The sequence below is a fragment of the Sitophilus oryzae genome, unplaced genomic scaffold, assembly GCF_002938485.1.
Source record: "Sitophilus oryzae breed Bouriz unplaced genomic scaffold, Soryzae_2.0 scaffold_359_pilon_pilon, whole genome shotgun sequence".
Taxonomy (NCBI): Eukaryota; Metazoa; Arthropoda; class Insecta; order Coleoptera; family Curculionidae; genus Sitophilus; species Sitophilus oryzae.
In genome coordinates, this window is record NW_022146928.1 from 3,361,104 (window position 1) to 3,433,192 (window position 72,089).

At 32.5% G+C, this 72,089-nt stretch overlaps 1 protein-coding gene across 3 annotated transcripts; it reads right to left on the minus strand.

Annotated features, from left to right (window-relative positions):
• Nucleotides 1–30,062: 30,062 nt before the first annotated feature.
• On the minus strand, nt 30,063–45,717 carry LOC115884988 (facilitated trehalose transporter Tret1-like). 3 transcript variants are annotated; one of them, XM_030903729.1, is made up of 6 exons: nt 45,328–45,717; nt 36,048–36,183; nt 35,258–35,443; nt 33,744–33,863; nt 31,172–31,338; nt 30,063–31,120 (listed from the first exon to the last, which is right to left on the minus strand). In XM_030903729.1, exons 2-6 carry the CDS (start codon nt 36,130–36,132, stop codon nt 30,308–30,310), a joined length of 1,371 nt encoding a protein of 456 aa, XP_030759589.1. In that variant the 5' UTR covers nt 36,133–36,183; nt 45,328–45,717; the 3' UTR covers nt 30,063–30,307. The 3 variants fall into 3 exon arrangements, with proteins under 3 accessions (XP_030759589.1, XP_030759587.1, XP_030759586.1); XM_030903727.1 differs by having other exon boundaries at nt 45,323–45,717; XM_030903726.1 differs by lacking the exon at nt 45,328–45,717 and adding an exon at nt 42,348–42,938.
• Nucleotides 45,718–72,089: the final 26,372 nt, after the last annotated feature.

The window sequence follows — 72,089 nt, forward strand, 5'->3', positions numbered from 1 at the left end:
AAAAGTTTTAACGATTATCCCAATTTCGGCCGTTCTAATCTGACAGCTACCTCCATAAAATTATCCAACAAATTCGTTGGACATATTTGGACGCATGAAAACTTTAAATTTGAAATGTTTGATGTCATGTTTTCGCAAAAAAATTGCGATGTATAATACGCATAATAAATATACATAAAAAATAAATATACATATAAATATACATTAAAATTAGGCTTTAAAGATAAGAATATGGTGTTAGACTAACTTATATAAAATGGTTAATCCCGTTCATACTTTTCCAAATTTCCATACCGTTTTAGAGGAAAGTAAAAAAAAAACATGAAAATATGGTTGAAGTCCTAAAAATTGTATTAATTACTCTTTTATCGACCGCTTTTATTATAGCCAAGCCAAGGATGCAAGTGTGTTCAGTGAGAAGTTAATTTTTGTTTGTGTAAATATATTTCTATTTTTTTTTTCGTTGGACTTTCTAAATAATCGTAAAATGACTAGAAAGTATTTAGTGTGTGAAATTTCTTAAAGGTCCTCTAATTATCTTTTCATATGCCAGTAAAGTATTCAGTTATTGTTTTATTTACATTAAACAAAATGCATACTTTCTGGTTAGATTTCCTAAGAATACTGATATTCGTACGAAGTGGCTAAATGTATTTTTTATGTAATTTAATTTTTGTGAGAGTAAACATTCAATTTATTATTGAAATACATATAAGCATTTTACAAATTAAATTTATAAAACTAATGTTCAAATTTGGCGCGCGGACGATAGGTCCTCGACAAGGATAGATAGAGTAGAAGCACTGCGTGTGCAACAAAAAAAGAAGATAAATGGAAGTCGTTGATATGTTTGCGACAGTTTTGAGTTTCCATAGTGATTTACTTATCCACGTAAGTATATACAGTATGATCGAAAAAAAACGGCGTTTAGTTGGCTTGGAAATGATGATCGATGACATTCCCCATATAATTTTACATATAAAATGACAGTGATGTTTATTTCATAGCCATCGCTGACGCCGTTTTTTTTTTCGATCATACGGTATAATCCACGGACTTTACTTAAAATTAATTATGATCATCTATCAAAGAATGAAATCTAAATTATATTACCATAGAAACGCCTTTTGATTTTTAGGATTTGGGAAGAATTCAACCAGATTTTCAAGGTTTTTTTGAATTCTCTCTAAAACGGTATGGAAATTTGGAAAAGTTTAAATGGGATTAACACAAGTCATTTTAATTTCAAAATTTCATTTTTATTTTATTTTCCAAAGAAATAGTTGATGCAATAATTGGAACGTATAGCAGGAAATTAACATAATATTTCATATTTAAGTGACAAAAAAATGCAAAATAATGCAAAAGCAGTTCGCAAATAGTTGTTTAAGTTGTGTTTTATTAGTTTGGCACAAATTATAAGCTAATATGGCAAGAAACTTGACAAGCCTCAAAAAGCTTAAGTCGAGTTCATACGCAATTGCGTCCGTGCATCGTTCATCGTTCCGCCAGTCCAATAATATTGAAATATGATATGTCATTTTTGAAATAAACCAATAAAACTGATTTAAAATGACAAGGGACGATGCATGTCGGATTTACATATAAACTCATCCATAGTTAAACTAAAAAATATTAGAAACTTTTTTTAGTGAAATACATAGGTTGCTATGGACGTCATTTACTTTTTTTCTGTCATCGTCTGTCGAAAACATACCTGAGTAATGAAAAAGAGTATACCTTCGTTTGGTACAGTAATAGTACGAGAGCTAGCAACGTCGGAAAAACAAGTATTTTAAGTCGTCTGGCTCTTTGATATATCTTTTACTATGCTCTCTAGAACAGCATGCGGCCCGTCCGGTTGCCGGTAAACGTTGCGTTCCCTACTGCGCATTGAAAGAAGATCGTACATTTTTATTAGTCCTTTAAATTCTAGTATTGAATATAAATCGAACATGTCTCCATAACGCAGTGCGTAGAGTTTCCGATCACGAACCGATGATTCCGAGTTCGAATCCAGGTCAGGACAGACTTTTTTATTTTATTTTCGTTTATATTCTGATAATAAATTATTCAATATTTGTTTTTTTTTTTAATTACCAGAATTATTTAATACTTTACTATCAGAATATAAACGAAAATAAAATAAAAAAGTCCTGACCCAGATTCAAACTCATCGGTTCGTGGTCGGAAACTCTACGCACTGCGCTATGGAGACATGTTCGATTTATATTCAATACTAGAATTTATAGGACTAAATTAATAAAAAATATAGGATCTTCTTCCGATGCGCAGTAGTGAACGCAACGGGTATCGGCAGTCAGACATATAAACCTTCTTTTTACGCATGCTGTTCCAGAGAGCATAGTAAAAGATATATCAAAGAGCCAGACGTCTTAAAATGCTTTCTTGAAAACGTTGCTAGCTCTTAGACTATAAGGTTTGTCTATATTTATATTATTTCCCCGAGTTTGTCATCATTAAACATATGAAAAATAACTCTTAACAAGTATTAATTCTATCAATCGATTTTTGACTGTAATGGATGAGTGCCCCTAAAAGTTACGCACATATAGACGCCCTTCCACTTGGGGCGGCCCTTTATTCAAAAGTTATAAAATAGTTTATTTTTTCGATAAAACATGGCCGGCCCGGACTATACACGTCCCAAAATGACCAGCTCCCTACAAAGTCGTCCGATTTTTTTCATTGCGACACTTTTTACAAACTCAATCTCTCAAGATATTGGAAAAGTTTGTAAATAAAACTTTTGATTGGATAATGAAAGTTTTTTAAGTTTTTATGTCAAATTCGGAATGTTCTAGTTCGTATACAGCATACGACAGCATATGGCAGATATTCGTACGGATTTTAAATGGCTCTGTATAACATAATATCACCAAGCATTATTATAAATCATTAAATCTGTATTTTTCTCTATGGTACCTAATATCGAAGTAAAAAATGGTGAAATTTGAGTTTTTCGTATACCGGTTGCGTCTCAAAAGTGGCTCACCCTTATAGCTTTTTTATTTTTTCAGAGACAAAAATGAGATTTGGTATGTTAGTATATGACATAAATTAGGATTGATTGACGTATTCAATTGTTTTTGGTCACTACCTGTTTGACCGGAAATGACTACAGTTTTTGATTTTTAAATGGCACCCTCGGTATTTTTTTTTACTTCATTCGATAGAAAATGACATTCTGAATAGAATGACATCTCATATGTCAACTTTTGACATTCTCGCTTAATAAAAAATCGTATTTTAAAATTCAATCTAGGGTGCCATGGCTATTAGTATTTATATTAGACCTAAAATAGCCGAATAGAAGAAAAAAAATATAAAGTTTTGATGTGTTGAGATTTAACGCACCAAAAGGAGACTTTTCAAAATCAAAAGAGTTCTTAACTTTAAAGTATGAGCTTCACCCCAAAAAACCACCCCCAATACGCCCTTCGATGGTTTTTCGCTTTTTTCTCAGAACCCGTTGGTCCCACAAAAAAAGTTATACTTACCGAAAATATTCCTTATAAAATTTGCTACAAAAAAGGTTTGATTATTATTTATATTTATCCAATGCATTTCGAGCAATAACCGTTTGAAAAATGGAGTACAAAAAAAATACAGGTCGCCTTTCAAATAAATAAAAATATTCAAATTATAGTCTCCCAAGGTATTTTAACGTGCTAAATATACACGCAACAGATATAATACTGTATAATATAAACAAAAACATTGCCTATTCCACTAAACTAATATTCATACTTTCATCTACATATTCTCATCGTCTATAATTTCTAGAATGTGCTCAGTATTCGAACAACTTTGCCCACGACAGGTTCCGCACATAGTTGTACTTTTCATGCCGGCTTTAATGCAACGGCATCTTTTTACACAATCTTGTTTGCAGTTGCACGTTATTAATGACATAATTGAAGCAGGGGCGGGCGATTATGTTGTATATAAAGGGTGTTGTTGATTTTCTTCCAGCCCCACTGGTCGGGTTTTATAGGTTGTTCTTGCCAGATTTGTACATGAAGATATGTTCTCCGGGAATGTTGCCTAGCTGAAACAGATGTGGGAGGCAATTTTGAAATAAAGTACCGTGCTGTTTGCTTGACCAACTAACTTATTGAGACAAGCGTATCTTTTCTCACTAAGGCTCCCTTTAGATGATTGAAGTTTGTATAGTTTCAGTATAAACGTCTCTACAGCTTTTTCAATTTCTTCAGGTGTTAACTTTGCGTTGTTCTTTTGGAACTCTTTTGATTTTAAAAAGTCTCCTTTTAATGCGTATAACCTCAACATATCAAAATTTTATAAATTTTTTTTCTAAATATGCTAATATCAACGTACTATATGTTAAAAATACTAATTCTTAATCAAGGAGCCTTGGAAAAATAGATTTGATCGTCTAATGTTTTTAATGTCTTGTCCTGAACAGTTAGAAATTGCACAAATCGTATTTTTAATGATATCTCAATTTTTTCAAATGGAACGAAGGTGGCTCATTAGCGTATTTCGAAAAAGCATAATTTTACGAATAATTTGATACCACACACTTGGTATTTTGAGTCAAATTTTCGTTACGAACCGCAAGGTGTAATTTTAGATAAACAATATGCGAAATGTCAAAAGTTGACATATTATATGTCATTCTATTCAGAGTGTTATTTTCTATCGAATAAAGTAAAAAAATACCAAGGGTGCCATTTAAAAATCAAAAGTTGTAGTCATTTCCGGAGAAACAGGAAGTGACCGAAAACAATTGAATACGTCAATCAATCCTAATTTATGTCATATACAAATTTACCAAATCTCGTTTTTTTGACTGAAAAAATAAAAAAGTTATAGGGGTGAGCCACTTTTGAGACTCACCCGGTATATGAAAATTTATTAATACCTATCAATTATTTATTTCCCTTAGTAATACTAATAAACCGTATTTAATATTTTGTGAAGACAAAAATTCATTGAGAAATTAATTAAAATGTATTTAGCTTTTATTTTTTGTTGAAAATAGATAGATCACCTACTAATAATAAAACGAAATTATAATATTTAACTTTCAAAACACCGAAAATCAATCAAGAAATATCGTTTTTGGGTATAAGTTATACAGGTTGAGTTTCCTACGATGTTCTCTATGGGTATCTCCGAAACTACTGGAGATAGAGAGTCGGTTAAATGGGGAAAGAATTGCAGTTTTCTGGAGTCATAAATATGCCCCTTTCAGATTTTTAAAGTTTATGGCTTACTAGATATTTTGAAAAAAACAAATTTCGGCTATTTTAAAAATTGTCTCTAATTCCATTATAAGCTATTTTAGGCAAAAAGTTTTCAGATAAAAGTTATAGATAATCACATGCTTAATGAGACTGTGTCCTCCGTTTTTTTTTTCTAAAGCCTGTCACTTTTGACATATGACACAAACATAGGTTTTTTTAAATGGAAACCATGGTTGGACATGACTTCATAAAAAGCGCCATTTTTTAAGCTTTTTAGTGATATAAGCTATAATATCTTTTCTTCGAAAAATTACTGAGTTATAGCCAATTCTTATCATTTTAAACAATTTCACTTAGGTAGCCATGGAAACAAGTTCAATCGCCATTGCTCTCAGAAATGTGAAGCTGTCACATCCAAACTTTGTAAATTAAAATAAACAAGCATTGTAAATATGAATTTTTAAAATGAAGAAAATCGTGTAGATACTCGCGCATCAATAGAGTGGTTCCAACATGACTTTCATTATGACACACCACCCCCCACCCCCCGTAATGAAAGAAATGTTAAAAATTATTTATATCATAATTATACAAACGCAGGGATAGGAAGAGGTGGACTAATTGCATGGGCCTCCTCGATCACCTGAGTTATCCATTTTAGAATTTTTTATGCGGTATAGTTAACAATAAGGTTTACAAAAGTTTACAATTTACTTATGAATTAAGAGAGACACTCGAAGTGGCGGTACGAAAAAAGTTTAATTAAGTCGACCGGTCCTTCTGTGAGAATAGGTAGTAATTCAGTTTTAAAAACATGCAACTCAAAACAATGGCGGATTTATTGATAAAAAAATTATTAGAATAAGTTAAAATGTATGTAGTGATATTATTTTTTAAAGTTTTAGTTCGTGTAATGTAAATTGTAAAGAACCGTTTAGTAATATATTCTGACTTTTATAAGTTATCAATCATAACAGAATAAGAATACCAGAAATTAGTCAAGAAAGATAAGAATTGGCTATAACTAAATTTAACTTTTCTAACATGTCTTCAAAACCGTTCTCTAAAAAACGTAACATTCACCGGTCAACGTATCCTCGAAAATGTATGGTCAAGAAAAGTTGAACCAATAATCTACACGCTTTTCTTCACTTGAAAAATTCATATTTACAATTTTTATTTATTTTAATTTTTAAAGTTTGGATGTGACAGCTTCACATTTCTGAGAGCAATGGCGATTGAACTTGTTTCCATGGCTACCTAAGTGAAATTGTTTAAAAATGATAAGAATTGGCTATAACTCGTAATTTTTCGAAGAAAAGATATTATAGCTTATATCACTAAAAAGCTTAAAAAAATGGCGCTTTTTATGAAGTCATGGCCAACCATGGTTTCCATTTAAAAAAACCTATGTTTGTGTCATATGTCAAAAGTGACAGGCTTTAGAAAAAAACGGAGGACACAGTCTCATTAAGGATGTGATTATTTATAACTTTTATCTGAAAACTTTTTGTCTAAAATAGCTTATAATGGAATTAGGGACAATTTTTAAAATAGCCGAAATTTGTTTTTTTCTAAATATCTAGTAAGCCATGAACCTTTTTAAAAATCTGAAAGGCGCATATTTATGACCCCACAAAACTGCAATTCTTTCCCCATTTAACCGACTCTCTATCTCCAGTAGTTTCCGAGATACCCATAGAGAACATCGCAGGAAACTCACCCTGTATATGCAGAATGAAAGTTGTAATGAATCATGATAAAAATGCATTGACATTGATTATTTATACAGAGTGTACCAGAAATAAGTGCCAGTATTTTATACAGATCTGGCCTAAAGAAACATTTCTCTTTACCATTACTATATACCTATATATAGGGTTGTTCACCACATACGACACGGAGTATTGTAGCTAAACGATTAGATTTTTACAAATTTTAAGTTTTGGGTTCGTTGAAGGACTATTAGAGCTACAATTTAGAAATAATTTTACAAGATACAGAGTGTCCCAAATAAGTAAAAAATGCTATACTTGTTTTTTTTTAAATGGAACACCCTGTATATTATTCTATTTTTAGATTCTACGATTGAAATAAAGGTAAATTTTATTAAGATTTATCACACTTAAACCTTACCGTTTTTTAAATATTTTCAATTTTGTGAAATTGCAGTAAAAATTTTAAGGCTTCATTTCTCCAAGGGTATCAAAGTTTTTAATACTAAATATTTACTAAAGTTTATTTATTGATCAGTTATTGTGTTCCAATAATAAAAATTATACTACCTTATACAGAGTGTCTAAAATTTTATTTTAAATAATTACTAGCTTTAAACGGCAATAACTTGTTTAATTTAAATGGAACACCCTGTATATTTTAGGAGAATCAGATGCACAATTTAATTGTCTATCAAATTGTATTATACCACTTTTTACCTATCCCTTCAAGTTTTCATAGAAAATGCATTTTCTTATAATTTAGACCTCACTTATTAATATACCCATGGAATATTGACATTTTAGATTGTTTTTAAAGCAACAAATGTACAAAATGTACAGGCTAGTAATATTATCGTTTTTAGCAAAATGATAATATTACTAGCCCATTTGTATGCAAAAAGAAAACTATTTAAATCTTCATAAAAGTGTATACCATAATTAAATATACCACCATTATTTCCGCCCAAATACTAATTAATTACATACTTAATTATGTTTGTGAATAAATTATTCTAAATAAATGTGGATTTGAATCAGAAATCAATATAATAATAAGTTATAAAAATGAAATATCATTTTTAAGGTGTTACTTTTTACCACACTGTCCAATACACATAAAAAATTCAGTTTTTTAGTTTTTAGAGCAATTATTATTAATCAACGCAAGCTGTAAATTCATGTAGTTTGAATACTGGAATCATATTAATTGGTCCTCTTTAACAAATATTTAAACAGTTTTTTTTATTTGTTAATGAAATAAACAAACTATATCGACAATATTAGTATCTGTACTATTTAAAAATTTGGTATATCTTTAAAAATAATCTAAAATGTCAGTATTCCATGGGTATATTGATAAATGAATTAAAATTACAAGAAAATGCATTTTCTACGGAAACCTATAGCTATAGGTAAAAAATAGTATAATACAATTTGATAGACAATTAAATTTTGCATCTGATTATCATAAAATATACAGGGTATTCCATTGAAATTAAACAAGTTATTGCCGTTTAAAGGTAGTAATTATTTAAAATAAAATTTTACACACTCTGTATAAGGTAGTATAATTTTTATTATTGCAACACAATAACTGATCAATAAATAAACTTCAGTAAATATTTAGTATTAAAAACGTTGATACCCTTGGAGAAATGAAGCCTTAAAATTTTGACTGCAATTTCACAAAATTGAAAATATTTCAAAAACGGTATGGTTTAAGTGTAATAAACCTTTATCAAATTTACCTTTATTTTAATTGTAGAAACTAAAAATGTAATAATATACAGGGTGTTCCATTTAAAAAAATACAACTTTGATATTTTTTATTTATTTGGGACACTCTGTATCTTGTAAAAATATTTTAAAATTGTAGCTCTAATAATCCTTCAACGAACCCAAAACTTACAATTTGTAAAAATCTAATCGTTTAGCTACAATACTCCGTGTCGTATGTGGTGAACAACCCTGTATATATACAGTGTGACCCACTCAAGACCGGGCACCCTCCATAAAATCTGTGTTTATAGTCCGATTTTGATGATTTTTTTTCAAACATAAAGTTTCAAAAAATGTACTTTAGGGCTCAATGTCATGTTATTTCACAAAAAAACAAGGCCTACTTAATAAAGTTACACTTTTCTGCGTGCTATTAAATTAATATTCAATTCTACGCTGCAAGAATTGACAGCTAATAAAACCCATTGTTGTGGATTGTTTTTTTCAAGGGTTACGTGATAACTCATCGTTAAGTTGGCAAAAATAGGGAATTATTTAATTTAACTGCAGAATTATTAATAATTAATATTTTTAAACGAAATTTGGTACAGAACTGTTTTGGGGGATGCCGAATGTAGGGGTGTACTCAAATTTTTTGAAAAAAAATCGCTAATATGATTTTGCAAATTTTTCACCACAAAAACTTTATTAAGTAGGCCTTGTTTTTTGTGAAATAACATGTGAATCATCAAAATCGGACTATAAACACAGATTTTATGGAGGGTGCCCGGTCTTGAGTGGGTCACACTGTATATTTTTTTTTTCACAAATCCGATTTGCTTCCTTCGGCTCCGACACTTGAAGGAAACTTGCCGGTGTCCTCTTTCAGTGTTCAACTCCTGACGTCCGTCTGGTAAGCCGTTCACTGAATCCGCGTATCGTGTGCCCTGAGTAGTTTGAGAGAGCCCAAAATCACAGCCTTCTGCATGCTTGCAGCAAGTCGTTCCGCTACATCACACACACGCTGGTATCAGTTTCAATTGCTGGAGCAGGGTGTCTTTAACTCCTCCTAAACTTCCTATCACTAGTACCACCAACCTTACAGAATGATCAGCGTACATTCTGCGCATTTGCTACAGGAGTTCATGGTACTTCTCCCTTTTTTCCTCTTCTTTACTGATTATGTTCTTCTCTGATGGCGCCGAGAATTCTATGACATAAATTATTTTCTTCGCTATATCCTGGAGAACTATGTCTGGTGTGTTCGCCCGTATTTGTTCGAAGGCCTGGAATGGATAGTTCCAGTAAATTTTGGTTGTTTCGTTTTCCACCAAGGACTCAATTTCTTTCGGTGTTTGTGGTAGCACTGGCGTTTCATCAAATCCATGCATATGACGAAGGTGATAGTATATCACCCTCAATGCGGCGTTATGGCGCTGGGTATAAGCCGAAGCCGCAAAGTAGGGCAGGCTGATAGTATGTGCCACAGGGTCTCCGGAGCTTGATGGCATGCTCTACATCTTATATCTTCGATTTGTTGGCCCATAATACGGCTACGATATACCAAAGAGCCATAGACACCGTCCTGGCATGCCAGTATAAATCCCTCTGTCTCAGATCTTAAGCCGCTCGACCTCAGGAAAGCAAACGATAGTCTCTCAGAAAGCTGCTGCTGTGTCATTATGTTATAGAAGGCTCCGTGCACGGGTGTCTCCACGTGATTTTGCAAGAACCTCCTGTTCTGTGCGGACCTAATTCGGTTGACTGCCTGTGTGGCGCTGTGTTCTGTGATGGATTCTGGATGTTGGCGCTGAAGGTCGAATATTAGATTGAGTTTATTCAGTTGCTTTTTTTGACATATATATATATATATATATATATATATATATATATATATATATATATATATATATATATATATATATGGAGAAAGAGAGATATATTTAGAGCTATATTGTATATATTATATATAGAATATATATATATATATATATATATATATATATATATATATATATATATATATATATATATATATATATATATATATATATATATATATATATATATATATATATATATATATATATATATATATATATATATATATATATCGCCTTCTATATATAATATATACAATATAGCTCTAAAAGCTTCTCTATCTTTCTCCATTTGTTTCTGCCTTTCGCAGGCAGAAACAAAAAAAAAAAAGGAGGGTATATGTATATATATGTATATATATATATATATATATATATATATATATATATATATATATATATATATATATAATATATACAATATAGCTCTAAAAGCTTCCTATCTTTCTCCATTTGTTTCTGCCTTTCGCCTTTATTCTCCACCCATCCACTCTTATCCTTCCCAAGTCCTCTTCTACATCCTTTTTCCATCTGATTCTCGGTCTACCCCTCCTTCCATTTCCACCTATTTCACGTTTCATTATATTTATATATTTACATACCAGGAATTCTTGCTTCGGCCATTCTTTCAATGTGTCCCAGCCATCTCAGTCTTTGTGCTCTTGCTACTCCCGTTGTTACTCGGTGCCCAATATAGTTGCTTTAATTCTTCATATTTGTTCTTCTGGTCCATATATTGTCTATCTTCTTTCCTACAAAAATTTTCCTCAGTATTTTCCTTTCCCAAATCTCTAGTCTCGAACTTTCCGTTGCATTGAACGTCCACGTTTCACATGCATACAGCACTATTGGTCCTATCATTGTTTGGTACATTCTGATTTTTAAACTTCTAGAAATGTTCTTACTCTTAATAATTTTCTGTAGTGCGCTGACACATCTATTTCCTGTCATTATGCTTGCTAAATTGATAATAACCGAGTTATTTAATTTTGAAAATTTTAGAAAATAATGGCAACATTTTGAGTGCCGCTATATCATGTGCAAAAGATGAAGCTGTACTGATGAACACCGTCAACTTGGCAATCCAACGAGTTGTAAACTGGATGGAGAATAATCTGTTAACCATAGCTTCACATAAAACTGAAGCAGTAATTCTGACCAGAAAAAGAAAAATATCCCCGGTGCAGTTTTATATACAAGGAACTGTAATTTACCCAAGTAATTCTTTAAAATACTTAGGAGTGTGGCTGGACACCAAATTGGATTTTGCCGACCATATTAATAAAACCATCACTAACGCCAAGAAAACTGTCACCGCTTTTTTTTAGCTTTACTCTTGCCAAATGTGGGAGGTGCTAGAGCATCCAAATGAAGAGAAGTACTTGCTAGTGTGGTACACTCGCAGTTGTTGTATACTGCACCGGCATGGCATAAAATCACTGACAATCGCAAGCTAATGCAAAGACTACGCAGAATACAACGCATTATGTCTATTAGGCTATGCAGCACAGACAAAACTATAACTGGAGAGGCTATATGAGTTATAGCTGAAATAGCGCCTATTGATTTGCTCATACAGGAACGATATAATAGAAACCATGGGATGGATAAAAATCTAGCAAGGACAAAACTTCTCCAACAGTGACATGGAATAACGGAATATATGACAAATGGACTAACAGGTTAATACCCGACATTCAACTATGGTTAAACAGACAATATGGAGAAGTCGATTACTTCATGAGTCAAACATTGTCTGGCCATGCATCATGCATCTACTGTGGTCGAGATGATGATGTTCAGCATACACTATTTGCGTGTGAACGATGGCAGGTCTTTAGGGAACAATTCCACATAGAAACCGGCAGAGACTTATTTTAACTTTTGACTTAGCCGCATTTATGATGTACCTAGTTAAAAAAAAAGAATAATGGAAGTTAGTATATCGGATAGTCCGAAATATAATAAGTTGTAAAGTGAGTATATTATGCGCAACGATATTTTTACATCATTTATAAAAAAACTATAAAGTTCAAACTAATTAACTGTAAAATCCTGAACAAATACTTCCAGCTACCATTTTTATCTATTTTTCTCGTCGTACTAGTTTCTTTAAATTCAAGACTGGCTGAAGTTCGGAAACTATTTTCATCCTAGAACAGAAAAATTATTTTAAAACTTTTGCACATTCCGCATCTATAATTCCTTGTTCGCAAACTTCTTGAACTTCGGTCATTGTTGAAAGCACCATAATATGCGACATTTTTTGTTCGAATTTTGTTATAGTCCGATGTTTTCGAAACATAATCTTTCAATGGTCAGTATACCAATTTATCTTTCTGTGTATACAGGTCTCAAAGTCGAAGTATTGATACTTTACTAGGTCATTTCTTGTCCTTTGACTGTATCAGTTTGAAAATTACTTTAGAACTCTCTAGTAGAACATTTACAACAACAAATTACAAAAAAAAACACAAAATTTGTTAAATAAAAATGGCACGAAAAACGGGCATCTTAAAATTTTCATGTATTTTAAAGCTTCATACAGGGTGGTCTGAACTGTATTCCGAAAACTTCGGCAGCATATTCTGCATATAAAAATAAGTGAAAAAGCTCGTATAAATGTGTGTTCTAAACTGCTTAGTTTTGGAGATACAGGGTGTAGAAATTTTATTCTTATTTCGATTTCTTCCAAATAATTTCAGAAGTAACATCAATATTTGGATGAAAATTGGTGTCTGGAAGTTTTTTGATATGAGAAATTTGATTTTGATATCAATATGACTCCTATTTGTAGGGGGCACCACCTACATGTGTTTTAACTGTTTTGAAGAGTAACAACTTTTTGTCCGTACCTATATAAAATTTCTAAGTAAAAAAATATACATTTACGACGGTCTTTATGTAAAAAAGGTCTCTTGGCTACGAGTAATGGTTCTCGAGATATTTGGAATCGAAATTATCAATACCTGTCATCATTGACATAAACTAAAAATGTTGACTAAATAGTTATTAGACTGAAATCATAAATTTGAAATGTTTTTGTATCAAGAGTTCAACAGAAATTATTGTTTTGTCATCATTTTTCCGCAGAAAAATTTATGATTAATTTAAAAAAATTAAAATTTCCTAAATTTATTTATTTCAGTCAAATAACTATCTACTCAACACGTTTATTTTTTTGTCAATAATGGCATGTAGTAACTATTTTCATTCGAAATATCTTGAGAACAGTTGCTCGTAGCGATTTTTACCAAGAGACATTTTTTACGTAAATAGTCACAAAAATCTATATTTTTTGACTCAGCAGTTTTATACAGGTACGGACAAAAAGTTATTACTCTTCAAAACAGTTAAAATATATGTAGTTGGCGCCCCCCTACCCCCTACAAATAGAAGTCATATTGACATCAAAATCAAATTTCTCATGTCAAAAATTTTCCTACAAATATTAGCGTTACTTCAGAAATTATTTGGAACAAATCGAAATAAAAATGAAACTTCTACACCCTGTTTCTCCGAAACTAAACATTTTAGGATATACACTTCTGCGAAGTTTTTTATTGTATCGCAAAACATTTTCCGATGCACCTCATCAATCATATCGACATTGACACTAAAGTCTATAAACCTGACTAAATGAAATTTTGGCAAAACTGTTTAAATTTATTGTATGATATAAGATACCAGCAGCTCTTCATTTTACTTTTTAGAGCAAATGATTTAACAGATATTTTATTTAGATTAAACCTGCAACAAATAGTTTACCGAATTTTATTATCGCTATGTTGGTCACATTGCGCCGGCGCCGTTTTCAGCAAGGTTGTCGCTTATTATGAGACAATAATTATCCTAATGTCAGTCATTATTTTGTATAATATCATGTTCTTTGTTGTCTTGTGTGAATCTTTGTGAGTAATTCTCGTTGTTTTGCCTATTTTTATAGTATTTTTTTTTAAATTGTACTTTTAAGCACAAACAGTTCTTTTAAGAACTAAATTTTCGAGTGTTTGTATTGCATTTCTTGAAATCGTGTGAAAATATGCCGAAGCATTTAAACAGTCGAGTCGAAGCAAAGAGCTTGTAGCTTCCCTAATATACCATTTTGAATGAGAATGTAAAAAAAAGGTCCTTTATACCCTTGACTGCAATCAGAGAAGTAAGTTTGGTTGGTACTTTCGAAATGATTTCTACGTTAGTTTTTAGTAAATTCTGTGAATACTATTTCGTGGTGTTAATTACACTTGTGGTGTTATTGATGCATCTCATAAATCCATCACAATCTGGCAGCGCTGTCACGGCATATAAATCACAGGGCAGGCCAACTCGCTTTGGCGGGAACGCTACGCGCATACCCTTGCGCACGCCGCCATTATGGGTGCCAGCGACAGAAATTAACCAGTGTCGTAGTCAGTCGTAGTCAGTCGTAGTCTTTGTAATCGACAACGTACAGTTACGGCAGCTTTGAGTCAGTAGCGTGCGGCTTATAATTTATTTTATTCTTTTCTTGAGTGATATATTTTGTTTTTTTTAGTTTTATTTTTGTTTATTGTGTGATATATTTGGTTTTTGTAGTTTAGTAGTACAATGGAAGTCCGAAATTCTTTTAGTTTTAATACTCAGTCATTGTCTACGGCATTCAAAGTAATTTTTATTATTAGGTATCCTGCAAAATGACAAACAAAATTAATTTCTAAATTACTGTTTTTCTCATTATCCGTATCTATTTTTAATTTTTATGGATAGCTCATGACAATTCGAAGAGAAAAGAAAAGAGGTCTCGTTCTTTTAATAAGGTCTGCCGTTTTTAATAAGATGTTTGCCAAATCATTTTGGCAATTTTCAGTACCCGTATGTAATATTCGGACACAAAGTTTTTAAATGTTCTTCTAAACTGGATGAATTTATCCTGGATGGGGATAATGACAGGTTTACAAGATATTGGAATTAGAAGAATTACAGGAATTACAAGATAAAGTTGTACCAGATTTTTATGAGTGCAACTATACACTCAAATCGCTTGTCGCTAAGCTTTTATATAATATAAAATTGTGTAATGACATAATAAAAGTTTTAAAGAAAAAGTTTATTTTTTCTTTTTAATGTATTTAAATAAAAGCTTGTTTTTAATTTTTTTTTTTTTATTTATTTTTTACTTTTTAAGTTATGCTGGTTTCTCAGTGCCATACACTTAAACTCAATTATTTTTCTTAAATAACTACCTATGGGCATCCTAATAATATGTGTATCGATTTTCATAAAAAAGGAGAACTTAAAAAAACGACAGCTGTCAAATTTGACAGTTCAAATGTGAGACAAATAAAATGAAAACCGACTATGGGGTAGGGAGCATCCAATATATCGATTTTTATCAAAATCGGACAACTTTGAGATATTTTTGATAGCTGTCAAATTTGACAGTTCAATTTTTTTTCTTTCCTTTTAACCCATGGCCATCCTATATATAGATTTTTATCAAAATCGGACATTGAAATTTTTTTGACAGCTGTTCAATTTGACAGCTCATTTTTTTTCCTTTCAATTTAGCCCATGGCCATCGTATATATCGATTTTTATCAAAATCGGACAACTTTGAAATTTTTTTGACAGCTGTCAAATTTGACGGCTCAATATTTTTTTGACGGCTTGGCTTTTAAAAATATAGCCAAACATTTATATTTAAACTCATCAGTTACTTTTCTTCCTTTAGATGATTTGTTAATTTGTGCAATTTGAATATTAACAAAATTTGCTATGTCCATTGATGTGTCCATTGATGGATATAACTTCGACGTAGCCTCTTTAGATTGTTCAATAGATAATTTATGGGGTATTTCTTTAATTCTTGTTTGTAACTCCTGGCCAGGGTTCGGAAGTAGTTAATTAAGACGTAATTTACTTGATTAACTACGTGTAGTTTTTCTTCAAAAACTACGTATTTTCCTGTTCATTAACTACATGAAAACTACGATAATAAACTATGTATTGAAATTATGAATAATTTCCCTTTGTATGAGGTGTAATAGAGATAATATGATGTAAATATTATATTTAAAGTCATATTTCTTCTGTTTTCTTAAATACATTATGTGTTTTTAAAGCTTCAACTTATAATAACCTCACCTCAAACCTTTGATATTTGAAAGTTACATACATAGGTTACATAAACTACATCCTCTACATAAACTACATTAACTACATGTAATGTAGTTTATGTAGTTTTTAAAAGTAACATGTAGTTTTCCGAACCCTGCTCCTGGCATGTTTTTTAATTTTAATTGTCTATTCTCTAAAGTTAAATGTTTAATTGATTTTTTCATTTTTACTTTTTGAGGAGTATGCGCGGTTAACGATTCATTTGTTTAGATAAAAGTATTGTGTAAATAAAATTCAGTTTCAGTCAATTACAGTATTTTTTTAATACGACCCTGTCTAGCAATAGTTTATCTTCTGGGAAATTTTTTGATACGTTTTAATCCGGCCCTGACTCGGAACCCATAATGGTGTTTTCAAGGTCAAATTTTATAGAAGTTTTGAACAATGGGATCTGGGCCGAGTTAGCCTGCCGTGTGATTTATATGTCGTGGCGCTGTCGCCCGATGGCTTGTCACTCAAGTTGATCACGTGCATCGGAAATTGTTTTGCGATTACCATATATTAGGTATCCCGCGTATGGTAAAATCACAACATAAAATAGAAATAATGTATTGAACAAATTCAAAAGAATTCGAGAAATAAAAAGTTTTGTTAGTTTGAAATCCTTTTTTAATTGCCACACAATCAGTACAGTACACGTACTAGTCTTGTTAGTCCCAACTTCCTGCGTTAATTTAGACTCTCTTTCTCTCAATCTATCTCTGCCTCTCTCTAGCCTTAAATACAAAACAAAACAAACTAATCATTTCAGTGTCTCCTCAACAGATGCCACGCTCTAGCAAATTTATGCAGATAATTTGCAACTTGGGCGAAAATTTCAGCAGTTTCCGAAATTAATACCAGGTGTGAAACGTGTGAGGTGCCAACTTGATAAATCTAATTATCGAACCAGGCGTATCATATCAGTTATTTGTATGATCTACTATGTAATATCTTAGGCCGTAAAACTATTCCGTTAATATATTTTATCTACGTCAGTGAGTTAAGAAGCTCTTAACTCACGCATTTTGAGTGAATTAAGAGCTTCTTAACTCACGCATTTTCATTACCACACTCCTTGTTTAGATGACTACCAAAGAGGAAAAAATATTTCGTTAAACATTTATTTTGCACTAAATACCTACTAAATACAAATAAACTGTCCTATTGATAATAATTATAAAAACATGAAAACTTACTTATTGTAAATTTTAATGATACAGTTTGAACAATCTTTCAAGTAAATGCCTGATGAAGCATATTATAATATTATATTCATTTTAATAGATATCATAGTACGTATCATTGAATAGAAAGCCCAAAGAGACGAAGGCTTATCTTATAAGTAGCGGATAAAATGAAAAATATGTTATTGGTACCGTTTCATTTCCATAGTTGTGTACTTTTTCTTCGGTGCACCATTTTTCATACTTAGAGTATGTGTATTCATACTTCTCTTTTGATCTTGCTGGAAGCTATGCAGAAATGGCTCTGAATGTCTCTTTTTCAATGTCAGAGGGAATACTTTCCGAATCGCTCATTTTTTAAACTAGTGACATCAATATTATTTACTGTCATATTGACATTGCCATGCATGGTGTTATTTGAACAAAGGTATTAAGGTAATTGATTTTTAAGATAGGTATATAGTTAAGTACAATAATTTTTAAATTTCATTGTGTGTTTTTATAGTTAGACGTAGATAAAATATTGTACAATACACGCTAGTTAACTCCATTGCCGCCCCCGCCCTCGTATTTATATAGTATACTACGGCACAGAACCCCATAGAACGCGGCGGCTCTGTAACGCAGTATGGTATGTAGTTATAAACCGTCCTTATTTTCTACTACATACTATACTACGGTGCAGAGCCGGTAGAAAGAAAAATGTATTTATGATGCTATTATTGTTTAGTGCCAAAAATTAGTACCTAATACATTAGTAAATTGTAATGTGTTATATTAATATTGATTTTTTTATCGTTGATAATAATTGACAATTTAGATATACAGGGTGTCACACTAAGAATAGCTCTCGGCTGTACCTCGGAAAGCATTAGCCGTAGGGCCTACGGAAAGAAATATTTATAACTAAAGGGGCTATGAGAAATTGCTGGAAATTATTTTTAAGTTTGTAAAACGACCGCTAGAGGGCGCAACTGCTATGAAAAATAAGAAAATAGAATTTTTACAGAATTTTGCCTAGATAATGAGTACTATAAATAATAGCTTCATAATCTTCAGTAAATTTTAGATTTTTTTTTGTTAAAACCATTTTCCTCTCTTCCATCTGCTAAAATAAAATGGTGGGAGAAGGTTAAATCTATCTTTATTTAAATGTTAATAACTCCGGACTGGAGGATCAGAATCCAATAAACGAGAGCTCGTTTAAAAAAGCGTTTCTTACTCTATATTATACCATAAAAATAATAATAATAAGGTTTTGAACGTAGACGCTAGGGGGCGCTTTCTTACCATTTAACAAACATAGCGTGTTTTTTTCAAAAAAGTCATATATGATAGTATATGTAATTTTAGCTGATAGTAAAGAGCAGTAAAAGCTTAAAAAGTCAGCGAAAACCGCATCTTGATATCTTCTTTCAAACCGAAGATATTGGCAAAATTATAATAAATACCAAAAAATAAGCCCTTAATTGCCTTATTTTTACAATACGGTATCAGTAGCCCTCTTGATTATGCCCATTCTAACAAAAAAAATAAGATAGAAACAGTTAGTTTATTTTAAAATCGACGAAATGCCAGAATACCATAATACCAGATGTATTAATATCTAATAATTAAGATATTAATAACAGTGAACAAGAAATGATGATTCAGTGAAGTCATGGTAGGCTTTGGAAAAAAGTTGCTTTTGACGTAATAGTATAAACGTCAAATTGTTTTTAGATCAACATTTTGATAGTCTTCTACCTTTTGATTCCTTTTTCAAAATGCCAACAACTGCAAGTCCTTCAAATAATAAAGGCATTTAAAAGGCAATTAAAAGATATAAAACGTTGCTAAGACTATCAAAATGTTTTCCCCCATGGCTAATTTAGCTAAATTCTTTCTATCAGTGGTTGATAATGAGAGAATGCAGTTTAAATTGAGAGTCTTATAATTTTCTTCAACTGCGCACATATGTTTTCAAAAGTTTCGCTCTTGCCCTGCAATGCAATCACACATCCCTATAGTCTATAAAATGAATAACTTTGAATTTTGACCGTTATTTTTTACCAACATGGCAAATATAAAATCCCTCTATCCAAAAAGTTACTGATATTCTTTAAAATAAGTGCCTGAACTAATCAGATAGGTAACTCTTTTTACTTTCGTGAAATAGAAAAGGAAAATAATAAAACAAGTGACAATTCTTCCTCTTCTTGCAAAAATCAACGCAAAATGTCATAATTGACAAAAGTAAAATGTCATCAGCCTTTGACATTTCTAAATATCAGACCAATGCCGTCTCTAATAGAACAGCCTCGGAGAGAGATTTGTGACGTCACGCTAGTTAGATACCACGGATTAATAAATATGTTGTAGAATACATGGAAAACATAATTATTCCTCGTATTTTTGGTTTGTATTTTAAAATTGATATAGTTTACATGAAATATACATAATATACAGATAATAAATACCGTATGATCGAAAAAAAACGGCGTTCAGTTGGCTGGGAAATGACGATCGATGACATTTCCCATATAAATTTACATATAAAATGACAGCGATCTTCATTTCATAGCCATCGCTGACGCCGTTTTTTCTCGATCATACGGTACAATATATATCTACCTATTTATAGCACTTATAAATACTTTGGCAAATAAACTATGAACCATACAAATGCAGCAAATGTTTTACAATATACAAATAATGAATAGGTAGGTACATAAGATAATGGGTAAAATGTAAAATATATTTTAAATTTTGGGGTTTGACAGTCGATCTAATTTAACAAAAAACATTCAATATCTACTAATAGTGATATATTATTATTTGCATTTACAAAATTTATATGTATATTTTGCAAGCATCAATGTTCGAAAAATTATATTTACAAATAATACAATATCATAGAAAAAAGGCGTTAGCGATGGCTATGAAATAAAGATCGCTCTCATTTTATATGTAAAATTATTCAAAAATTTTTGATTTTCTTGGAATTTAGGTTCGGGAAAAACGCTGATTAAGTTTTCATTTGGTTTTTCATTATTTTTTTTGGTTTAAAAAAAACGTTATAGCTAACGTTTATAGCCTTCATGTGTTGTGCCATATGAAAAAATAGTGTCGAATATAATCCAAAAAATTACATATACGAGGAATAATTATGTTTTCCATGTATTCGACAACATAATTAATCCGTAGTATCTAACTAGCGTGACGTCATTCAGGGTTCGAAAAACTACATGTGACTTTTAAAAACTACATAAACTACATTACATGTCGTTAATGTAGTTTATGTAACCTATGTATGTAACTTTCAAATATCAAAGGTTTGAGGTGAGGATATAATAAGTTGAAGCTTTAGAAAACACATAACGTATTTAAGAAAACGGCTTTAAATATAATCATTCACATCATATTATTTTGACCCCTCATACAAAAGAAAATTATTCATAATATCAATACATATTTTATTAACGTAGTTTTCATGTAGTTAATGAACGGAAAAAGACGTAGTTTTTGAAGAAAAACTACACGTAGTTAATCAGGTAAATTACGTCTTAATTAACTACTTCCGAACCCTGGACGTCATAAATCTCGCTCCGAGGCTGTTCTATTAAGAGACGGCATTGCATCAGCATGGCCGCAAGTTGCTAACATAATAAAATTTACACTAGAAAAGCCCGCGGGAACTGTCAAATTCAAAGTTATTCGTTTCACAGACTATATTAAGGTATCTACTGTATACAAAAATGTTTTATCATTTTCAGACGACACTAAAAATTAGGAATCACTTCTTTTGTTCACTGCAAGATTTTTTGCTTTTGAATTTAATTTCGCATACATTGAGTCATTTTTGTTGTTTCTTAAATTTGAAAATGAAAGTAGCCTTAGGTTATTTTACAGGCTATTCTTATTCTAGGTACTTACAGGCTATTCATGTTCAACACAGACTAAAAACCAAAATCAAACAAGGTTTATCACGTAATCACTAAGGGGCAGGCACATTAAAGACCACGTGATAGGTCGTGTTTCGTTTTGGTTTTCAGTCTATCTTAAATGTGAATATTTCAACGAAATAATAAAATGTATATCTAAGTTGTCAATAATTGTCAATGATAAAAAATCAATATTAATATAACACATTAGAATTTAATATTGTACTTTACTAATTTTTGGCACTAAACAACAATAATATCATCATAAATACATTTTTCTTTCTACCGGCTCTGCACCGTAGTATAGTATGTAGTAGAAAATAAGGGCGGTTTACAACTACATATTAATTTTTATTAGTTAATATTATTTTGTTGTGTTCAAAAAATGTCTTAATTTTTGTTTTTTTAGACAATTTGTAGGTATTTAAGTAGGGTAAAACCGGTAGAGATGGCGCACAGTTTTTTAAATATCTATAAAAAATTAGGATTTTATTTTTTAATGGGTTTTACCTTTCTAGATATTAATACTGAATAAAATAAAAGTCAAAATACCAAAATACAAAAATTTATTTTATTTTAATGTGCAAAAAATAAACATTTCTAAATAACAGAAAAAACCATCTCACCCATCCCTAAGGGGGTGAGATGGTGCATATCAAAACTTTAACGAAAACATTAAAACTCGTTTTTATTTAACAAAGAACAATTAAACTTTACTATTTTCTCGTCGGCCACACCTCAAGCAGTTGTTTGGAAACTTCGTGCAACTTTCATGAAGCCATTTGTGGCAAGATACGCACTGCAACCACTCTTCTCGACTTGTAGTGTTTATGTAGGCCTCTCCACAGCCAACGCACTCAGTTTCGTCATCGTTGTCATGAATATTGCTGTTTGAATCGCTTTGTAAGTCAATAGATATGTCGCTATCTGAAGAAGAATGATTGTAATCTCTGAATTGGTTTGTCTTCCCTTTATTGCTGCGTTGCTTTTTTGTAGTAGTGTTATCATTTTCCAAATATCTTTTTTTATTTTGCAAAAACAGTTTATGTCTTACTTTTTCTAGAGGTTCGTCGCTATCAGAAGAAGAGCTACAAGTTTCTATTTTTTCTGGTTGAGTTTTCTTAGATGTTTTTTTTAACTGTATTTTTGTATCCTTCTTTCTTTTCTGGCAAGATTTAGTTTGGCTTTCTGTTAGTGTTTTTCTTTTCAGAATGTTTTCTGGCGATGTTAATATTTCAGCAAGCTGACGACTGCGTTTGCGTACCACATTCACTTTAGAAGTACTAGGAACTGGACAAATAATGTCCAACGTTTTTCCAGGAGTTTCTTTTTTCTTTTCAGGTGTTTTATTCATATTTTTGTTTCTATAGTTTTCATTATTTTCAAAGTCGCTAATAACTTCAAAATTTGTCAGATTCTCTAGGTTATTATGGGTAAAGCTACCTTCTTGAGGAACTATGCGCTCATCGGTTGTTTTGCTATTATTTTCTTTTTCAGTTTTATCATTTTTGACATGGCTACCATTTTCACTCTCGTTTAAAAAACCGTAGTCTGGAATAGCTTCTTTATTAAACGGTATAATACCGGTGGCACGAAAAGATGACGTGCCGTTATTTACCGTAGCTGATTTTGTCCACGCTTCCGCTAACCGTTTACCAAATTGTAGTCTATTTAGAGCTCTCGTGGGATTTGTTCTAATAAAATTATTGCACGCAGCATAGTAATAAGTTTTGAATGCTTTAAAGAATCCACGGTCTAAAGGTTGCAGGAATTGTGTTGTGTGGCTTGGAAGGCATAATAAAGTAATATCGTTTGCTTCAGCGTACTCTAGAACCTCTATTGAACTGCAATGCGACGCATGGCCATCTAAAATAAGAATAACGTGGCCTTGAGGCTTTCTAGGAACAAATTGTGTCTGTAATCATGTTAGAAAGATGGATGTATTAATGTATGCTGATTTTCGAGACATATAAACAACGGATCCAGGGGGCATCTCGTCTTCGTATTCTTTTTTTTTGTTTTTGCCCTTAAATATGCAAGCTGGTGGTATAAATGTCCCTTCTCCGTTACAACAACAGATTACAGTTATTGTTACACCTTTTTCACCGGATGTTATTGCAGCTATGTTCTTGGACCCTTTTTCAGCAATAACATGTTCAGGTCTATTATTCAGTTGAAGCCCGGTCTCGTCCATGTTAAATACATTGCCGGGCTTATCGAAGAGACTATGTTCTTCCAAAGTCTTTCCTAGCAAATCAAAATAGGCGTCCACATCTTTTTTGTTCATTCCCCGAGCACGAGCAAGAGATACACCTTCTGACTTTTTTAAGATAAGTCGGAATTCCGCCGCAAAATGATCTAAGCCAATCATCTCCGGCCAATTTACTTTCTTTATTGAAGGTATGTTTAATTTGAAGCTTTTCAGCAAGCAGTGGTATGCCATATGACAAACAATTTTCCCTGTTGGGGGAGAACCCCGTTTTTGTAATTTTTTTAATATGAAATACTATTTTCCTCTCATTTTCTAATCCTAGAACAGATGGCGGGCCCAGACCTTTCTTTTTAGTATCACCTCTGACCAGTCTTCTACGAAGTGTCGTGCAAGGAACCTTAAATTCCCTGGATGCCTGATTCACTCCCATATTTCCTGACCGCACAGCCAGCATTGTCATTTTTAACATTTCTTCGGTCCATGTTGCCCTGGAACAATTTCCTTTTCGTCTATAGTTAGTTGGCATCTAAAAGAAAAACAGATTTCAGGTAAGTATTTTGTTAAAATTGGGTGAGATGGCGCGAAACTCGTAGGGTGAGATGGCGTGCGCCATCTAACCCAACTGTGACTTAGTGGCGTGCTCTCCAACAAATAACTTGTCCGTAATTTTGAGGTTAGAAAACAATAAATGCCTTTATTTCAAAGCGATAATTTTACAACTAGTAAAAACTTTAGCCAGTTTCACCTCTATATAATTAAATAACTTATTGTCTAGAAAAAAAACACGGTATGGCAATATATAAAATTGATAATTTACTTACCTTTACTCCGAATGATCAACGCGAGATAAACGGCACATGTTATTTCAGACAAATGAAGGTCGTTAGCGATGGCGACGTTGCCGGTTTACATTTCGTTAAGGAAATATTGCACTGCGCCATCTAACCCGCTGCGCCATCTCTACCGGTTTTACCCTAATCATTATACACGGGAACACGGTTTGATAACCAAGTCTACGAAATTTATTGATAGAGAAATGCATGTAAACGTTTTATTCAAAAATGTGTTTTTTTTAATTATTCTTTATATAAGACAACCTAAATAAATCAATCAGTTATTGAGTCAACCCTACATTATACAGGGTGAGTCCTAAATAAGTTCAAATATTTTAGGGGTAGTATATTTCGACTCCAGAAACATGACTATGAAGGTGTTTTCGAGAAAAAAGAGGAAAGAGAAAAAAATTTTTGATTTTTTTTGTTTTTACTTAATATCTATGTTGTCAAGAAATTATCATTTCTTGACAACATAGATAGTAGTTTAAATTTACAAGAACGAAAACCCAGAAAATATCCAGTGGTTCTCAAAATTTAAACAAAAAATCATTTTTTTGTGAAGTTTCAAAGTAAAATAACTCAGTTATTTTGGATTTATTTGAAAAACGGTAAAAAGAAAATAGGTTTCTTTTATCGAGATCTACCAGCTCAAAATGTTCGCACTTATTTAAGACTCATCCTGTATTTTACACTTATAAACCGGAATTGCGTCGGCCATTTTAGGTCCCCATTGTGCTTCAATTAAGTTTTTTGATATGCTCCTTTAATATTTTATTCAGAGATTGACAACTCTGTCTAATAGGTTGGATAGTGAGAATGAAATTTAGCGTAATTTGTATTACTGAGCCCAATGACTAAAGAATATAAGGACATGTAACGCCCATATACGAGCTGCAGCAGAATTTGTGACATTAGACGCCAGTCTTTTGATGGCAACGATTGAGTCATCAGCTGGTCACCAGCGACAATTTTAGCGATTTTTAATAGTTTGTGTGTAGTGCACTTTCTATAAACTTTATTACAATGGTGATTACTTAGTTGTTTAGCTTTTAAGTGTAAAAGCCGCAGCGATAAGAAAGAGCCTGGAGTTCCGTTTCATAGGTAAATAAACAGTCCGCTCCACCTTTTTAGCGTTTTCTTAGTTTTCTTATTGAATTCCATTATTATTTTTCTGATATTATATGTACTTGAAGTGTGCTATACGTCGATACTAGTTTTGTACCTTTTGTTAACATTTTAATACGTTTTTTTCGTAATTAATTAGTATAATACCACCGTATACACCATAGGCGTAGTCAAAACATTTATCAGAAAATATAAATATCTCTTCAAACAGCTAAGTTAAGAAAAATATGTGCCACGGCACTGTTTGGTGAAATCGTAACAATTTGCTCGGGTGTTATTTGTCCTTGGATTCTTTAGTCATTGACTGAGCCACTGCCACATAAGTTTTACGATGAAAAAACTCCATCCCACTATTAGTTCTATGATACTAAGGCAAATCCCGATATATAATATGTTAAAATACATAGCTTAAAATAATTGATTCACATTTTACGGAGCCACACTCCCTAATTTTAGCATATTTTGTTGTAGGCAATGGAATAAAACTATAAACAAAAATAAAAAACATATTTATTTATAAAATTAATATATAAAATATGTTAATAAAACTAATTCAAATATAAAAAATAAATGACTTAAAAAAGTTTACTTCACCTTGAATTTGTTTTTAAGGTACTACTTTTTATTACCGGTTATTGATAATACTATATTAATATTTTGAAACTCCACTGAATCCGAGAGAGTTGATAAATATCAGCAGGGCATTTGACACGAACGATATTTATCATTTCAATCAGACAATGGAGGTATTATTGAATATTAACGCCTCACTCTACAGGTTCAAAAATTACTTCAAAGTTTTCGAGAAATTTACCAAAAATCTTTAAACATTTTATTTTACTGAACTTATTTACATGTTATTCCTATTTTTTAGTTGATACACTATCTTTGTTTACAAATTTCATTTGCCATTGTCGCCGTTCAATTGCATCAACTTTTTTAAAGTTACAATTTTTTACTTCATCACTATTTCAATATTTTTCAATATGTAATCATTAAAAAAACTTTTTATGAATGCCCATAGTCATAATGCTCTGTAATATGAAATCATAATGGCCATAATATGCGTTACAAATTTCTGGTGATTCATAACGATGTCACGTTAGACGTTTATGGAGAACCCGGTGATAGGATTTTTAAAAATTTGGATTTTTGTATAAAGGCACCTACTCCATCTGTCTAAATTATTTTCAGCATTACAGTATTGCCGCTTCATACTAAAAGTGAAATGTGGAAAGTGGAAGACGAAAAATGGAACAACCGATATATTCTTACATTTTTGGAAACTTCTTTCATATCTCATAATTTTTCTATTATATTAACCTATACCTAGCTATCTCCAATGGTTTTACAAATAAAAATAAAGCATGTGAAAATTTTACAAAAATATGATCTTGAATAAGCATTGAATAACTCCCTAGATCATATATACTTACATGGATACGTAAACCACTATGGAAACTGACGCAAACATATCAACGACTTACTTTTATCTTATGTCTTTGTTGCACCCGCAGTGCTTCAACAATCGGATTTGGAAATAAACACACGGAAAACTAAATATCTACCTATTGATGCAGAATTATCTAGCTTACACTTAAAAATTAAGAGATAGAAGCTTGCAATGACTACACCTACCTGGGAGTGGTATTTGATACAACAGCTAAAGATGACAACGAAATTAAAAAAACACAAGCTAGAAGAACAATTGGCTGTCTGAATGGAGTATTTTAGAGTAATGAAATAGGGAAAAAACGAATTATCGTATTTACGAGACTCTGATAAAGGGCAGTCTACTCTATGGTGCAGAGACTTGGTTTCCTGAAGAGATAGAGTCCGAAACGAAGAAATCCGACAGATAAGGAATAGAGGGGTCTTTGGCAACCGACATCGAACGCCAACTACTTATGTGGTACGGACATGTCCAGAGGATGGATGACACCTGACTTCCAAAACAAATTATGCAATGAATATCCCAACATCGAAGAAAAGACCTGAGAAGACTTAGAAGGATGTATATGGTATAGATAGATGTAACAGGTGCCTTTTTATCTAAAAATCCAAATATGCACTATGTTTCGATTTTTGGTCGACTTGATTATTTAGTTACTATGGCAACTAAGTGACACCCAAACCTAAAAACTATTTCAGTTTAAAAGCTGTCAAGCGGCACGACTTAAAACACAAAACATCCCCCTTTAGAACTTTTTCTTTAATGGCCATAAGCGGGAGTAAAAGCCCAACCGTCCGAACAAACACTAGAGGCGCCACCGGTCATCAAATGGTGTAAAAATTTGGAAAATTTAATCATCTAATTTTGACACAAGGGGTCGCGCTTAATTTTTTCAATTTCAATTCAATATTCATTGTTTTCAAACTATATTATTAGACTTTGTTGTATTTTGTGAATGTATAAATGTTTCCTTAGTATAAAGTTGCATTATAGTAATTTGAATTATATTACATACATATTTAAGATTCAAATATTATGACATATGTCAGTTGCCGTCTAAAATGTCATCTTGATAACAAAAAGTTAGTTATTGTCAAAAGTAGTTATAATTATGTTAAAATATTAAAATTTACATGTTATAATTAGATATTTTATATTATTTCAACAACAAAACCCATAATAGTACAGCGTAATGTTGATATGCAGGTCCAAAACAAAAAGTGCCGTTATATTTTTCAGTTTTCGTTGTCAGCCGTGGAAGTTTCAGTGATTTTAGTGTTGTCGGATATTTTTATTTGTGAAATAGAAATATTGCGTTTGGATTGCAAAACTAAAAGTGGAAGTTTTATTGCAATGTAAGTAAACGTTTGTCCATTTTATATTTTACTTTTTTCATACCTACGACAAATATACATATATTGAAATTTTATAATTCGTTTTATTTAAAAAATGTTAGAAAACAAGCTTGTAATCCTGTAATTGACATAATTGTTATGTAATATATTCCTAAAATATTCATAAAAAATGTAAATTTAAAAAATATATTAAAAATATATACAAGCATTAATTGAAATTTTTTGAGTGCGAACAAACACGAGAGGCGCTTTATTATTTACTTTCATTTCTTAACATGACAGACGAAGTTCTAAAGGGGGATGTTTTGTGACTTAAAAAAGATGGATTCTTAGCCTATAAACTGTTGATTTCTACTGATTATAGTAGCTCATCAGTGCCATTTTAGGACGTAAAATATTATATTTTTTCATTTTATAGTTACTTGGGCTTACTACAAGTGGTAGAAAATCATAATTTAAAAGGTTTTTCGGAACGCTGCATGAACAGATTTTCAGCGCGTTACAGTTTTGGCAGCAATTTAGACCTTTAAAATGTTGACTTCTACTCGTTGTAGTTGCACGAAAATACCATCTGAAGACACAACACAATATATTCTTTAATTTTACATAAGTTTTGAGTAACTACAAGTGGTAGAAAATTGCTTTTTTCTATTTTTATTAACTTTTCATAGACGCTTTATTGGTATGGAATTCATAACCAGCGCGCAGCGTCAGCAAGCGTCAATCATAAAAGGCTGTGATCATCGTAGTTTGACAGTTTAAAATATCAGAAAAACTCGCGTTTTGTTGTAATAAAGAATATTGTGCAGCTTGAAAAACCAACAAAATTCTTTGTTTTAAAAATGAATATGCGTGAAATTGTCTGATGTAATGATCAATCATCGTGCGATGACTTATTTACCCGCATTAATAGAGGATTGTGACTCCTACTTGAAGAAAGAAAATTTGTTTCGAATTGTTCACGAATATTTGCATCTAAACTACTCAAAATTCAAAGTGCTAAATGGAAACAAGGTGAATAAAATAGTGTCTAAATATTATATATATTTCATTAGACATAGACATTTAATTCAGCCCATTCCAAGTCCTACATTTTCGCCATTAAGAAGAAAGGAAGTGTCTAAATAATATAGAAAACATCTCAGCTTTGTATTGAAATGTATCAAAATTATCATGTAAACAAATAAAAACCAGACTCTCAAAAAGATATTCTGTCATTATAAATGTCAAAAATTTCCAGTATAATTCGCTGTTGGGTGCCCACTGGGCGCCCACAAGGAAAAAATTTTCACTAAAATTTATCCGTTGCCATGGTGACTTGTCAAAAAAAAACACGTTTTGATTGGTTAAAAATTACAGGTGTGGAATTTTCAAAAAAATTCTATGACCGGTTCTCTATAAACCTCCGACGTACCATCGCCGTGAATTAGCCTACGTAGGGGATGTCCATCAATAACAACAAAATAGTGATAAAGTAAAAAATTAATCTAAATATCAATTTAACAATATCTTAATCCCAATTTAACAATTTTATTCAAAATATTTAGCAATATCTTCAAAGGTTTTTCCTAACGTTTCTGGAAGGAAAAAGTACAAAAATATAATACCAAATACATTAATAACACTTAAACCTATAAAAATACTGCCTAAACTAACAGCTTCCATTAGAAACGGAGCTATTTTCACCATGAAAAACATCAATAAATACGCCACAGATACCATGACCCCTCCCAGTGTCCCTCTGACTTTTACAGGTAATAATTCACCAATAAGAGTCCAAGGTATAACTAACCAACCAAACGAACTAAAACAGATGTACGTCAATACAAGAATAACAGCAATAGTACCAGTGTTATCTGATACATTTGGCAGTTGTTCGGTAAAAGTTCTATTGGAAAACTCCATAGGTGATGATGCATTCGAGGAAGAAGAGAAATTCATGTGAAGTCCGACTGAAAAACTAGAAACAACCATTCCCACAGCCGAAACGAACATTAAGATACGTCTTCCAATTTTCTTAGAAATCATAGAGAGGACTATTGACATAACGAAACGTATAGTGCCAAGAAGAATCAATGCAACAAATGCATCTATCAAGCCGATGTGTTTGAAACTACCACCGATTTTGCGAAAGATGTCTACAGCGTAGAAAATAACGACGTAGGCCGCAGATAATTGTTGGAATAAGAAAGTGACTAGTAAAATAATCATGGGCTTCCAAACCGTTGGTCCTTTATAGAGTTTTAAATTTTCTTTTAATTGTAACAGTCGTGAAGTCTCGTTCTTTGGTTCAGTTTGGGAACGAGGAGATCGCAATACTCTTTGTACTTGTTCTTCAAACACCTGAAAAAAGAAAACTTTAAGAAAAGACATAAACAAAATAGTATTGTCCACCTTATTGTCAGTATATATCCATCTCATAGATTTACGACTTTCTGTTATATCATTTCGAAAAACTATCAACCAATAAGGACTCTCTGGAATGAAGAATAAAGAGGCCATTGTGATGCAAACCATGCCAAAAAATATTTTTACCATTAACCTCCAATGCAGACGGAACCCTAAAAACGAAACAATTATTTTAATGGATAGAAAAAATTATTTTACGGCAAAAATATACCGGGTGCGTCTCAAAAGTGGTTCACCCCTATAACGTTTTTACTTTTCTAGTTAAAAAAACGAGATTAGGTATATTAGTATATTATGACATAAATTAGGATTGATTAACGGTATTTAATTGTTTTTGGTCACTTCCTGTTTCACAGGAAATAACTTTCGATGTTTAAATGGTACCCTCGTTTTTTTTTACTTTATTCGATAGAAAATGACTCTGAATAGAATGACATATCTTCATACATATATAAAATGCTAATATTTATCTGTGTCGTCTCTACTGAAGTAACGACTTGCTCTAGAAAGTTGTTTTTGTTATTAAAAGATAGCTAAGTGGCTCTTCTAAAAACTGTCGTCGCCTGATTTTTTGTTTTGCATTTAATTAAAAAAAAAGTATTTTTTTTTCCTGATGTCGTGGCGGATGCGCCAGGCTTCAACTAGTCATTATATAAATTTAATAATCAATAGTATTAATACTGAAAATTATATAATATACAGGTTGAGTCTTAAATAAGTGCAAATATTTTTATTGGTACTACCGGGTGCGTCTCAAAAGTGGCTCACCCCTATAACTTTATTAATTTTTCAGATAAAAAACGAGATTTGGTACGTTAGTATATGACATAAATTAGGATTGATTGACGCATTCAATTGTTTTTGGTCACTTCCTGTTTCACCGGAAATGACTACACCTTTTGATTTTTAAATGGTACCCTCGTTTTTTTTTACTTTATTCGATAGAAAATGACACTCTGAATAGAACGACATATCATATGTCAACTTTTGACATTTTCTCATATGGTTTATTTGAAACTGTAACATGCGGTTCATAACGACAATTTAACTCGAAATACCAAGTACCAAGTGTTTGGTAAAAAATGTTTTTTCCAAAGATGCTAATGAGCCACCCTCGTTCTATTTGAAAAAATTGAGATATGATTAAAAATACGATTTGGATATATTTTAAATTTTAACCGACCAGGACAAGACACAAAAACATTAAACGATGAAACCTATTTTTCCAAGACTCCTTCATTAAAAATTAGTGTTTTTACCACAGCCATGACACTCTGAAATTTAGAATATGATTTTTTTAAAGCGAAATTGTTAAAAGTTGACATATGAAATGTTATTCTATTCAAAGTGCCATTTTCTATCGAATAAGGTAAAAAAATACCAAGGGAGCTATTTAAAAATCAAAAGTTGTAGTCATTTCCGGTGAATCAGGAAGTGACCAAAAACAGTTGAATACGTCAATCAAGCCTAATTTATGTCATATATTAACATACTAAATCTCGTTTTTTTATCTGAAAAAATAAAAAATATAAAAAAATAATAAATTATAGGTGTCAACCACTTTTGAGACGCACCCTGTATATTACTATATTTCGACCTCAGAAATACGATTATGCTTTTTTTTTTGGCAATTTTTTTACAAAATTTGGAATGTCTTGAAAAGTTTTTCGGATTTTTTTTTTAGTTTTTAGTTATAAACGATAATTTCTTGATAACATGGCAACATAGGTAGTGGATTAAATATACAAGAAAGAAACCCTAAACAAGATCTAGTGGTTCTCAAAATTTGAGCTAAAATATATATTTTTTTTTAATTTTCAAAATAAAATAACTCAGTTATTTTGGACTCATTTGAAAAACGGTAAAGAGAAAATATGTTCCTTTTATCGAGATCTACCAGCCCTGAAAATATTTGCACTTATTTAAGTCTCACCCTGTATAATGATACATATTCTGCTTAATAATTTTTAACATAAAATTGAATATATTTGAAAACGGTAAAACTGTAGAAACAACAACAAATACAAAATTTACCTGTAAATTAAATTAAAACTACAGACAATAACTGTCACTATCATATATCGTTCCATTGGACAAACTTGACAGACAATTAAAAAAAGCAAGTAAAAAAATTATAAAAGTATAAAATATATACAGTATGTCCCCGGATTGTCTTTACAAGAGGAAAAACTTTTTTATTATTGACATTTTGAGAAAAATACATTTTTCATAAAAAAAATTTGCTTGTTCTAAAATGGCTAATCCCGTTTATTTTACTTTTCCAAATTTCCATACCGTCCAAGTCCTCAAAATTAAAAGGCGTTTCTATGGTAATATACAAGGGTAATATCAATCCGATTTCATTCTTTGATAGAGGATTATTATTAATGATTGATAACGTTATATTCTTTGCTTGCGTCTTATATTGACTGTACTCCTCGTACACACAGAAATGATCTACATTTTATTAATAAAGTCAAAGTAATAAATTAAACTTTTCATATTTAAATTAATACTAAGTTCAGTAATTTTACACAGGAATGTAATTTTTTCTTACCAAGAAGACAAGTGATCAGTATTCCTAGCGTTACAAAAACGCTATTAAACGTCAGCAACATGGGCCTGTATTTTGGATGGGATATTTCACTTACGTAAACAATGGCTACTGTACTCAAACCTACAATAAAGAATATCACCGTATATCACCCAATAAATGCATTCTTTAAAAAATGATTTAAAACTGTCTCCTAATATTAGGTTTCCTTCCCTAAAACACCATTATTTGGTATTCCCCATTCCCCATCTTATTAGATTATTGAGAAAATTGTTTAAAAAATATTTAACTTCTGTAATAGACAACTATGAATTCATTATTTTGCAGTTTTAAATTTTGGAAGATAAATATGATTAGAAATATATACAGGGTGGTCCGAACTGTATTCCGGAAACTTCGGCAGCATATTCTGCAGATAAAAATAAGTAAAAAAGTTCGTATAAATGTCCGTATGTCGTAAAATGCTTAGTTTCGGAGATACAGGGTGTAGAAGTTTCATTTTTATTTCGATTTTTTTTTGCAAATAATTTCTGAAGTAACGTCAATATTTGGGTGAAAATTGATGTCTGGAAGTTTTTTGACATGAGAAATTTAATTTTGATGTCAATATGACTCCTACTAGTAGAGGGCGCCACCTACATATTTTTAACTGGTTTGAAGAGTAACAACTTTTCGTCCGTACCTGTATAAAACTACTGAATAAAAAAATATACATTTACGATGTTTTCTACGTGAAAAAGGTCTCTTGGTAAAAATCCTTACGAGTAATGGTTTTCGAGATATTTGGAATTGAAATTATCAATACCTGTCATCATTGACATAAATTAAACATGTTGACTAAATAGTTATTAGACTGAAATCATAAATTTGAAATGTTTTTGTGCCAAAAGTTCAACAAAAATTGTTTTATCATCATTTTTTTTGCAGAAAAATTTATGATTAATTTAGAAAAATTAAAATCTATCTACTCAACGTGTTTATTTTTCGTCAATAATGACATGTATTGACTATTTCCATTCTAAATATCTTAAAAACGGTTGCTAATAGCGATTTTTACAAAAAGATATTTTTTACGTAAAAAGTTACAGAGATGTATATTTTTTCGCTGGGTAGTTTTATACAGGTACGGACAAAAAGTTATTAAGCTTCAAAACAGTTAAAACACATGTAGGTGGCGAGCTCTACTAGTAGGAGTCATATTGACATCAAAATCAAATTTCTCATGTCAAAAAACTTTCAGATACCAATTTTCATCGAAATATTGCAAATATTGCAATATACTTCAGAAATTATTTAGAAAAAATCGAAATAAAAATGAAACTTCTACACCCTGTTTCTCTGAAACTAAGCATTTTAGAACAGACATTTATATAAACTTTTTTACCTATTTTTATCTGCAAAATATGCTGCCGAAGTTTACGGAATACAGTTTGGCCCACCCTGTATATAAGATGAAAATGCTTCCTATTTTATTTCTAGTGCCTTATAGCAACTTTACATAATATATTTAGAAATACCTGCGCCAAAGCCAGCAACAATTCGGGCAATATAGATGTACCAAACATTTGTAGCAAAATTATGTAACGTCCATGAAATTAAGAAAGGTAAAGTTGTTAGTAAACACATCTTCTTGCGTCCAAATCTATCCATTAATGGTCCAATTGTAAGTGATCCAAAAGGTAAAGCTGCTGTCACTATGCTAGCTATAGACAGAAAAAAATATTTTGAATAAACATTCTCGTACCTTAATTTTGCACTTATTTCTGGGACACCCTATACAGAATCATATAATAATTAGAAATAACCAACACTATTAATTAATAGTGTTGGTTATTCCTAATAGGTACCTAATTAGGTAGATAAAATGTTTATAACATACATTGTTAATGAATTACTATTATTTAATACATAATTAAAATGTATATTTAACAAATAATCTTTACGATCGATTCTTGTAACTCAATACAACTAATACATATACAGGGTGTCCCAGATATAAGTGCAAGTATTTTAAGGGGTGGTAGATCTCGATAAAAAAATACATATTTTCTCGTTACCATTTTTCAAATAAGTCATACATTCCAAAAAAAATAATTTTTTGCAAAAATTTTGATGATTTTCTTTCTTTTAAATTTAATCTACTACCTATGTTGCCATATTATCAAGAAATTATGTTTTTTTACTAATTTTTTCGCGAAAAAAACCTCATAGGCGTCTTTCTGGGGTTGAACTATACTACCAGTTAAAACACTTGCACTTATTTCTGGAACACCCTGTATAAATGTCGAATGAATTTCTTATGTTTACCTATCCATGATGCTTGAGATAAATCGATATTAATATTACTATCAGTCTCACGGAGTTGTGGTAAGAGTACAGCACTAAAAGACATATTAATCCCAACTTGTATAACCAAAGAATGTGCTATACATGCTGCCAAAGTCTGAAAATATAAACTTATATCAATATATGGATACGATATTAATAATTATTAAATATTATTATAAATGTTTGTATTTTTATACGTTTGTAAATATCTCTATGGGTATTTTTACTATAAACTTTAAAATTTATTTACATCATGCTAGTGGAACAAAATCTTAAGTTGCCATTCCTGCGAACTTGCAAACCACCCCCAAAAGTACATTTTTTTAGTTTGCAGCTATGGTTTGCAGCTCTATCAGCTTTACAGGTTTTGTTCTACGTAACAGCTTAATTTCCATGGACTACCTATTTCTTTTTCTTACAATGCCAGTTAGATATAATAAGTTAAATAGTCCTTTCAATAGATAGTGATATAATAATAGATATCCTATACCTAAATGAAACTGCGATTGAGAATTAAACATATACAATGACATTATGTCTCCTTGTTTAACGAGGAATAGACGGATATTGTGGCTGACCGTTTTCCAGCAATTAAATATGTTATATGTATTGTGTAAACACAAAAATGTCCTAAATAATATGCGAAAACGATTCATCATATTTATCAGTAAATATTTAATCTGTTTACGCTCTTATCGCACACATTGTGATCTAATTTCTCGGTACCAGTATGCTACTACTCTCTTACTCTTCCACTTTCAAACGTTTTTTTTTTTCAATAATTAAATATTTTTTTAATTGAATACTATTATAATATTATAGTTTATTAGAATTTAATACACAAATTGGTAGCTTAATAATCAAATATATTTCATTAAATTAATTTACTGTTTTCATCGCAGTGTTTATGTAGGTATGGGGAAAGACCAAATTGTTAACACGGCTCCAAACAGTGCCGTGGCCATATATTTTTCTTAACTTAGCTGCTTGAAGGGATATTTATATTTTTGATAAATGTTTTCACTACGCCTATGGTGTGTCCGGTGGTATCATACTAATTAATTACGAAAAAAACGTATTCAAATGTTAACAAAAGGTACAAAACTGGTATCGGCGTATAGCACATATCAAGTACATATAATACCACAAAAATAATTATCGAATTCAAAAAAAAACGCTAAAAAGGTGGAGTGGACTGTTTATTTCTCTATAAAACGTAACTCCTGGCTCTTTCTTATCATTGCGCCCATATTGCGCCTTTTACACTTGAAAGCTGAACAAATTACCATTGTAATAAAGTTTATACAAAGTTCACTATACACAACCAACTATTAAAAATCGCTAAAATTGTCGCTGATGACCTAATTATCGCTGATGTCGCTTGGACATAACTCATTCGTTATGTCCAAAAAAGTGGCGTCTAAGGTGACCAATTCTGTTGCAGCCCATATTCAAGGGGCGTTACATGTCCTTATATTCTTTAGTCATTGGTTAGAATAGAAATTGCTAAAAGATCCGCAGCCATATATGTATAAAGCGCACCGCGCCCGGCAGTTTTAGTTTAGCTTTTTAATAGAGTTCTGTAATAGCGAATTGTGAATTAGTACAGTGTATATGTAGAATGTAGAGTGAGTAAGAGGGAGGGGGGGTTAATCACTGCGACCTTAAAGATCTATTGTGCCCCCCTTCCTTGAGTCATCACACATTCTATAACCCATCATACCCCTGTTGTAGAGGGGACAGGGTATTTCCCATCCTCCTCCGACAACAGTTCTTGCTCCGAGGGTACACATCCTTCCACGGTTGGACTTTGGCCCTCCGTGCCGCTCTTCACTGTCGAGGAGCTTGCGTCCGGCTGAGGAACCCGTGAGGTGGAGGCTGGAGGATCTGTCTCCATTTTCTCCACCTCTTTAACTTGGTCTCTCCTTAAACCTGATACCGGTGTTGTCCCGTATTTATAATAGAGGATATGTCCCTCTTTCTCTATTGCCTTGTTGGGTTTGAGGTAAATTCCTATTGTGAGGACCTAAAGCATATATACACTTGCGTGCATAGAAATCGGGCCAAGGCAAACTTTTGAAGTTAACTATATAATTTTTAGAATATATTTGTCAGATTAAGAAAAAATAAATGCTGTTTGATAGACAATTTCATATTCTTTGAAAAGAGTTTAGAGATATTAATTTGTATTTTCGTTTCTTTGGATTAAAATTATTAAATTAATGCATGAAACAAATTATCGTTTTTTATTACTAAGAGGTATGTTATTATTTATTTATTTATTTATGGACAATTAATTAAACTAAATTTTCAATAATGGGTATGACCCCCTCTTGCTTTAACAACATCTTTCATACGATTTGGCAGAGATTCGATCAAATTTGATATTGTTTCTTGTGGGATGTTTAGCCACCCTTCCTCTACTGCATCAATGAGCTCTGGGATAGAAGTTGGGGCTCTTCGTCTAGTACGAATTCTTCGTTTTAGTTCATCCTTAAATGTTCTATCGGGTTTAAGTCTGGACCGCGTGCTGGCCATTCCATAACCCGAAGTCCGACTTCTGAAATGTAATCCTGTGCGAGTCTTGATGTGTGTGCCCTCGCATTGTCATGCATAAAAGTGAATTCGTTTCCAATGTAGCCGACCTGAGATACCACATGAACTGCTAAAATCTCCTCAATATACCTAGCACCAATTAAACCTCCTCTCCCGTGCCGACGGTCGCCCCAACGGATGAAAACTGGGTCGGTTCGCGCAGTCATAGAAATTGCATCCCAGATCATGCAGGAACCACCTCCATAAGCAATCCGCTCCTCATTGCAGCATTCTGCGAATCGCTCACCTGGCCTCCGGTACACTTTTCTTCTTTGGTCGCTACCATAGAGGCATATCCTGGTCTCATCTGAGAATAAAACAGATTACCATTAAGTTCTAGTGTCCAATTCAGATGTTCCAGTGCAAAACGCAGGCGTGCTTGACGATGAGCTGGGGTAGGTTTTGGACCAATTGCGGGTGTTTTGGGGGTCATGTTACTTTCCTTCAATCTTCGTCTTACTCTCCACTGACTAATAGTCACTCCTCGTGTATCACGGAGCTATTGTTGCACCTGAATAGCATTAACACGCCAATTTCTTAACATTGTTGACACAATAAAGCAGTCATCACGATCCGTTGTATATCTCTTTCTACCAGTCCCAGGTCGACTACGAAAGGATCGAGTCTCATACCGTTCACACACTCTTCGAACCGCTCCGCGTGTCATATGTAATTACCGAGCTACAGCTCTCTGTTTAAGTCCATTTTCAATTAAAGCGATTACTTGGGCGGCTTTTTCCGGTGTTGTATGCATTAAATTGAAACACTAATCAAACAATGAAACACAACTAATCAAAGAATAAAAGAACAATGTGAAAATTTCGATTAGAAAGACAGTAACTGCAATATTTGACAAGTTTATTATTCTTAATGTAACCACAACCCAAATACCTTTTATTTGTTTACCCATTGGTACGCATATAAACGATAAGTACCCTAGATAAATGTATGCTCATATTAAAGCATGTTAAATTGTCTTTGAAACAACTCATATTTTTTACTTGCTCTGATAAATAGATTCTAAAAGACACAGTTAAAACCAAAAGTTCACAGTGGACCGATTTCTATGCACGTAAGTTTAGTTGGAAAATAAATTTGTTAAGTGTTTTATCGTGAGTTTGAATTAAGGACCCACGGAATCCGTAATAATTGGTGTCGGAAGTTTAAATAATTCTAAGAAGAAATTAAGTGGATTTTGTAGATTTTAGACCGGATTTGAGAATTTGTATGAAGGACGTTTTTCTGGAGAATATGAGAAGAGAAAAGGCAGGAGAACAAAAGAGGTTGCGAGAAGAGAAAGAACAGGAAAAAGACCGTCTACAGAAAACACTTATGAAACATCAAGAATTTTTTTAAAAGTATTAGAAGTGCGGTCAACAGAGAGAAAATCAGAGACAAGAAGAACAGAACCGGCTTGAGAAAATGTTGGGTAATTTGGAAATTCGGTTGGAGGAACGACGTCAAAAAAGAACAGGATCATATTCAGAAAATTTTAGAAAATGAAGAAATTAGACAAGGGCGATTGGAGAAAATTGTTGAAGATTTAGAAGTGTGTCGCCAGAAATATACAGGACCGTCTTAAGAAAACTTTGGAAAATCAGAAATTTCGATTACAGAAGAACTTTCAAAACATGGAAAAAAGGCAGTAGAAAATGGGACACCCTGTACAGAGCATATTGACTGTAGATACTCTTGGTAAATACGAATATCGATACTCAAAGCCAGGCCTTGTATGCTAATTTAATATTACGGAATAATTTTATAGTAAAAATTTGGATTTAACATTGCTCACTTGAAAAACAATATTTTGTCTATCCCTAACCCTAATTATTACTAAAAACTTCTTATATATTAATATCTTCTCATCAGTGTTAAAAGAAAATAATTTTTAGCATTCGTGTTAAAGGTACAATATAAACAAAAAAACGGCGTTAGCGATAACTATGAAATGAAGATAAAATTTTATGGGAATGTCATCCATCCTCATTTCCAAACGAACTAGACGCCGTTTTGAGACACTGATGTAATGCGTTAAAATACGATATTTTACTTGCAAAGTTAGTAAAATAATATTTTTCTACAAACGTCAGTAAAAATGTAATTTTTAACGCATGCTGTCAGTGCCTAAAATGTGACATTATGTCACTGATGGTAAAAGTCATTTACTTTTAGCACTGGTGCTAAAAGTAAGTCACGTGATTTACTTTTAACACTGAAGCGATAACAATTACACTAGCAACCATAAACTTCATAATTAATTTAATTTCAGAACATTGCCTGGAAAATTATATGGTGAAATTTTGATAAAATAATTTAGTACTCACTAAAAACACGGTATGTCGCTAGTGGTAGGAAAAATAATTTTTAGAGGTTACTAGTTTATTTGGTTGATGAACAAGAAAAAAAACCGTTGAACCGATGAACAAGAAAAACTCAAAAGATCCATTTTGTTGAAAAAGGATGGCCAGTCAAGAAAAAAATATATTTTCTTTAAAAAAGCAGTAGTGTACCATTTATTTTAAGCCAAATATCGATTTTTTAAAAAAAATTTAACACTCTGTAGATCAGAAAGGGGAAGTACTTTAGACCCACTGGTTATATAAAAATTGTTTTAAGAACACATGAGGAATCACACCACAATTTTTTAGACTAATTAGAAAACACCCTGTATATTGTCAACTTGACAATGATTGTTGATAAATCAAAAAATACCTTTTCTGTGAAAAAAGCCCGATTTTCGCAGGAAAAATTTTGGTTTTGCAAATACCGGTATGTTTTTTAATATTCTATCTATCTAAATTTTAAATATCATAGTCAGAAATAGTTTTATTATTTATTAACTGTAAAAATTGTATACTTATAAGTTTTATCAAATATTGTGATTTACTTTCTACCTTGTAGTCAAAATTTATATTAAATAAACTGTAAAATATATATATATATTATAATATATATATATATATATATATATATATATATATATATATATATATTGAGTATATATATATATATATATATATATATATATATATATATATATTCTTATGTTTTATTAAAGTTACTCTAATATACTAATATATCAGTGTAACTTTAAAACTAAATCCTTTGAAATCAAATACAAACATAAAAATATTTACAGCAGAAAAGGCGAAGGCGCTGGGTTAAACGTAGTCTCTACTAAGAACACGGAGGGGCGCTTTGACCCAAAATTTTACTATTAAGTTTCATATCTATCTTAATAGAAGATTATTTTCTTTTATCTATGTTTCAGAATGACATAATATATTTTGTGATTAAGAATCATTCATTAACGTAAAAAGTAATAATACCTTGATATATACGAGCAAAAACTTGTTTGTAGAAAAAATAGTGTATGATATGTGTGCTAAAAGTGATTTTATTTTGTTGACATTCCGCCTTCGGTGTCGTGTCCCAAGCTTCGCTTCTCACAAAATAAAATACCACTTCTAGCACTTATATCATAAATAAGTATTATTAATCAAAACTTAGTTATAGAAAATAAATCATATTTGCAGTAGACTTAAATAATTCATAATGAAATTACTATATTTTTTAGATTTACCTACCTTTCAATTGGCATTATACAAATAAATATCAATATACTTGATAAAATAAAAACCGTTAAATAAAAGCAACAAAAATAAAATATAATTAAATACTGACCTGTTTCAGGGAATCCCGCCACGACAGTTCATAATCGCACTTTTTATTTTGCTCGATAAACGCATTACTTCCGGTTTTCTCTAAATCCATATCTTCCATGATTATTCGTTTGCAAACAAGTGATGGCCTAGTTCGAGCAATGTGTGCCAGCAGCTGATGTGAACTTTGAGCTTTTTACTCACAATAACACCGAAATAAATAATATACAGTCGTAGGTCTAGGTCAACTAACAAATTAAAAAGCGTTCTAATTCCGAAATTACTTATGGTTAAAAATGCCGAACCTAAAGTTCATATTTAAGCATGCGTTTAAGTTTACTAATTATGTAGTTGTGTTATATGTGATGTTTATCAAACTATATTATTTTTTTATTTATTACAATAAACATGTATACGACAGAAAGCACCAGGTGACAATTATATCGTTCGATGTTTCGCAATGAACTGTATGTTCATCTTCTTTTTGTGTGTGAAGGTTGTGAGTTCGTACGTGAGTTAGACAGAAATGGATAAAAATAGCCGTACGCTCCGGCGTATTAAGTCAGGCGTGTGTTTTGGCGTAACGGGATACCTATGCAGAGCGGTATTCAGTTTTTTTTCTTTTTTGGCAATAACCAGTAAAAATACATGAGGTATTATTAAATTAACGGAAAATTAACAATACGTTTCAGTCGTGATTTTTGGTAAAAATTCAGTTCAAAAGTTCATACAACAGTGTCTTGTATACCGGGTGCGTCTCAAAAGTGGCTCGCCATTATAACTTTTTTATTTTTTCAGATAAAAACATGAGATTGGGTGTGATCAGATATCACAGAAGAAGAAGACTAAATGAAGCAAATCTTATGTCAAGAAGGCCTGCTTCGGAACCGGAACTTACTAGATCTATTGACTAGGACCTAGGACAAAGCAAAAGCATGGTTTTAATGCGAAAATTACAAAACAATGTTTGTGTCTTCTTCAAAAGTAAATATCTCCAACAGAAATAAAGCTAATGAGATGAACCGAAAAGCAAACTATCGAACAAGGATGTATCTAGATGATAAATTGATTTTTAAATTTCTTGCTGTTTTAACATATTCCACAGGGTGTTTCAAACTTTCACCAAAATATCAACATTTTGTTTTCCCTCGTATAATTAACAGATGGAAAGTTTCATTTTTAATTTAGAAAGAGATACTAAAAAGTCAGAGAATTTAGCTACATGCTCCTTAAAAAATTATCAAAATCGGCCAACTATAACAAAATATATTAAACTTTCAAATACGTCAAAGTTTTAAGGTGTCCATTTTTCGTGCCGGTGAATGTATTTCAAAAAATTTACATTTTAGTCATAATATACTTTTTTAATGAAACTCACTTTTATTTTTTTACTAGAATCCGAAAATCAATTAATATATAGGGTGTTCCATTACAAAAATCACAACTTTGATGTGTAACTTTTTTTGAAGACACCCTGTAGAACTCTATATAATTTTAGAAAATGACTTACATAAGCCCACAATAACTTTAAATTGACTTACATAAGCCCACAAAATTTCACTTCAATACAAACTTTTGTTCTCCTTGCAAAAACCGCGTCGTATATGAGCGCCACCCTGTTTTGACAAGTTTTATGTCAATTTTTAGTTAATGACGTCTAAAGGTTGACCTCGCCAAAATTATCATCGATTGTCAATCCCAGTTGTCTTGATGTCTGATCATACGGTATTTTATTTAGCATTTTCCTATCGATCTCTCTCTAACTCTGGCAATAGTAACTCATTCAGTAACATCCATCCAGTTCCAGTATATTCTTATATTCTCTCGCTTAGGCCAGCTATCTGCCTTTTATTTATCCCCCGACATCAGATGCCAATATTTTATTAAACAGAAATCTTCTCATCCTAAGGCTCCACTTTTATCCGTCTACTCCAGAGAGGATCTGTTAAAGCTTGTGCATATTGCAGGAACCTTTGGTAATACAAAATGGTCTAGGTAAAGATTAGATATTAATAAAAAGAAATTGTTTTTCTAATATTAATCGTGTGTTAGTTAACTACTTAAAAAAATAAATGGTAGATATTAAAAATCGTGGGTGTAAAATTAGATGAAGAGTTAGTTTTTGAAATTGCGCCGCAGGCAAATTTTTTTTTGGCGCATTCACCATTTTGTCAACATTTTTTAAAATATTATTTGAAAAACTCTTGCTGCATTCACCATTTTGTCAACATCTTTTTTTGTTATTATTTATACACTAATACCTATAATATTTTCGTTTAGTTTGGGCTAAAACACATTAAGTAAAAAGAGGTACAACCAGTTTTCGATAAACACATTATTTTGCATTCCAGTGAAAATATAACTAAATTTCAATTAAATATAATAAACATTATATACAGTGTCCCCCATAAAGTTGGGTCCATATGGACATTTTTTTTTATATTAGAGTTTTAAAAAATCTTTTTGTGGCAATCACTTCTGCTTTGAAAACAACTTAAAATGCACACACGTCAAAGTTAACAGCTAACATCTGGGAGCTGGCAAATACAAAATATTTAAAAGAAATTTTTAAAAATTGGTTAAATTATTATTATTTTAAAAAAGGTGACTAATAAAATTATGTTTCAACTTTGACTTGGTGCATTTTAAGTTGTTTTTAAAGCAGAATTGACTGCCACAAAAAGTTTTTTTTAAACTCTAATACCAAAAACCGTCCATATTGATCCAACTTTATTACGAACACTGTAATTATTGAATGGCTTCCCAGAAAAACGTTATAACCGACATTTTTTTCAAAATAGAGATTTCAGTGAAATAAAAGGTTGTAATTTTCATAGGTATAACGTTTTTTCCTCGGTTTTTTCACTGAAATTTCGATATTGAAAAAATTGTTGGTTACAACCGAGGAGCCATTCAATTATCTATTATTCAATTATTACATTTATGTTTACTAAGCAATATTAACCAAAATAAATTTGACTTATTTATCTTACTAACCTTACTAATTTTTGTAAATCAGCTCAATTTTTCTGTTCTTTATTGATGCAAACTTATCAGTAATATCGTCATTTAATTAATTAATTATATTCGCATTAAAGTCTATTCAAACGAACATTTTCATTAAAATTAAGCATAAAGACTAGCGTTTTTTTCTAAAGCATCAGCTATTGTATTTTGATTTTTTTTTAAATCAATTGCACACCAAGTCATTAATTGGGTTCATTTTTTAACACATACACACACAAAACAGTTTTAAAACACAACAACAAAACAAACAGCAAAAATTAACAAGTTAAATCAACAAAAACTATTAACAAACTACAATAAATAATCAACAACAACTTTACAGTCTCTACACTGTTAATTACTCGCCGAAGTAGCCGAACATTAGCATAAAGGAAGACGAAGTGAACTGCCCAAAAACTCATTTCAGGGCGGGGGATTTACATGCTGCTGCTAGGCTACCAGGCTACCGTCACGTTACCATGGAAACCGTGCAGCTGCTCGGCTCAAAAATATTTTCACTTCACTTGTGGCTTCGTGGAAACGTAGGCGCGTGCGGGCCTATAAATGCTACTTATACGACCGGAATTAACGATGCGGTGGACCTATTACGCAGAGGTCCGCCCGGAAAAAAAATAATTTATAAAAAATTACCATTTTATTATTTAGATACCTGTAAATATATTAAACTAAATTAATATTTTAGGCAGTAAAGTTTTTTCTTTAATTTGAGTATTTTTTTCGGTGAAGTGCCCCTTCACTTACTGCACCTGACGAGCCGCAACTGGTATATTTTAGAACCTTTGGTATATTTTAGAAGATTTATTTGCTAACATAAACATCAGTGGCAAAATATGTCTTTTTGCGGACGACACTAGCTTCACTTGGAGCAACAAGGACATCACGACACTTCATAGGATTATATCAAATGACTTAATCACCATTAAATCTTGGTGCGATTCGAACCTCCTGAGTTTCAACATTTCTAAAACTAAAACTTTGTTGTATAAAAACTCGCTGAAGCCTTTTGTACTTAACAACACCACCATTGACGTCGTCAAGTCTGTAAAATTCTTAGGGCTTGTTGTGGACAATTCTCTGAAATGGGACATACATATCGAAGCTTTGTCGAAAAAGTTGAGCTCTCGCTGTTTTGCATTAAGGTCTGTGTATAGGTAATAATTCATAATTTTCTGGTTGTGGATAAATGATGAACTCTTGTCAGGGGTGGATGAGGAAGTGGAAACCGGCCCGGGAAAAACAGACAACCGGCCCAAATCCACAAAAACAAAATGACCATACCATAACGAAGAAACATTTTATTTATTAATACAAGGTGTCCCAGAAATAAGTGCAAGTATTTTAACTGGTAGTATAGTTGAAGCCCAGAAACACGCCTATGAGGTTTTTTCACAAGAAAAACTTTTAAAAATTCGGAATTTTTTGAAAAATGTTTTGTATTTTTTTTTAGTTTTTAGTTAAAAAACATAATTTCTTGATAATATGGCAACATAGGTAGTAGATTAAATTTACAAGAAAGAAAATCCAGAGAAGATCCAGTGATCCATTCTCAAAATTTGAGCAAAAAATTATTTTTTTTGAAATTTTCAAAGTAAAATAACTGCGTTATTTTGGACTTATTTGAAAAACGAGGAAGAGAAAATATGTTTCATTTATCGAGATCTACCACTCCTTAAAATACTTGCACTTATTTCTGGGACAACCTGTATATAAGTAAGGGTATTTTACGCTCGTGCGAAAAAGCTCTTTTGCCTCCGGTTTTTAAAAAAAAATAAATTGTCTTGATCAAAATTTTCGTAAAGACCAATATTGGGTCGGACATCTGAATTTTTACTACAAAATGGCTCAGTTTTACAGGGTTCTACTGCTTTATTTCCATTATCGATAACGGTAATTTGATCTTGAATAGGCTACGATTCTGAGTCATGATTTTGAGAAACTTTAAGACTTCCTTATTATTTATTATTTATTTACTATTTATTTCTTACACATTGTAGAAAGAAAGTCTCTCTTTTCTGCTACAACAGCAGCCTCCTCGTGTACACCTGTTTTTAACTGAATGAACCGGCGCCGGCGGTCGCCATTAAAACTGCAGCATTTTTTAGGTTATTATATAGTTCTTATTACGAAACTTTTTCTCTATACTTTTGTACATTTGGCATCTTGTATGATAATGCCATGACTCAAACGAGAAGAACCTATAGGCAGTGGATATAAATGTGTTCTGATGTAATGTTATGTTACAGTCCATAATAAGAATATTTGGATTTTCTAAACATATTAATATTTTATTATCTAACCTAGTTTACACCTTATTTAACTCTTCTCTGCTGTCTCAGTAATTTTTAGCAAATTCATTTTAGCAACATTTTAAACAACAATTTAGACTTGGCTTTTAGTTCCGTCACCAATTCAAGCCAAGCATAGAAATGTTTTCTCCGTCAACCGCAGAATTCGCGTCAAATTCGTCTATCTTCTTACAAAGGGGAGCTCGAAAAATATTGCACGGAGGCCCCCAGTTGTCAATCTACGCTACCGTATTCTTAGTATACATTTAGATCGAACTATTTAAATTTACCTAATGCTATTCATTCTTTTTTTGCTGCCAGTCAGTCATATTTATTAGTTATTAAGAAAAGAATATTGGGTAAAACTATACAGGGTGAGTGTTAAATAAGTGCAAATATTTTCTGGAGTGGTTATATTTCGACCCCAGGAACACGTCTATGAGTCTTTTTGCAAAAAAAGATGTTAAAAAATCGAGCATTTTCTTTTAAATTTTTCTGTATATTTTAGAAACTTTTTAGAACTCCTGTTCACCGCATATTTTCCCACGGTATAGTTTCTTAATTTCTGATATTACGGCACTAAAAGAGATGCAAATACCGAAAAATTGAGGTGGCTCAAATTAAAAAAAATCTATTTTTTTTAATTTACAAACTTTAATAACTCGATTGGACTTATTTGAAACTCGATAAAGAAGATATATTATGTTTATTTTATTGAGATCTACCAGCCCTGAAAATATTTGTTTCTTATAGACCCACTTTGCATAATAAAAATTTTCAAACCGAACAAACAGGTGATTATTAAAATTATAAGTGTCCCAGAGAAAGACATTTTTCAATAGTTATTTTACAAATTGGTGTTTATGTTTAAAAGCAACTGACGATTATACTGATGAAAATTGATTAGTTAGTTATGGAGTCACTAAGAATCTTACGTCACTTTAGTTAGAAAATTAACCATTTAATTTTTGCTAATCCAATCTTTTTTGAGCTCTGATCGGGACCGGCCCACCGACCCATTTATCCCCCGACCCACCGGGAATTTTCCCGTTTTCTCATATGGCCCATCCACCCCTGACTCTTGTTGACTGATTCTGGAATAGATATTTTCAAATAGACAACATAATATGGTGTTTAGTTTGTAAATTCGTGCGGTTAAAAGAAAACAATTGCTTAAATTTCGAAAAACGTTTAGAGAAAGAATTGACTTAAAATATAAAAAAAAAGTAAAATAAAACTTTTAGAAATGTGTATGCGTATATATGTATTTATATTTTTGTGGCATTATTATTTAAGTGTCTTTTAAATCCAAAATTTGTGTAAAGAACATTGACTGGATTTTTAGTAAAATGGCACTAGACCACCTGTTTAAAAATGTAAGGGTAGGTTTCATTTTAAGTACCTTAAAACGGGGCTACTTCGGACAGTTTTTGAGGTTTTCTGTAAGTTTCTTGACCTAAATGTGTTCAAATTCAACCAATATTTTTTGTGTGAGTTACTACATCCTTCTCCTATGTCTAACTAAAAAAAATGTTAAACTTTCTTTTTCTAACGTATATATTTTTTTGTTTGCAAAGTGTCCGAAGTTATCCCCATAGGTGGTGTAACTTCGCACATGCCTTTAAAAATGTGTAAATTTGATGTTATACCAGTTAAAAGGAAACTTCGAACAAAAATATAAGTTTTAAAAAAAAATCAAGTTCATTTTTTAATAAAAACTCAAAAATTAATAACTTCAAACATTATTTAGGACATTTTTATTAAAAAAGATTGATTATTTCAAAAAATATCAGTCAAAAACTTTGCCTCTTCCTCGATCCTTAGCACTGGTTGCCGTCCTGTATTCTTATCATGAATCCCCTTAACTTTATCCCAATTGTGGATTTGGGAATCCTATAATACTCAGCGGTCTCTCTTATGGTTTTTCGCTTGGCTTTGACATCTGCTACTGCTTGCTGTAACCTCTCTAGTGAATAATTTTGGTAGGGGCGACTCCCCAGTTGCTTTTTGTAACTCCGAACCATGTCCGAAGTTAGCCTTCAAAATATGATTTTGTTGCTTACGACCATCTGGAAAAAACAATTGAACGATTAAAAATCTTCAAATTACATAAAACATCTTCAGATAATATACCTACTGAATACTGGAAAAAGTACGACTTTTTATGAATAATAGGTTTAGTTATACGCCAGTTACTTTTTCCACTTTAAAAAAAAACAACAAAAATTGCATACTTAGGCGAACCCGAAAAACACTCGGTACTTAAGAAACGTCTGAGGGCAACTGTTTTAAACACGTTCCAATCCACACGCGACCGCTTTGATGATTTCGCTACCCCCCTCAATTTTTTTCTCTTTCAAGGACCCGTTGTCCGGGTTTACCCGTGCTGTCCGAAGTACGGTACATTGTAAGAAACCCATTAAATTTTGTCGCGTCTTAAAAAAAATCGACGCAATATTTTTAGATATTGTAACGTTTTTCGTCGGTTCCGTGTGGATAGAAAGTCACAATTTATTTAAACACAATTTATTTAAAATTAACAAAAATAATAACGATAAAAGACTTAAAGAACTATTTACAAACGATCTATAACTATTTATCTAGAAAGAATTTATTTTGAATTTAGCGCGTCAACTGTACTCGTCTATTTATTTCTGTCTTCCTCAGGCTCCAGCCGTCGGATTTTATACCCACAGCTAAAGAGTTTCTCGAGTAATCCATAAATCATTAGGTGCATAGAGAAGGTTTCGAATGTTCTCGTATGTACTACTCCATTCCAGTGGAACTCGTTTTTTCTCGAACGTTCGAATGAATCATTATGGTGCCTATTCTTTAATGCAATGTTAAGGTCATCTGAGGGCGGGACATATAGTTAGGTTAGGTCGAGTCCACACGGGCCCGCAACAATATTGACCTCCCTTCAATAATAACCACGAGCCGCCACTGAATGTATAGGCTAAATAGTTCTTAGCCAATTCACCTTGTATCAAAGTAGGATTTAAGAAATGCAAACGACGTCCCGATGAAAATCACATAGGGCGCTGGAGATTACGCTGCTCGTGTCACGGCGAATCCCCAAAACTATTTCCTCCCCTAACCGAAATGAAACTCCAATCACTCCATTCGCTTTAAATTCGCCGCAAAACGACATTCCGGCATCCGCGGAACGCAGCAAAGTAGCTCCGACAGGGGAACATTGTTAAAAAGAGAACAGATATTGGCTCGATTTGGAAGCGAGCGCTCCATTTAACCTTTTCCCTAAATGCCAAATAAATAAACTGCGTGGAAACGTGCTTTTTTCCCTTTCAGTTTTATGCCTGGGAGTATATTTCTTGTCAATAATGTCTATACCTTTGATACAAAACGGTTAATATGTCGAACTTGCCATTGTCTTTGTTTCCTGATTTTTTCAGTTACGATGTTTAAATCCAATAAGACAACTAGAACGGTATATTATGTAGAAGTAGTGATGGGATCACTCGAGCGAAATTTCGCTCGAGTACTCGATTATTGAAATAACCGACATCGTTCGATTATGAACGAGCGATGCAAGTGACGAGTACCAAGCGATCCTAGAATGAAATAAGTTGAAATCCGATTTTAATGTGACATACTCGATAAAAAGCCGAGCGAATTTTCTACATTCATTGCAGGTAGGTAATTTATACGACGCCGTATATATATATATATATATATATATATTTATCCGTTGCGTATCTGAGAGACAAATTTTACGACCTACATCGACAACGCTTTGAAATAAACTAAATCAAGCGATCAAGCGAAACGCTCGCCGCTTGCTACTTGCCATTCATCACCGAAAGAATATGTGCCATGCGCACGCAACTTACTGCTTGGCGCTTGGCGTTAACGAGTACTTACAACAGCGGCGGGTGAAAAACCGTATTTTTAAATACGAGTGATATTTCGCTCAAGCGATCACTCGATTATTGCAATTGCTTGAAACTCGAGTACTCGATTATTGAAATTAATCGGTTTTTCCCATCACTATGTAGAAGCATGTAGAATGAGTTGAAATAGGGTTAATCACCACCACCTTAAAAATCTATTGTGTCTCTTTTTTTCTTCAGTTATACCTCATCATACAGTCTATAACTCATCATACTTGGGGGTCTTCCTGTTTTAGGGGGGACAGCATATTTTATATCTTTACGCGTCCTTTACTTACATCTCCTTTACGCGTTAACATTTTAACATTTGAAATTGTCACAACACAACAACACGTCTAGTTGGAATTCTTTTTCACTTATTTTTTCTTACCCGAAACAGCGTTACATCACACAAGCCTCGTACCTGAGTGTTTTATAGTCTCAATAATTGCACTAGCAAAAAAACTAAAATACTTAAATATTATGACAAAACCCCGGTTTCAATATTATTTTAATGCCATCGACATGGTAATAAAATCGGTAATAAAAGTACCTTTGCATACAACTTGTGTTGCCATTGTCAATTTTTTTGGAATTTTTTCTAAATTTTATGATTATCATGAATTAATTGTGTTATAAATTTTAATGTTTGATAAAATTTAGTAAAAATTGAAAAAACAAATTGACAATGGCAAGACAAGTTGTATCCAAGTACTATTTATTACCTTTTGATAAAAAGGTAGATAATTCAAGTTAAATGCAAACAGCTAAAAAGCAAAACATGCTATAACTTAAGAAATATGCAAATATAATTTATTACAATATTTACTACTAATTGAAGAGCACACGAGAAAAACAATGAAAGTACCGAAAAGGGGGGGGGGCTACACCTTTTGGTACCTAAATAAACAGGAATATCGATAACGGCCACATAGAAACAGGCATTTAAAAATGAGGAAAACGATATAAAAGTCCATGCGTAATTTGAATTAAAAAAAAACGCTTTCCTGGACATTTATCCCCCCCATTTCTGGATATTCATCGTTTTTCCCATGTGCTCGTCAATTGTTATATTTACTGTTACATAAAATTTAGTAAAAACTTGTCAATAGCAGAACAAATTGTATGCATTTTTATTACTTGACGATAAAATTTGGACTTTCCAGATAGGTAGTTAAAGTTAAATACAAATATCTTAAAAGAGCAAAACATGCTATTAAAAAAATGCAAATATCTTAAAAAATAATTTAATATGCACTTTGCCAACAGGTAAATACTGGAAAATCCAAAACATAATAGTAAGTATCTACTAGTACCTACTCTAAAATATTTACTAAAATAATAAACTAATTGTTAAAAATAAATATTTCGTGCATATTTCGAGTAAAATATTTTCTTAATTTATACGTATATTTTTAAAACAATTTATTCATAGTTGGGTTTCCATAATTATAATGTACTTAATATGTCTAATACTTTAATTATTATATACTTAATACCCTATACTATATAAACATATACCTTCCTTCATCTTTTGGGCACCTAAAGAACGATATATTGTCTGTCATTCTACTTTCACAACCATCTACTGCACAAATATTTCTAGTAGAAATTTTATTCACAATTCGAACAAAACAACTAAAACACTATTTTTGGTTCACCCTAGGCTTCGCCGTCGGACCGAAAAGAAAACTAAAATAAACTTGGAACGCTGTGTACGCGTCGAGCAACAGATGTAGACTGACCCAAGTCTACAAGACAGGCGGGGAGCGGCGGGAGGAATTTTGATACGGGCGAAGAGTGGGCCAACTGATATATTTATATTCTTTAAACTGTGGTCGTATATTGAAGAGACAAAACGTCCTCTACGTATACGACTTGACGAACATAAAAATCACACGCAAAGAGGTGAAACAATGAAGTCGAACATGGCAAATCATGTGTGATCCAAGCACCACAACATAAAATGGTCGAAAGCCCTGGTGGTCCACAAAGAACCCCATTGGAAAAAGCGAAATTTTGAAGAGGCTATCTAGCAAATATATTTTTTTAGCAATTCGAATATGGAAATTTCAACAATATGGCAACCACTCATAAAACGCTCCAATGCAGGTGCAAGTATTCTCAGTGGAAAACGTCATGCTTATTTTAGTGGCAAAAGACCTGTCTTTATCTAATTTTATTGTTTTTCCTGTAAGTCTTTGTGTACAGGGTGGTCCGAACTGTATGCCGGAAACTTCGGCGGCACATTCTGCAGATAAAAATAAGTAAAAAAGTTCGCATAAATGTATGTCCTAAAATGCTTAGTTTCGGAGATTCAGGGTGTAGAAGTTTCATTTTTATTTCAATTTTTTCCAAATAATTTCTGAACTAACGTCAATATTTGTATGGAAATTGGTGTCTGGGAGTTTTGTGAGACAAGAAATTCGATATTGATGTCAATACGACTTTTATTTGTAGGAGGCGCCACCTACATTTGTTTAACTGTTTTGAAGAGTAATAAATTTTCGTCCGTACTTGTATAAAACTACTGAGTGAAAAAATATTCATTTTCATGACTTTTTACGTAAAAAAACGTTTCTTGGTAAAAATCTCTACAAGCAACCGTTCTCAAGATATTTAGAATGGAAATAGTCCAATACATGTCATTATTGGCAAAAAATAAACACACGTCGCGTCGGGTATAGTTATTTGACTGAAATAATAAATTTTTATTTTTTTGAATTAATCATAATTTTTTCTGCGAAAAAATGATGACTAAACAGTTTCTGTTGAACTTTCGGCACAAAAACATTTCAAATTTATGATTTCAGTCTAATAACTATTTAGTCAACATATTAAATTTATCTCAATGATTACGGGTATTAAAGAGACCTTTTTTACGTAAAAAAAGTCGTAAATGTATATTTTTTACTCAGTAGTTTTATATAGGTATGGACGAAAAGTTATTACACTTCAAACCAGTTAAAAAATATGTAGATGGCGTCCTCTACAAGTAGGAGTCATATTGACATCAAAATCAAACTGCTCATGTCAAAAAACCCACCAGACAACAATTTTCATCTAAATATCGACGTTACTTCATAAATTATTTGGAAAAAATCTAAATAAAAATGAAACTTCCACACCCTGTTTCTCCGAAACGAAGGGCGGTTTATACGAACTTTTCTACTTATTTTTATGTGCAGATATGCTGCCGAAGTTTCCGGAATACAGTTCGGACCACCCTCTATAGTTATGTCTATACGTAAAAGTAGGGGCGGATATAGGAATTTATTTAGCCAGCAAAATAAAAAGTAATGTAGAATATGCTTTTTAATACCGTCATTTTTAACCCAAAAGCCTAATATTTAACACAATCTACAGGTTTTAGGGGGGCCAGGGCCTCATGGGCCCCTCTCTATCCGCCACTGAGTAGAAGAACAAACAATAAAACTATTTTTTTTCTTTCAATTCTCAAATAGTTTACTTAGTGGTTAAATTTTTGTCATTCCTCCAACACATTCATCTGACAACTTGCGCAAACAAGGGAAAAGATGAAAATTCTTTTAGAATCCACGACGCTCAAACGTGACCGAGAACATTCCAGCTCGCACAAACGTTGCAAAACAAAGACGTCGACCTGCTTTAAGATATTTCGTCCACAATTTAACTATGCATCGAAACATAACTAGAATTACTCCCTTGTTGTGCCTTTCTCTTATTTCTTGTATTAGTGTCTGCAGTTTTACATACATTAGATTCCATCATGTCCGTCCTAGCCTAATGGATTTTAATATTTTTCATTTTACATCATAAATTTTTAACTTTACGATAAAATACCTACACACATGGCCAAAATGATTGCATATGTCGTTTAAAAATATACGGAAAGGAATTTAAAGAATCTTTTTTTAATACATAGCTTTGATAATCAGTAATAAACATTTTTTTATTAAAATGGATAGGGTAAACAATATTTATCGTTTAGACCCAATATTATTACAAATTCATGCAATTTCGATTTGTGGTCTCTTAGGTTGCAGAAGAAATTTGACCATTGTTTTGGCCTTAAAATGCCTAGAAACGTTATTTTACAGTTTAATAGAGTCAGAATAGTAACACTGTCTCGACAGGGTTACCGGCAAGTTGCAACTGCTTAAATTGTAGGAGTTAACCAAAGCGATGTTTCGCAAATATTAAAAAAATTCAAGGAGACAAACGAGGTTACAGACCGGCCTGGAAGAGGTAGAAAGAGAGTTAATACTGGTGTGCAAGACTGTCAAATATCACTAATTGCACGACGCAATCGCCTGCTTTCTAATACTGCTGTTAAAAATGAGTTAGCTCGCCTTGAAGAAGTAAATGTTTCAATAAAGACCATAGCAAGAAGACCCCATGACAGAGGATTACATTTAAGTAGGCCTCTACGTGTTCCGAAGCTTAATTTACAGCACAAAATTACGCGACTACAATGGATTGAGGAGATGAGAGCAAATGGACCTAATTGGAATTTCGTCATGTTTAGTGATGAAACAAGAATAGGCCTAGTGTCAGACTCGTGACGAACTTTGGTCTGGAGAGCATCTGGAAGACGAGCACGATTAAATGCAGCTCAACCCCGTGTCCCGTTTCAAGGGGGAAGCATTATTGTGTGGGCAGGTATAATGCACGGAACTCGAACTCCTCTTGTTTTTATTCATGGCACAATGACAGGTGTCTCATATCTTAGAGACGATTTGGGGCCTATTGTGCGTCCATTTCGGGGGGCAGTGGGGGGAATTTGTTTACATGGACGATGTGATGGATGATGTGTTTACATGGTTTGTGAGGAAGAGGGTATAAGAAAACTGTGGTGGCCACCGATGTCTCCAGATATGAATGTGATCGAGCATGCTTGGGACATGCTAAAACGCCATATTGCCAAAAGGAATGTTCCCCCCGTACCTTAAATGAATTGAAAATTGCTGCGCGCGAAACATGGGAAGCCACTACTCAACATCTTCCGGTCAACTTAATTGAGAGCATGCCACGTCGGTCGTCTCACAGCTTGCAGTGGCGGATCTAGGGTAAAATACGTCGTGGGCAAAGACAAAATTTGGCGCCCCCACAATTCAAAAAATGTGTAGACACACCACCCCCCCCCCCCTCTACAAGATCGTTTATTTCTTTTTCTTTCTTTTTAGTGGTAATGATGCCAGTGACTTTCCAGAAAGAAAATAAAAATCACATTCCATAGCATTAAACCTTCAGGAAAATTGCTCATTTATTTTATCGAATGATTCAAAAATTTGAATTTTGAGATGTTGTTCTTGGGTTAATGTACCAATTTCGTCATCAGCGTTTTCATCGAAAAATCTTTTTTACTTTTCTTGTCTGTTTTTCTGGGAGAACAGGCTCAATATTGCTTGCTTCTGCAAGGATCTTTTCTTCTTTAAAGCAATCGTCGACTTTGTCTCTAAACTCAGCTAAGAAACTCTGTAATGAATTCAGCAATTTAGATGCCTCCGCGATCGAAAGCGTTGGCCTCTGCAAAGCAGTGTTTACATTTTCGATGTTCCTTAAAATTTTTTCCTAAAATACTAAGAGGACAATGAATGAAAAATTAATCATTTTTGTAAGTCCTTGGGATAATGACACTGCATCACCTGTAAATTTCTTTTCGTGTTGTGTTCCAATATCGATAAAAATTTCACAAATTTCGGGCAGTTGATGTCTAAGTGATTTAATTGACTGGTATTTAGAGGACCACCTAGTATCTGCATGACCCTTTAGTTTAAATTTTAAGTGATGTACGCAATCCCATCTTTCGGTTGTAGCCAATCAATCAAGTCATCCAAACCAATCAGATTTAAGGAGTGGTAAAACATGGTAAAAATCTTGCTAGCTCATTTTTTTGAGATGTGACTGCTTGGGCACCCCTATATTGTCCAGCCATATTGGCCCTATTATCGTATGACTGAGCTCTGCAGTTCATGATGTCCAAGCCATCAGATTCTATTTTCTTTAAAATCCTCGCTCCTATTTTCGCTCTTCGCTCCTCCTTCCCTCTATTTTCTTTAAAATTCGCTTTTCTTTAAAACCAGCTCCGGTCGTATCATTGAGTACCATAAAGTCCACGAAACTTTCTTTTATAGTCCACTGATATTTTCCAAAAGAACATATCTCAAAGTTTGAGATATCTGCTCTTTGTGGCTGATATCTGGTGTGCAATCAAAAGCTATGGCATAATATTTTGATTTTTTAACCCTGTCTAAAATTGTCCTGCGAATAGTACCAACCAAAAGATTTATTAATTCATCTTGAATTGTATGGGAAAAGTATGATATTATTATATATATGATATGTACTTATATTTTGCCGCCCCTGTGCCGAAACTTTACTTGTAGGTATTATGTTTGCAGAAACTACTAACATACCTTATGTGTGCATGCGGTGCGTGTTTATAGTTTTTACCATAGACTTAAAATAAAATATAGACTACACTATTTACATCTCAACGCGGTCAAACAATCTTTTTTGTACACATGTTTACTTCTGGGTACAGTCGACCGAGCCTTCCTCATCCAGCCTATGTTGTCACGTCTTTAATATTATCAATATTTTTTTCTTGTTATACACATATTGAGATATTAATACTACAGTTTAATAAAGTAAGTTTTAATATTCCATAGATGTATTAAATAGTCCTTATACTAATAAATTATAAGTCGGATACTGTTTAAAAAGGATAAGTTCTTTACAATATGACAACACCGATTAAAGGCGAGGGAGCCTATTCATTCTTTATTACCTTGTAGTACGCGTCGCACGTGCGCGGTAAAGCTTTGTTGCCGCTATGTCCCCGGCTGTATTAACGCATTTTCTTAGCTTGTAGTCCCTAGTGTTTATTTTATTGACTTTTTCTGTCCAAGAACTATAAAATATGGTTCGCCAGTGCCAAATTTGCAAGAAATTTGACTTAAATAATCCATTTAAGTCTTGAAACGACTTTCGACCAGTAGGCAACTCTCAATTTACCCATTGGGAGCCAGTTGCGTTGTTGTAGAAAGGCGCTTATTTAGATAATATTTTAGTAAAATGTAAAATCTGAATTTTTTCTCTACTTACATTGTAACAAAATCATAATTATAACCCTGTTAATAATTAATAATGTTTTTATTAAAAATATATTCCGGTATATTCTAAAATTATCTTCAGAATCTAAAATAACATACAAGAATTTTAAAATGATATTACATTATGAAACAATATTTTTTAATATACCGGGTCGTCTCAAAAGTGGCTCACCCCTATAACTTTTTTATTTGTTCAGATAAAAAAAAATTCACAGTCCTTAACAAAGATGCAACCGGGGGGGCATTGAAAATGATGAATAAAAACGTAAATATATGATATATGAGTGTATTACATACATATGTTTAAATAACGAACTTAACAAAAAACAACAGATTTAAAGATTCACTGAAAAAGTAGCAGTGTCAACATTAAATAATGACACTCTGAATAGAATGACATATCATATGTCAACTTTGACATTGTCGCTTAAAACAAATCGTATTTTAAATTTCAATCCAGGGTGCCATGGTGTTGTTAAAAACACTAAGTTTTAATCAAGGAGCCTTGGAAAAATAGTTTTGATCGTTCGTAATAGGTTTCGTGTCTTGTCTAGGCCGACTAAGATGTACAAATCGTATTTTTAATCATACATATGTCAATTTTTTTAAATGGAACAAGGGTGACTCATTGGCATATTTGGAAAAAGCATTTTTTTATGAATATATTGATACCACACACTTGGTATTTCGAGTCAAATTGTCGTTATGAACCGCGTGTTACAATTACAATTAAACCATAGGCGAAAATGTCAAAAGTTGACACATGATATGTCATTCTATTCAGAGTGTCATTTTCTATCGAATAAAGTAGAAATATACCGAGGGTGCCGTTTAAAATTTAAAAGTTATAGTCATTTCCGGCGAAACAGGAAGTGACCAAAAACAATTGAATGCGTCAATCAATCCTAATTTATGTCATATACTAACATACTAAATCTTGTTTTTTTATTTGAAAATATTTTTTATATAAAAATTATGGGGATGAGCCACTTTTGGGACGCACCCGGTATAATAAAGACAGTACCGAGTTAAATAAATGTAGTTTTCATTTTATCCACTTCCTATCACCTTCCTTTTGCTTTAATGGAACAGATTTATGTTTTCTCTTATTTACATAATAAGACATCACTTAACCAGAAAAAAAATTACAACAATCATATTTTTTTTTCTCTCCCTGTCGCCGATTCTGTTATATCTGTGGAATAGATCCTGTTTTGATTAATATTAGGGGTTGTAAATGTTTGACTAAAATTAATAATTTATTATTAATTTCAAAAATTACATAATTTCGATTATAAAATTTCTTCTATAACGTGTATTTTATTATTTTTATCCTTTTTGGACTCTAAGACGTTTTTTCTAAACTTTTATTTTAAAAACTTGTCCTAAATCTTAATAATATATAAAAAAGTTTAAATACGATATATTTTTAATTTAATTATAGCTTCATTAAAATAAAAAAATTACCCGGTTATGATACGGAGAGTACAGGTGTACTTGAGAAACGAAAGACAGTGTTGTGTTTCTCGGCAGAGTCGTCAGGGAACGACCGTTACGACAGAGACAACCTATCTATCGCTCGTGTCGCACACGTTATAACCTAAAACAATAACACAACAATAACAAGACATTGTCTGAACGCATGTTCCAGCTATTTATGAATGAGATGGTCAGTCTAGTTTTTACCTATTGCGGCACCCCTGGTGCCTGGCGTCGTGGGCAGGTGCCCACCTTGCCCACGCCTAGATCCGCCACTGCAGCTTGCATTGAGGCTCGAGGAGGCAACACAGACTATTAGTTGTGAGAAATAATTAAAATTGTTTTCAATATTTTCTGTTTAAAATGAAATTTGTTGTTATTGATTTTCACTTATTATGAAATAAAATTATAACAGCCTAGTTGCACTTAGATTTTTAATTTTATATTAGTTAGTCGTGTAGTAAGCCAATATGTCCAAAAATTATAAAAAGAATCAAATTATTAAAAGAATCATAAATTTTGGTCATGTGTGTACAGTACGTCTGTCCGTTCTGTAGCTACGGGGTATCCGTGAGAGGGGAAATGATATTCTCTCGATGTTTTTCGTAAAAAATTAGACGACGCGTCCCATCAATAAAAATTCGACAAATTTGCAAGTAGCCAATAAAATGAGTGGGTTTGCGGTGACGTACTCGTCAAGTCGACGTATAAAATATATTGCTGTTTATTTAAATGTTTTTTATCCGCATTCCTTTCATAGACACAGATCCAGCAGACGCACTGTATGTTTCATTGTTATATTTTAATCAAATAAAAATACAAATATTTAAGGGGCTAGTGCCAGTATCACTGTTACGCTAGAGCTAGCATGGTCTAGCATAGTGGCACTGTGTAAACCAAATATATCAGGATAGGGATGTTTGATTCTAAGATTTCAGTACCGGTATCCTGTACCACGAAGTACCGGTCCTACAACCGGTATACTGGTTCCAATAATTAGATCGGTGGTACCGATACTAATACTAACTCCTTAAATGTAATCCTCTGTCATGGAGTCTTCTTGCTATGGTCTTTATTGAAATATTTACTCCTTCAAGGCGAGCTAACTCATTTTTAATGGCAGTACTAGAAATCAGGGGATTGCGTCGTGCAATTAGGGATATTTGATATACCGGCTGGACAGGAAGACCAGTTGGACCGGAAAAAACTAAAGTGTTGAGAAGTTAATCTCTACCATGATGAGTTAAAGCGGCAATAGTCGATATTTCTGAACTTGAAACCATCTCTACTAGAGTAAATGTCAATTAATAATATGACTTTTCAATGACAGTGACATTACAACAACTATAAACACCATTTTTTTAGTGTGTTGATGAGGGCACAAAAGCAAAGACATTCTGTCAGTACTAAAATTGCTGTAAATCGTAATCTAGTAAGTCTATTCAAGACTAGTAAGTCTATCTAATAGTAAGTCTTATTCAAGAGCGAATATCTATCAATAAAAATAAAGTTATTGAGATGAATCAAAAAACAAACTATCGAAAAAAGATGTACCTAGATGATAATAGATACGGTATGATCGAATAAAAACGGCGTCAGGGATGGCTATGAAATGAAAATCGCTGTCATTTTATATGTAAAATTATATGGGAGATGTCATCAATCGTCATTTCATAGCCATCGCTGATGCCGTTTTTATTCGGTCATACGGTATTTACGATACAAGTGAGTTAACACCATCATTAAGATACGGGTGTGAAAGTTGCACAACGACTGCGTAGCACTAGTTGTGTAACCACACAAATACAGTTCGTCTGCTGGATATGTGTCTATGAAAGGAATGCGGACAAAAAACATTTAAATAAACAACAATATATTTTATACGTCGACTTGACGAGTACGTCACCGCAAATCGCTCCGCCCACTCATTTTATTGGCTACTTGCAAATTTGTCGAATTTTTATTGATGGGACGCGTCGTCTAATTTTTGACGAAAAACATGGAGAGAATATCGTTTCCCCTCTCACGGATACCCCCTAGCTACAGAACGAACAGACGTACTGTATCTTAACGGAGTTAACTCGCGTGTATTGTACAATATTTTATCTACGTCTAACTATAAAAACACACAATGAATTTTAAAAATTATTATACTTAACTATATACCTATCCTAAAAATCAATTACCTTAATACCTTTGTTCAAATAACACCATGCATGGCAATGTCAATATGACAGTAAATAATATTGATGTCACTAGTTTAAAAAATGAGCGATTCAGAAAGTATTCCCTCTGACATTGAAGAAGAGGCATTCAGAGCCATTTCTGGATTGCTTCAAGCAAGATCGAAACAGAAGTATATGCATACTCTAAGTATGAAAATGGTGCACCGAAAAAAAAGTACACAACTATGGAAATGAAAAGGTACTCATAACATATTTTTCCAATTTAGTGCAAAATAAATGTTTTACAAAATTTTTTTTCTCTTCGGTAGTCATCTAAACAAGGAGTGCGGTAATGAAAATGCGTGAGTTAAGAAGCTCTTAACTCACTCAAAATGCGTGAGTTAAGAGCTTCTTAACTCACTGACGGTAGATAAAATATATTTTTTTAATTTTTTCAAATTAACAATATTTTGTTTTCTCTCGTAAAATTGACAGATGGGAACTTTCATTTTTAATTTAGAAAGAGACACTAAAAAGTCAAATAATTTAGCTACATATTGTTAAAAAATCATCAAAATCGGCCTAATAGAACAAAATATATCAAATTTGAAAATACATAAAAATTTAAAGTGGTCGATATTCGTGCCTGTGAGTGTATGTAAAATTATAAAAGAGGTGTCATCGATAGTCATACAAAGCCAACTGGACCAAATTGTTTTCTTAATCATATAACGGCGCCACCAAATATTATTACCAATTTATAATCAATATCAAAGTAATAACTTCAATCGGAGTTAGAACAGACTTCATGCCGTTTCCACAAACTTATTTTCAAAGCCGTTGTCATCGAAGACTTAAGGGCTAGACATAGATAATAAGTCGTTGTCTCTTGGGCCTCGTACGTTTGTTATAGTTGACACTGAACCGCTTGTGGCTTAACGTATAGCTTGTTGCTTCGTCCCCTTTGTCTGCGTTGTCGCCTCGCAGCGGCTGTAATGAGCTCCCTGAACATGATCTGATTAAGGCGTAATGTTATATTTTCATGCAGGTAATTTTGTTTATGAAGGAGAAACAAGTTTCCGCAGTGTGTCAACTGACAAAACTATAACTTACATTAAATGTTATATCAATGCAAGTGAGATATACCAGGTGAGTTTCAAAAGTGCCTCACCCCTATAACTTTTTTTATTTTTCCAAATAAAAAACCAAATTTGGTATGTTAGTGTTAGGGTTCAGAACCGGGAAATCGCGGTACCGAAAGTGCCGGGAATTTCCGGTTCTTTTGAGACATCAAACATACCTTGTTGTAATCAATCAACGGATTAATACAAAAATATATCGATCTTGATAAAATGGTGAAGGTGAATTGTAATAAAATCCATAAAATTTTTATAAAAGCACAGAATATATTATGTATATCATACATAAAATTTTCTTTTCGAAATATTACAGGCAAACTTTTCAAAATGTCTAGTAAACCATGAAATCTTAGCATAAAAATATTTATGACCTCACAAAACTGCAATTCTTTCCCCATTTAACTGACTGTCTATCTCCAGTAGTTTCCAAGATACCCATAGAGAACATCGTAGAAAATTCAAATTTTTTGATACAGTTTTTTTTAATCCAAAATTAGATCCAATTAATATACCGGGTGCGTCACAAAAGTGGGTCACCCCTATAACTTTTTTGTTTTTTCAGATAAAAAACGAGATTTGGTGTGTTAGTATATGACATAAATTAGAATTGATTGACGTATTCAATTGTTTTCAGTCACTTTTTTTTTCAGTATTCAATTGTTTCAGCGGAAATAACTACAACTTTTGATTTTTAAATGGCACGCTCGGTATTTTTTTACTTTATTCAATAGAAAATGACACTCTGAATCGAATGATATACCATATGTCAACTTTTGACATTTTCGCATATGGTTTATTTGAAATTATAACTTGCGGTTCAGAACAAAAATTTGACTCAAAATACCAAGTGTGTGGTATCAAATTATTCGTAAAAATGTTTTTTTCAAATATGCTAATGAACCACCCTCGTTCCATTTGAAAAATTTGAGATGTGATTAAAAATACGATTTGAGCATTTTCTAACTGGGCAGGACAAGACACTAAAAACATTAGATGATCAATCTATCTTTCCAAGGCTCCTTGATTAAGAATTAGTGTATTCAGAATGTCATTTTCTATCGAATAAAGTAAAAAAAATGCCAATTTCATTTCCGGTGAAACACGAAGTGACCGAAAACAACTGAATACGTCAATCAATCCTAATTTATGTCATATAGTATCGTTTTTTTATCTGAAAAAATAAAAAAGTTATAGGGGTGAGCCACTTTTGAGACGCACCCGGTATAGAGTGTTTCGTTAAAAAGTTTACCACTAACTTTAATACATTTATGTATAACTTTTCAGTTATTCAAGCTATAAAATTCTCAGGTACGAAGTTAGTGTGATGTAAGTAACGCTGTTTAGGATAGTAAAAATTATTATCATCAAAAAAAAATGGTCATAAAAATATGTATAAATCTGACTTAACGGCCAAGGTAGCTATTATACCATAGAATAACTACAGAACGATCAACCAACGTATCTAGCCAATCTATTGTGAGTTCATTCAAGGGCAAAACAATTTATTTTATTAAATAAAAAAGTCGGGATTTGTAAAAGTTCTATGGTTTACGATGTTCTACGACCTCAGCCCTTCTCGCTGTGCTCTCAGTAATTTTGAAACACAGTATATACGCCAGGGCAGTTAGCAGGGAAGTTTTTGCAATCAAGCTGATTTTTTCACAGATGATAGTACTCATTAACAGTACTCTGTAAAAAAAAGTTACACCTCCTAGAGCGCTTGCTTCCTCCGCCATGTTGAATTAAAGATGGCGTCTGATCCTATTCTTTAAAAAAATCGTAAGTTTCTTATTTATTAACCGATTTTCGTCGAGTAAAAATCATTACCTTTGTTTTGGACTAAAGAATGAAATAAAAATATAAAACTATTTTGACAGGTTGTTTTTCTGTCAAAAATAAATGAAGGGAAAATAATAAAAGAAATCGACTTGCTTTTCTTCAATTTTTTTTGAACCGTACTTCGTAGCAAAGAAGGTTAAAGAATATGCGCTCTTTTGTTCTGATTTTGAAACAGTCCTTGAGTTTATGACAGGTTGAGTAATGCGGGAGATATAGTGTATAGTGTATCCTTAAGGATACAACAAAAATAAACTTAAGCAGGATGTAAAAATACATTATTTTTTGTTCGATTGACATAAAATAAAAACAGTTGCCTTTGGTTGAAAAAAAAAGTTACACCTCCTAGAGCGCTTGCTTCCTCCCCCATGTTGAATTAAAGATGGCGTCTGATCCTATTCTTTAAAAAAATCGTAAGTTTCTTATTTATTAACCGATTTTCGTCGAGTAAAAATCATTACCTTTGTTTTGGACTAAAGAATGAAATAAAAATATACAACTATTTTGACAGGTTGTTTTTCTTTCAAAAATAAAAGAAGGGAAAATAATAAAAGAAATCTACTTGCTTTTCTTCAATTTTTTTTGAACCGTACTTCGTAGCAAAGAAGGTTAAAGAATATGCGCTCTTTTGTTCTGATTTTGAAACAGTCCTTGAGTTTATGATAGGTTGAGTAATGCAGGAGATATAGTGTATAGTGTATCCTTAAGGATACAACAAAAATAAACTTATGCAGGATGTAAAAATACTTAATTTTTTGTTCGATTGACATAAAATAAAAACAGTTGCCTTTGGTTTTAGGTTAAACATATGAATTAAAAAAAACATTAAAAATAAATAAAAAACAGAAAAAATTGTTATTCTTAATAATAGATAATAATAAACACTGAAATTCTTTTTATTCCAACAGGAAAGTATAAATTCAACTTTTAATAGCTTTTAACTACAAATACATAATAATAACTTTTTCACATTTGTATTTACACATCACCATCATCTATTTCCATTTCTTCATAATCGACTCAATACTAATTACATACTTCATAATCGACTCAATACAAACTACTTAATAATAACAACGGGTGTGTTTAGACAGGCTTGATTGCATTTTTTACGCAAAATGCTGCATTTTCGATTATAAGAAGCACAAACACAGTTTGCTGTGCAAAGAGCTTTGCATTTGCAAAAAAAAAATTGCCATTAGGTGTTCGGGCCCTGGAGGTTTGGTGTAAGTCACTGGGAAAAGCTCATTGCCACTGGCAAACCGCCCCCACTCAAATGGATCTATAGTAAACGCCACGAATGTTTGGGAGTGATTCATCGGTCGCTACCATGTGAACTAATCTGTTCAAGGTCACATAAAACTTAATTCCAGTGCCGTGGTCTTTCAAGCCATATAATAATCAATATATAATATGTTGTTTTAATTGTCAAAGTCTTGTCAAAACATATATTTGGTTATAAATATAAAATGGAATGCCCCATTGGTCGCACTGCAAGCACACCAATGGACTGACGCACAAAAACGAATCAATCAAAGAAACGCGATATAGTATCGTCTTTGTCAATCACGCTAACATTTTAGAATAAGTAGGAGAAGCGCAGGCAGATGATTAGACCGGGCCTTTAAAAACCTACGTCTGCGGTAAAAAATTACGTTTTTAATGTAAAAATGATAGCGCGCGTGTCGATTCTAACTTCATCAAGCGATGAATCACTCCCAAACATTCGTGGCGTTTACTCTAACTCGTTTCCTCTCCAGCTTTGTACCTGCTCCTCCAGCTTTGCCAAATCAAAATTAGATCCCAAACCCTTTGTTCTCAAAGTTCAATTTTGGCCTCAATTTTTTTTTTTAATTTTCCTTTTTTGCCCTTTTTTAAAATATCTCCCATATCCATCATTTGTCTGTAATAGTTGTACATTGTTAGATAGAGCATAGGTGGTGCTCATTAACGAGAATTTTATTACTTCTTAATATTGTACAGAGTGTTGTAGAAATCGATCAAAGTCAAAAATTTGCAAAATCTAAAAATCCTAAAAATCTCGAAAATGATAAATTGTAAAATGATGGTTGACCCCTGTGTGGATAAAGCTTGTGGAGCCCTACAATTGCCCCATTTAAACTGTAAATGAACCCATCTAAAACGAATAGTTTTTGAGATATTTCGAATAACAGTTTTCAGTTGTCGATTTCCTGAGCATAACCCTTTGAAAAAAAAAACGATTTTTGGATTTTTCAATTTTTGCACTTTTTTCACCTGAAACGTGTAAAGTGCGTTAAAATATGAATATTAATAGCATTTTTATCTTTTTTGCATTATCATGTATTTTAAAAAATTCCCTAAAATTAAAAAATCGGTTTTTATTTTTTTTTCTCGCCCTGTATACGAATTTTTGACAAACTTTGTTATAAAAATAGCTTCTCTTCCTCCTTAATATGGAGTTTGTTTGAGGTAAATCGGTTAAAAAATAAGAAAGTTACAGCATTTAAAAAAATATTGTGTCGGCCATCTTTAATTCAACATGGCGGAAAAAGCAAGCCTCCTAGAAGGTGTAACTTTTTTTACTATTATATAGAGTACTATTGATGGGTACTATCATCTGTAAAAAAATTAGCTTGATTGCAAAAACTTCTCCTAAAGGCCATTATTTCACCAAACTGCCCTGGCCTAATAGTAAAAGTTAAATTTCACCTAAATAAAGCCAAATGATGCAGACTTTAGCTGTACCACACTGTAGATATTGACGGGTTATTTTTGTTAGGAGGAGTTGTTTATTCTTCTATATCGTAATCCTCTTACTCCATCTATATTCTCTATCTCCTTAGGGAATAGAAACATAATAATACCATTTGATTTCTGCACGCATCTTTTATTCATGAGTATCGCCGCTATTTTTAAACTCATAAATTTTAAAAATAACAGATAGGTACGCTATAGCGCAAAGTATAAAAGCTTATCTGCAGGTTGGGAATTAATTATCCCTGAATAAAGCGACGACCGGCCGCCTTCGATATCTGAACCCCGGCCCTCGACCTGCACAACGCAATATTGTATTACGTATTCTTCAGGGCCCTCTTGTGAGCAGGCAATCTTCCGTACAATCTCGAGCCGCGAGCCAACTTGATGTAGTCTTTAATAATGCACGCCTGTCACTGTACTGTATAGCCGCAGGAGCTTTACGGACCCGTAAAGTGGATGGAATGGGGTTATGGAGGCCGGAAGTAATACATTTTGTTGAAATGAGCGTGGAAATCGATCAAAACCAAAATTAGCGTCTGCATTTATCATAACTCTGTATTAAAAAGTTGCTGACTTTCTCAGCAAAATCCTAATAACCATACATATTACAGTTGGGGGTTGGAACCTTTGGTGTTTCACAGCAAAATAAAACACTAAATCACCACAATACACCAAAACACTTTTACTTTTACACTGGACGCGCGTTTCTTTAAAAATAATATTGAATTCATTAACAAAATTAAAAATATAACATTGCATGAAGATGAAATTTTGGTCTCCTTTGATGTATCTTCGTTGTTCCCAAAGGTTTCAATTCCAAATACTTTAGGCTACTTGAAGGAATTACTGAACGCAAATGGTCTCGACAACAAAACTGTGATTGAATATATTTAGCTTACATTGTTATGTATGAAACAAAATTGTTTTTAATTTAATAACAACTTTTTTGAACAGCGGGAAGGTACAGCCATGGGTAATCCATTGTCTCCATTTTTGGCTAATTTATTCATGAGCAGGTTTGAAGTGGAGGCTAAGAATCAGTTTGAATATTTTCCAAGAGTGTGGTTTACGTACGTGGATGATATTTTTGCTGTTTTTGACACACATTCAGACACCATAGATAATTTTATTTTTAAGTTAAATAATCGCTTCCCTTCCATTAAATTTACAGATAAAATTGAGAACAACGACAGATTACCATTTCTAGATGTATTGTGTTGAACATAAAATGGCTAGTTTAAATTTCTTAGTTCATAGATTACACTTACCAACGAAAGATATGAAATAGAAAGAGATTACATTAGGAGTGTAACTGAGTGTAATAGATATTCTCCTTCGCTAGTTCATAAAATAATTATAAAACGTAGGTATAGTTTAATGATTTCTGAAAATTCGAATTCTTTTCAAGTGAAGAAAGATGCGTCAAAATATTTTTCAATACCGTTTGATAGGGAGTTATCCCGTGGTCTAAAAGGAATTTTTAAGAATATCAATTATAAACTCGTGTATAGTGCTAATAATAAATTACAGCAATTATTAGATAATCCAAAGGATAAAACACCTCTAGTAGAAAGGTCGGGCATTTATGAAATTTCTTGTAAAGATTGTAATCAGAAATATGTACTAGAAGATCAATATTAACTAAATTTAAAGAACATTTAGCTCAGATAAGATATGGTAGACCGGATAAATCTTGCGTTGCTGAACATATTGTTGATAAAGAACATTGTATAGATCTTAATAATTTAAAATTAATTAAACAAGTCTAAAATTACAGGCAATTAGATGCATATGAAAGCATCAGAATTAATAAATGTAAAGATAGTATGAACAGAGACAACGGTCCAATTCCTTGAAGTTCTTTGTTCCTACCTGTTCCTACTACTCTAGTGGCAGAAATCTAACTGTTACGCTCGGTGGACTCTGACTCGGTTGGCTAGATCTTCGGTGCCATTCGGTGCCCACTGAGCGAGTAAATAAACGCTCAAATTGTAGATTGTAGTTTAGTTTTATCATCTGCTGATGATGCTAACATGGTTAGCGAAACGCGCGTCCAGTGTAAAAGTAAAAGTGTTTTGGTGTATTGTGGTGATTTAGTGTTTTATTTTGCTAACCATACCTACTGCAATGGCAGCGAGTAATGACTCGCCGACGAGTATTCGACACGCATCAGAAGATGGTCACGCAAGGCGTTTTCTTTCATGAGTTTTTCTGTGACTGAAAAGCCCGATACGTGATGTTATTTGCCTACCGCACTCCGGACATTCATAAATCTCATTGCTTTGTTGCCTCTTTACTTTTTGGTTGTCGCTGTTAACTCGAGTTTACAATCTTCTCCATTGAGTTCTATTGTGAACTTTTTCTTCCCACTCATTCTGCATCTTAATCCCCTTTAAGTTTTCGTAGAAAATGTCCCTGTACCTTTTGAGTTGTCCACCCGGCCTCCTCTTAACGTCTACAAGCTCACCGTAAAGCAGAAATTTTGGTATGCGGTTTTCTTGCATTCTGCATACGTGACCAGCCTATCTTGAGCTGAATTTTGTAACCTACTAACCATAAATTTACTAAATACCTAAACCTGTTCGGTGCTGAGATTTGAACGCCGGCCGGTGTTAGAAGTGTACCGACACTGGTGTTTAGCTCAACACCGTTGTTCGTTTCAGCACCGGTGTTTATCTACAACGCCGGTGTTTATCTTGACACCGGTGTCTATCTCAACACCGATGTCGATGGTGCCGTTTCTTTACTTTTTTTTTCTAATTTAATATATTATAGTTTATTTTACAGCTACCAATTTTTGCTTCTTTATGTTTTGTTTTGTTTTCTGTTTGTTTTTGATTAAACCATTTTTTACTTTATAGTTGTTTATCCGACGCTTCCACTTTATTTTAGTGATTAGTCTGGCAAAAAAATACATTTAAATTTGAAAGCTTTAAATACAAAAAATTACATTTAAATTTGAAAGTTAAAATCGGTGCGCTTTAATAATCGATAAAAATAAGCACAGATACGACATTATTATTAGCAGGTTTATTTTGAATTTATTAATTAACAGTTTTTCTTCTTTAACCCGGTTACCAAAATACCGGTGTCGTATAGTCAAAACCGGTATCGAGATGTATACCCGTGTAGAGATGACCACTAGTGATGTAGATAAACACCGGATAGCCCGTAGTTGACCACCGGTGTTAAAACGGCGTTCCGGTTTTTGGAACAGGTCTACAAATACCAACCAAACTATAGACACCTTAATAAAAACACTATTACCTCACTTCAGTACATTGTTAGAGGATATTGTCAAGAATTTTAAGATTTATCATTACTACCTTTACCTAACTAAAATTAAAAAACATTATAAAATTATATATATTTTTTTTAAACGATAATTCTCACATCTATATCTCTGACTACTAATGCTACTAAGCAGCAATTTGTTTTGTGTGGTCTGTTTTTGTTTAAATGTTTTGTTCATTATTCATGTTGGGGATTTATTTTTAAATTAATTTTAAATTAATGTTAATCGTTCGGGGAATACCCAAACATATGCCCGTAGTGCATTAAAGCTCTGGATCAGGGAAAAGTAGAATGTCCACTGGAGAAACAGACAGGGGTACAGGCATAGAAAGGTCTTTATCCAAAGACCTAGCTCTAAAACCACAAAGGAACTGTTAAAGCTTAATAAAGAATTGTGACGCTCCCCCGTTTTTGAGAAAGCTCACGGACGCCGAGTTGCCTTGGTTCGGTTCCTCGGGCGCCACCCCCAACGTTTAAAGTATTTGAGAGACCACTAGTGCCAATACGGGTAGCTTTTATACAGTACGTCCCTGGAGATACCAGGGAGTGATGAGATGAAAAGAAAATAAAACACACAATTAACTACAACGTAACACGTTTTTATTTAATAAATTAATTATGTACACAAGTAATCAAGGAAGGTTCACGTCCTCGAATCGTAACAATAGTGAAATAAAATGTATATTTAGAGACCCGTACAGTAAAATTTACAATAACAGCCATGTACCTCTAGAGTTTTGATCGATTATTCCCGATATGTAACTCTCTGACTGATTCTATCCCGTGAATTCAAAACGCGTTCCCGCAATGACG

Excerpts from the sequence above, each read along its gene's own strand:
- LOC115884988 (XM_030903726.1), bottom strand. The coding sequence starts at position 42,446 with ATGGAAGATATGGATTTAGAGAAAACCGGAAGTAATGCGTTTATCGAG. Across the intron at positions 35,444-36,047 it reads ATCTCAAGCATCATGGATAG|CTAGCATAGTGACAGCAGCT; the intron begins GTAAACATAAGA and ends TTCTGTCTATAG. Across the intron at positions 31,121-31,171 it reads GGATATATACTGACAATAAG|GTGTTTGAAGAACAAGTACA; the intron begins GTGGACAATACT and ends TTCTTTTTTCAG.